General features: G+C 37.1%; 4 protein-coding genes and 2 pseudogenes across 4 annotated transcripts in view; 1 reads left to right on the top strand and 5 right to left on the bottom strand.

The window, feature by feature from the left end:
* The window catches only part of LOC103406365 (UDP-glycosyltransferase 76B1-like), a 2,009-nt gene extending 91 nt beyond the window's left edge, over positions 1-1,918 (bottom strand). Inside the window, exons 1-2 of the mRNA XM_008345357.4 lie at positions 1,281-1,918; positions 1-1,004 (exon numbers count right to left, since the gene is read on the bottom strand). The exon at positions 1-1,004 is cut by the window's left edge and continues 91 nt beyond it. Of these exons, the coding sequence (XP_008343579.2) occupies positions 115-1,004; positions 1,281-1,761 (1,371 nt within the window). The 5' untranslated portion in view covers positions 1,762-1,918 and the 3' untranslated portion in view covers positions 1-114. The remainder of the gene's footprint in view (positions 1,005-1,280) is intronic.
* A 20,221-nt stretch (positions 1,919-22,139) lies between these two features.
* LOC139189788 (uncharacterized) lies at positions 22,140-22,850 on the top strand. Its single transcript, XM_070809025.1, has 2 exons — positions 22,140-22,520; positions 22,599-22,850. The coding sequence occupies exons 1-2, from the start codon at positions 22,140-22,142 to the stop codon at positions 22,848-22,850; spliced, it is 633 nt and encodes a 210-aa protein (XP_070665126.1).
* A 14,158-nt stretch (positions 22,851-37,008) lies between these two features.
* On the bottom strand, positions 37,009-38,973 carry LOC103435654 (UDP-glycosyltransferase 76F1-like). Its single transcript, XM_029101636.2, has 2 exons — positions 38,449-38,973; positions 37,009-37,968 (listed from the first exon to the last, which is right to left on the bottom strand). The coding sequence occupies exons 1-2, from the start codon at positions 38,927-38,929 to the stop codon at positions 37,073-37,075; spliced, it is 1,377 nt and encodes a 458-aa protein (XP_028957469.1). The 5' UTR covers positions 38,930-38,973; the 3' UTR covers positions 37,009-37,072.
* Positions 38,974-41,035: 2,062 nt separating this feature from the next.
* On the bottom strand, positions 41,036-49,188 carry LOC103435671 (UDP-glycosyltransferase 76F1-like; annotated as a pseudogene).
* On the bottom strand, positions 43,880-44,707 carry LOC103435663 (glycine-rich RNA-binding protein 4, mitochondrial-like). The gene has a single exon (XM_008374064.4). The coding sequence runs from the start codon at positions 44,523-44,525 to the stop codon at positions 43,908-43,910; it is 618 nt and encodes a 205-aa protein (XP_008372286.2). The 5' UTR covers positions 44,526-44,707; the 3' UTR covers positions 43,880-43,907.
* A 20,782-nt stretch (positions 49,189-69,970) lies between the features above and the next one.
* LOC103426407 (UDP-glycosyltransferase 76B1-like) lies at positions 69,971-71,374 on the bottom strand (annotated as a pseudogene).
* Between the last annotated feature and the right edge of the window lie 715 nt (positions 71,375-72,089).

The raw sequence follows: 72,089 nt of genomic DNA, 5'->3' as shown, positions 1-72,089 counted from the left end.
TTATTTAGTCACCGACAGGGTTTAAACTCATGCCTTCATGCAAGGGCTCAACTTATTTTCACCACTGTGGTAAAGAGCTACTTGCAATACCACTTAGTTTCTTATACAAACGATTTATAACGATAAAATGTGCTTGGCCAAGCCATCCAAAGATTGGTACGAAGAGCCACCTTCTTTGAGGCAACGATTTGCCTTTTCCATCAACTTTAAGGATCTCTCTTTGATCTCTTCCCCTTCTTTCTCAACCATCAGTCTTCTAATTGTTCTTTCAACCTCACCTCTCTCAATCCCATGCTCCAATTGCAGCCCTACCTTCCAAACATCACTCACATTTCTTGCAATCAGCATTTGCTCAATGTAACCTGGTGTACAAATCATAGGGACCCCTTCACAAATGCTCTCCATTGTAGAATTCCAACCATTGTGAGTCCAAAAGGCTCCGACTGCTAGGTGGGCCAACACTTCTTTTTGTGGAGCCCATTTTACAATGTAAGCCCTCCCGTTCAATGCTTCCAAAAACCCGTTAGGTAACGCTTCAAGCCAATCAAGCCCGTTAACCAACCCGGGTCGAACAACCCACAAAAAAGGTTGATTGCTATTGGCCAGCCCCCAAGCTATCTCCAAAAATTGAGCTTCCTCTATCTGAATAATGCTCCCAAAGCTAACATAAACAACAGATTTGGGCGCTTGAGTGTTCAGCCATGAAATGCAACTCTGATCTTGTGCCAATAAACTACTTGAAGAGGATATTGTACGGCAACACTTGTGAAATGGACCTGTTGGGAAAATGGGAACATTGGGCAGGTGTTCTTGGCGGATTCTGGCCAGAGCATGTCCTTCAAGATCTTCAAATGTATTTAAGATGAGTCCATAAGAAGACTTTGGTTCATTTGACACTTGGATGGCCAGTTGATAATAATTCTCAGGATCGGAACCGGGCGCCTTTGGCAGGTCTTTAACTTTGATAGGTGATAGTTCTGTGATTACCTCTTCTAGTCGAGAATCTAATTATTGCCAATATAATAGAAAGCCAAATATAAGTTGTTCAAGTATTTGTATATTATCATCAGTTCAATCATGTTTATAACCAGTGAACTAGTAATACTATGTACCAATGGCGAGTAAAAAGACATTTTGTAATATTTGACAATTATTCTGATAAAAGCACTATCTGTGTCAAAAAAAAAAAAATTAGCAACTCTATTTTATGCAACTAATAATGGTAATGAGTTATTTTGTTGTAACCAACATAGAAAGAAAGAAGCATATATCTGATGTACCTTGTATTGGGAGGTAACCCTTTTCCTTGAGAAGCGGAAACACAGCCAAAACAGCAAAATTAGTGGCGCACGAGACATCTAACAAGATCCTCGGAAGCTTAAAACTCTCCGCAATGGGTCGAGTGAAGTGAAGAAGAGTGTCTGAGATCAAGCAAGCAACGGGGCCTTCCAACTTAACATCATCCGATAACAACCTGGCCAGGCATTCTCTGAAAGGCTCGATACATCTAACATTGAGAAGATAAAAAAAACCTTTGGGATCCCTCGAGGCGGCCTCGGTTTCGGAGAAGTCGACAGGGATTGAATGGTACGTGAAGTGTGGGTTTAGGGTAGAAGGGTTGAGGGAGTTGAAGCGTGTGTGAATAATGGTTATGGAGAAGCCTCTGGAGTGTAGAACGTTGGCCAGTTCTAGCATAGAATTTATGTGGCCTTGAAACGGCAGTGGGAAGAGGATCACTCTCCTGCCCTTGCTTTGCTCCATTTTTGAATCGAGAATGTTTCTTTTTGCTTTTTTTTTTCTTTTTGGTCAAAGAATGTTGTTTTTGCTTACCTTTGTGTGACTTGTGAGCTTATGAATTTCATGTATATATAGATTACTGGGTCAGTGGAAACTCTTGTTTTACCACAAGTTAAGCGTGTCACCTTTAGCAGAAACAAAAAAAAAGTTTCACAACTTTATGACTTTATAACAAGGAGTGCAATTTAGGTTATGTTGTCTCATTATGTCACATGTCTGATTATTTAATAATACTGATAATTACGTTAATATTTCATGGGTTCACGACTATTATTTATATCATTAATATTGTTGATATTTTGACTAACCATATGTCGGTTTATTTAAAAAAAATGATAGACATACATTAGTTTATCAAAAATATTACTACTACCACATTTTAAATATCATATTTGTATAATCCCGCTAAAACCTTCTACAACAGACCAGAAAAGTAAGTATGATACCAATAATATAGGAATTAATTTCTTACAATATGCCCAAAAATCTGAGTGCTATGAGGGTGATTCTATTTTTAAGTTCAATATATTAAACTCATGAGTGTCAAGCCTATAAAATAAATAACAAGAAAAAGAAAATAGGTAGCCAATCATAAAATAGAGAAAAACAAGAAGTGGTTGGGTCTCACGTTGTACATATAAAACCCATAAACTCACACCACTCTACAACTAATAATATGTGATAAAACTTTACAACTAATAATATGTGGTTAAATTCATGACAATACCATTAATGTGACGTGAGTGGTGAGTCATGATGGCCACGATATTTGTTCGACAACGTGAATAAATTGTCACTTACAGTTCTTGCATTCACCATTTGGTCAGTAAAACATAGCATGCAAATCATAGGGACCGGCTCATAAATGCTCTCCAATGGTCCAAAGTAGAATTTATTGATGGACGAGTATTCTGGCCAACTTATTAAGTGGACCACTTAGAGCAACTCCAACCCTATTGTTCGCTGACGTTATGCTGGTGTCAGTATGACGTTAGATAGGTCAGTTCCTACCTCAGTTTATTTTGGATCGACCTACAAACTGACTTAGACTTTGGACCGGCATATTTTTAAGAGTGGGGTGGAGTTTTTGGGTACCAGCCTATTTTGTAGGCTTTGGGCCAGCCTAAGTACTGATTTGATACTAATGTGCTTTTATAAAAAGTGGGTATAAAAAAAAAACTGAGCTTAAAAAAGTGTTTGGTAAACACTTAAAAACAACTTATTTTCACTTTGGGTGAAAAAAAAACTAAAAACGTGAAGCAGCAAAAATGATCTTATTTTCACAACATAGCATAAATAGTTTTTTTTTTTTTTTTAAGCAAAGTACTACCAAATCAGCCCTAAAAGATAGGGCTAGAGTTGCTATTAGAGAATATCACTTTGCCATGGTTGCCAGTACTCCTGTTTTTCTTTCATGCGTAACCAAACACACTCATTCTTTCTCGCGAGCAACCATAGTTCTGCGCATCCCAGATACAATTTGATGCATGATTTTTTAGAAAATGACCTTAACCTCAAAATCATTGAAACCATGTATATTGTTGCTTCTAGTTCATTAGAAATGACTGATTTAGTTTATTAGGTGATCTGATTCGGTGGATGAGTGAGGTCGACTGTGAATCAAATGGAGGAGAGGACGGATGAGGGATTGGGGATGGGCTCCACGAAGGAGGAATTGGGGATCGGTTCGACGGAAGATGGAGGTTTCAGCGGAGGAGAGGGTTCGACAGAGAAGAGAGGTTGGTAGAACTACTAGGGCTAGAATCAACGGAAAGGTTGGAGGAAGGGGTACGTTAGTGTTCGACGGAGGAGAGTGGTACCAGAGGGTGAGATTTGCCGGGGTTTTTATCATTTATAGCAAAAATTTACTCCACAAATTCTTAAATATCATTTTTTATAAAACAATTCAAATATAGTAAAAAATTCACTTAAATAGACCTAATGACCCTCAAAACTAAAACTTAATTACACCTAAAACTAAAACCTAATTAGTTCTTCAGTATCATTGCTACCATATTAGGATCCAGAAGCAGCATCATTAACTTACTTAGACTTTGAATTTGAATGGTGTAAGAAGACAATCACAATAAAATCAACTCAAAATATTCTCATCTTCCTACACACTTTTCTGGGGTGATTTGTGTAAGAAACTTAATGTGAGTTTCATCAAACATTTGACAAGTGTAACATTATAAGTTAAGTGAGTTATATATATTGAACTTAGCCTAACTAATGCACTAATGCAATATCCGGATTTAAAGTCTTGGAGGGAAACCTAATGAGATTCAAACTAATTTGGATTAGACAGTTACATTGAAGTTGTAACTAATGGTCACACATAACATAACCATTCGAACCCAACTCGGTGAAAAACCCATCCGAGTCATGATGGCCTCCAAAAAATGCCATTCCAACCGGTCGTAGGCCTTACTAACATCCAGCTTCAATGCCTTAAAACCATTCATCCTCGAGGATTTTTATGCATATAGTGAGCAACCTCCGCCGCCACCAAATAATTATCTGAAATCAACCTCCCAGGAATAAACGCACTATGAGTGAGGGAAATTATACGAGGAAGAACAGAGTTCAAACGATTTGTTAACAGCTTCGACATAATTTTATAAATTACATTGCATAAACTGATAGGTCACAACTGAGACATCTTCGTAACTTCTTTCACTTTGGGAATCAAAGTGACATGAGTGTAATTGATCTTACGTAGTATATGACCAGATAACACCATTTCACAAACTCCTCTACATACATCCAACCCTACAATTCCCCAATGCTTTTGGTAAAACCCTGGAGTCATGCCATCAGGCCTCAGAGCCTTAGTAGGGTGCATTTGAAACACAACACACTTTACTTCATCATCCGACATAGGTCTCTTGAGCTCAACGTTCATATCCTCCATTACCAAAGGCGTTATGTTACTCAAAACTTCTTCAAACATGGTAGCATCATTCGATGTAAACAAGCTGGTAAAATAGGAAAGCACGACATTCTCCCTACCCTTTTGGTCCTCATGCCACACCCCACCCTTGTCCGTAAGGCCATGCAACCAATTCCTTTTTTTTTTTTTATTAGCTTTCTGATGAAAATATTTCGTATTCTGATCCCCAAGCCTCACGCAATTTTCCTTCACTCTCTGTCGCCAGAAGAGTACCTCCTGCTCAAGTAAGAGATTCAACCGTCCTACCAGTACTTTCTTTTGTTTAATGGACTCACTTGTCAACGGCTGCCCCAGCAAACTCGTGAGTTTATCCTTAACTTCCCTAATTTCTTGCGGCCCTAACCTTATGTTACTTCGAGCCCACCTATTCAACAACATTCTTGTGGCTTTGATCTTCTCAGTCACCTGAAAAATAGTCGAGCCTTCCACACTAGTATCTCAACCTTGCCCTATCACCTCATCACATCCCTCATGCATATTCCAGGCCTTCTTATACCAGAAATGTCTCTTCCCTCGGCTAATACACCTCTCATCCCATGTGAGCAGGATTGGGACGTGGTCAAAAGATGTTTTATTTAAGTGTTACAACCTGAACCTCGGAAACAAATCAAACTAAGCTTGTGTACCCAAAGCACGATCCAGATGTACCTTGATACCACCCCCTCTGGTTGTAAACCACGTAAAGATGTTCCCAGAATAATCCAAATAGTTGAAATGACACCTCTCTACAATGTTTTGAAAGCCCTCTATTTGATTCTCACTCCGAATATTACCCCCACATGTTCGTGTACTTGCAGAATTTCGTTAAAATTGCCTATGCACAACCAAGGACTTGACTCATCGCCATAGAGTGTATCCAATAGCTGCCATGACTTATACCTATCACAAACCACCGGATAGCCATAAAACCTAGTCAGCCTCCAATATCTACGATCCCCAGGCTCCTCCACATCAAAGTCAACATGGTTATTTGAATAAGACTACAATCTCAAGTCAATCTCTTCCTTCCATAATACACATAAACCTCCCGAATTTCCATTACTAGCAATTGTAAAACTTCTATCATAATTCAACTTCATCCGTAGGCGTTCCAAGTAACGAACGTTGCTCTTCGTCTCACAAAGAAACACCACGGTGGGATCTTTATTCAAAATCAAACGTTGAAGCGCATGAACTGCACGGAGGTTCCCAAGCCCCCGGCAGTTCCAACTCATGCAACTTATTGAGACCGGCGGGTTTGACCACCGTCAACCTCTGCTGATAAAATAGAATCAACCTCATTGACCATAATCATTCTACGTTCACTAGAAGGTGCCAAAATATCATTCTCTTCACGCTCAGCACGTTTCCCTAAAGCCGGTAGCCTTGTACTTGTGGATACTTGAGCAGAAGAGGGGGTACCACGTTGAGCTGTGCCCCTCACCCTCCTAACTCGTTTTGACTTCCTCCTCCTCTTTGTCTGCAATTGTTCAACAATTGGCATAAGGTTAAATGGGTCAGACCCCATCTCAAACTTTCCAAACCCCACAACATTAGATCCCTCCTCAAACTGCCTGCTATGAGGAGGCAGCCCCTGATGAAAGGATACCTGATGCTGAACGATATTAGAACTAAACATAAGCCCACTCCCTCTCACCTCATCCTTATTGTATGCTTCATTGGGCCCATCAGTTAACATCAAGCATGTACTCCTCGAAACATGTCATTATCAACATTCGGGACATTCAAATCAAACCCAAAGAGTCTCAAACCACATGAGTCAATTGATATGTCCCCCTGATTAGTCCCCATCAACGCTAGATCAACTGGAAGTTCCTGAAAATGGACAACAGCTAGGTCATCAATGGACATCTCATCTAAGTCGACGCCCTCATTATTGATCCTATTATTCCGATCATTCCCCACTGTACTGTTTTCCAATTCATCATCCCCCTTCGCCACTAATCTAGACACAGCCGTCCTGGAGGCCGAACCATCGAAGAGTAATTAAACTCCTCCTCATTCACGTCCATCGATGCTTTCGTTGACCATCCATGTGAAGGCTCCAAGCCAAAACGAGTACCCTGTGTTCGACGGTAGTTGGCTTCAAGAACATCATTCTGGAACCATCGACCGTAAGGTTTCGTTAAATTATCTTCATTCTTCGCTGAAAACTTCTCACATCGTTCTTCCATATGACCAACAAGTCCACATAATTATCGTATGATTGGAAGCTTCTTATAGCAAAGATCAACACTCACCACGAAACCCTCAATATAAAGTAGCAAACTCATGCGAAAAGGTTTCATAACATCCAACTTCACCTGTATACGTAGCACTCGACCTTCCAATTCTCCCTTTCAGCTTTGATCCGTGAGAATATGTTTACCTGTCTGATTTCTGATAAATTACCCCATATTCTGCGTCATATACCCAAGAGGCAAACCCTTGATTTGAACCTAAAACTCCTGGGCGTAGAGTGGAATCTTATTAGGGTTAGCCAATGTATCAGCTTCTGCCAATAGCAACAAAGCCCCGTCATACAACCAAGGACTGCCTTTTACCACCATTGTTTGCTCTTGTTTATTCTCGAAGCCAAACAAGAACAAATCATCATCCAATTCTACCACCGTTACCCGAGCCTTTGGACACCAAAGATGCATCATACGTCTCCTAGACCTATCCTTCCCAACAGGCTTATGAGAAAGAACCTTTCCTACTAAGAACACTTTGGATGTTTTGAGGGATAAACCCTCATTGTCATCAACCACAACCACCATTTGCTCTTCAGTAGTAAGCACCAGCCTAGTTGCGAAATTTTCCAACATATCCTCCATACGCCTCTGCATAAACTGCACACCGCCCTTGAATAGACCCCAGCACTTTTCCCTCCCCAAATGAAGAATACGCCTCCATATCCAATTGTGAAATCGTGAACTAAAAACCCTTCGGCGCTGCCCGCCATAATTTCCTTGCCGTCGCTTTCCTAGGGAACCCTAGAGAGAAAACCTAGAAAACCCTAGAGAGCATTTTCAATATATTTTTAAAAGTCACTGATAATAAGTGTCTATTTATACTTTAAAAAAAATACATAATTGTATTGTGATACAGCAATTGTAAAATAAAATTACATATAGATTAGGGTTATTATACAAAATAGTCCTTGAGATTTGCATGATCAATAGAAATGGCCCCTGAGATTGTCCACCATCCATGATTTTGGTCATTCCGTTAAAAACTCTTTGGGCAATTTTCATAGTTTTGTAACTCAATCGTTTCTTAACCAAATTCGACCCATAATATATCAAAATGAAGATAGGAAAGTGTAGAATAAGATTATACCTATTTGGAAGCCCAATGGTTGCCGGAGATGGCCGAAAAATAGCCTGAAAGGTGATACAAGAAAACTCGCTGGAAACTGGGTAAACTTTAAACGTTCATAACTTTGTCAATACTCAATGAAATCTAGTGATTCAAAAATGAAAATCATACCTCTTGATGAGACGAAGAGAATGGTACCTTTTTCGAAGGCTAACTCGCCTTGGTTTGGTCGGACAACGGCTCGAAAATGGCTAACCATTTTTGAGTTAGCCACTTTCGAGCAGTTTTCCGGCCAAACCACGGCGAGTTAGCAGTCAAGAAAGATTTCATTCTCTTCGTCTCGTCAAGAAATATGATTTTCATTTTGAATCACTCGATTTCGTTGAGTATTGAAGAAGTTATGAACGTTTAAAGTTTACACAGTTTTCGACGAGTTTTCCAGTTTTCCCGCAGACCAGTCACCTTTTAGGCTATTTTCTGGCCATAACCAGAAATCATCGGGCAGGTCTATGCGTATTTTCTTAATTTTCAAATGTATAGGAACTAATCAAAACGGTGGCCAGCCGCCTAGCATCGCAGCACCTAGACGGGGAGTAAGCAACGTTAGACGGAAATTTTTAAAACAATGTGTTAAATTCACGACAATGCTATTAATGTAAAGTTGAGTCATGATGGGCCGCGATATTTATTCTATCGCATAAATTGTTTACGTTGTACACACATAGGAGTTAGGTGTGGAGGAGAGGATGGTGATGACAATTAAACATTACCATTAATGTGAAGTGGTGAGTCATTATGTGCCGCGATATTTGTTTGACAATGTCAATAAATTGTTTACAGGAGGCAAGCATGGAGGGCAGGAGGCCAATTATAACGGAGAGGTTTTTTAATGCAATTAGAATATAGGATAGTACATCACGTGTCATTATATAAATGGTGGATATATATGTTTAAAAATTAATAACTTAAAAAATAAAATTTCCCGCCATTTATATAAAAAAAACATAATGTATTACCCGTGTTCTGGTCACAATGAAAAATTTCTCATACAAAAGGCCTCATCGTATTGAGTCATAAATCAATTAAATTAGTGGAGTCATACAAGTTCATGTGCCATATCAACTATGGGAGTGTTCAACATAATTGTGGTTCGTTGGAGTCTTAGGATTTAGCGTGCTACTATCTCAAGGATAGGGAATATGTGGTTGTTTGGCTTGAATATGTGGTTGATCGATGGCCAAAGTTGCTTATTTATACTGGCTATTTGGGAAATGCCATGATTGGAGATTTAAATCATAATATGTACACATTTATAATTAAAGGGTTGGATCAGGGGAAAAAAGATTTTGACAAACATTTTTACACTTCTTTGTAGTATTTAAATTTTATAACACTAATGATCTTGATTAAGAGTGATTTGCAGTTTTTAAACATTAAATGACTTGGATGATGAGTGTATTATCACTAAGAAGGAAAACACAAATATCAAATAATAATAAAATTGAAAAAAATAAGAAAAACATAAAAAACAAAAACATGAAAACTCCATCTCCCTCTTTGTGGATAAGGTCTGCAACTTTCATGCCTTGGATGAAGACTCTTCTATGATTAATTGAGGAGAGGGAGAGGGAGAGGGAACACGGCAAGAGAGAGGGAGATGAAGAATAGGTTTGAGGAATTTTGTGTGTATGTTATTGCTCAAATCTAGTGTCTTTATTTATAACAATAAGCAGGAGAGAAACTTCTCTCCAGATTATACAAGGTTTAATAGGAAATATCTTCTAAATCCCGAAGAATTCCTAATTTATCTCTATTTATGATTTGTACAATCACACGTATTAGAATGTATATCACAATAAGACCGTTTTTATTGAAACTTTCTAAAAAACCTAGTTAATACATTGCTAAAATTCTATATTTATGTATACATATAATACAACCCAACAATTTTAATTTCAATTTTATTGAATAAATGATACTGAGTTTTTTAAACAAATGATTTATAACGATAAGATGTGTTTAACCAATCCTTTCAAAAATTAGTACGAAGAGCCACCTTCTTTGAGGCGACGATTTGCCTTTTGCATCAAATTTAAGGCTCTCTCTTTGATCACTTCCCCTTCTTTCTCAACCATCAGTCTTCTAATTGTTCTTTCAACCTCACCTCTCTCAATTCCATGCTCCAACTGCAGCCCCCCTTCCAAACATCACTCACATTTCTTGCATTTACCATTTGGTCAATAAACATGGTATGCAAATCATAGGTACACCCTCACAAATGCTTTCCAATGTAGAATTTGATGGATTACAGGATCAATCTCTAATGTCATTAGATTATTGATTACTATGCGGTAGAACCAAGGGAGAAATAGCACACCAAAGGGAAGAAGAGAAAATGCAATTCAAGTTGGATTGATTTGTCTGATGAATGAATCCTCCTTTAATAGACTTCATCGTACCATTTTCAGAGAGTTGTGAAGCTTTTCTAAATGATCTTATCATTTCACGATAAGACAATTCACTTATAGAAGGGTATAACCCTTATTAAGTCATACATCTTATCATACCCTTTGATTAAGTGTATGTCAATACACCATTCTTATGGTGCACCTTCATACATCAAGTACATATATAGTAAAGCTAACATCATCATGATCATATTCCAACATTTCCCACTTGATCTTGATGATGTAAGATTTCGTTGGCTACGCAGATTGGATCATTACCGAATATCAAATCCCAATTGCCCTGGGCTTTCCAACTATAGTTTACAAACATTTGTAAACTTTTGTTAGTCCGTGGTTTGACTTATACGTACTCACAATTTGACCACTTTTACTGACCACACTTTTATCAGTGACTCCATTTTACTAGCGTTCAAGTAAAATGATAGCATTACTCTTGACTAAGAAAATACCATCCGTACCAAGTATTAATGGCAAATTCAATCAAGTCCAACTTGACCTACATTGAAATTTCGACCAAATACTTTCTTCTACTAAGCCAATTCAGAGGCTTTCCTCAATACACGTTAGACAAATGGTGCCACGCCAACGATAGGAGGTAGGCAAAGGACAGGGTGGTGACTGACTGACTGACTGTGACTATTAAACATTAAACCTTTAAGAGTGAAGACAAATTGGTGCGTTGATTTTGAATTTGGCTTATGTGCTTCAATTGGGTTTTGGTGATTTCGGATCAGTAGTTGTAACTTGTGGTTGAAAAACTAGGATTTTTCTATTTGATTGTATATTCTGTTGATGATTTTTGTTTAGAGTGGTAGAGTGTAGTGCGGGTTTAGAGCTGAAAGGTTGATGGAGTTGGACCGGGTGTGGATAATGGTTATGGAGACGCCTTTATAGTGTAGAATATTGACCAGCTCTAGAACAGGGCGTAGGATTTTTAATCGTAACCGTTCAAGTAAGAGGGAAGGGAAGGGGAGAGAGAGATTAGGAGGGGATAGAATCAGAACAGGGGTTTATATCATTAATGTTATCGATATTTTGAGTAGCTACATGTCATTTTACTTAAAAACAATGATAGGAGTACATTATTTTATCAAAAATACTACATTTTTATATTATAGTATAATTCTTCTAATAGAGATGAAAATCATTTGTATTGGTGGATCCTACTTTTATTAGAAATGTAGTACAAATGTGGTATGAAAAATAGAGTAAGATTTTCTCATCTCCTTCTTCACCTTCTATTTAAACGATTATGATTAAGTCATGTCAACATATTATGTGGACTTTTTTTTTACAGAGAGAGACAAAAAGGAAAGAGAGAGGGGGGGGGGAATGAAGGGGAGGAATGTGGAAGGGAGAAAATTGTACTCCACAAAAAATATAATAAGTGTAGCATTATTCTTATTTTATTGGATCCCAAATTTAAACGTACATTATTTAGAAAAACTTGCACTAAAGAATGATAATGTGGACTGATTATTTACACGTTACACACATATACCTGGCTAGCGTTATACGAGGCCAATCCTTTTTCAAGTATTTGCGGGGACATTGAGAAATAGTCCATAAAAAGTTACTTAGCATTGATCACAGTCTAATAATATTTATTTTTATTAGTAAAAGATGTCTTAAGTTCGACTTTCATGAATAACTCAATGCCCTGACTTAAGTTCTTCCGAATACTAAATGAAAATTTTGAGTTAATGTTACTTACATAGAGAATTTGTTGGAGAATAGAGCATCACATTAAAAAAATACCAAAATAATATATAATACAGTTTAACTATAGGAGGTTGACTACTAATATTATCGTAACATTTTGTAATAAAACTTCACAACTAATAATATGTGGTTAATTGGAGATAGGATCATCGCCATATTCTCTTTGTGAGGATTTCGGAGATCTTTTAATTATGTCTATTTATCGTACATCGTGCGGTCAGTTTTTATCATGTATTATTTGTATTTAATTTTAAATAATATAATTTAAAATAATTTCGAACTATAAGATATACGATAAAAAAAAGAGTTAAAGAATCCTCGAGATCCTTCCAAAAAAATCTGATGAGGATCCCATCTCGTTAAATTGATAAGGGGCTCGGCAATGTGGGGCTCGACAAAACAGAAAGTATATTCATCATTCACGACAATACCATTAATGTGAAGTGGTGTGTCATGATCGGCCGCGATATTTGTTCAACAATGTCAATAAATTGTATACAGGGGGCAGGTGTGGAGGACAGGAGGCCAATTATACATGTATATGAAAGGTCTCAACGTATTGTGCCCTAAATCAATTAAATTGGTAGGGTCATACAAGTTCACTGTGCCATAGGAGAGTTCAACACAAATGTAGTTCGTTGAAGATTTATGACTTAATGTGCTACTGTCGTAATAATAGGGAATATGTGGTTGCTTGGCCTGAATATGCGGTTGATTGATGGCCAAAGTTGCTTATTTATACCAGCTACTCGGGATATGTCATCATTGGAGTTTTAGATCATATTATTTACACATTTATAATTAAAGGGATAAGATCAAGTTATAAATATTTTGATAAATATTTTAACACTTCTTTGTAGTCTTTAAATCTTATAACACCCAATGATCTTGATTAAGAGTGATTTGAAGATTTTTAAACATTAATTAACTTGGATGATGAGTGTATTATCACTAAAAAGGAAAATGCTAATTTAAATTTAAAAGAAATATCAAATAATAATAAAATTGAATGAAAAAAAAACATGAAAACTCAATCTCCCTCTTTGTCGATGAGGTTTGCAACATGATTAATTGAGAAGAGGGAGAGGGAACACGACAAGAGAGAAAGAGATATGGAGAATAAGCTTGAAAAATTATGTGTTATTGCTTAGACCTAGTGTCTTTATATATAATAATAAACATGAGAGAAACTTTGCTTTGCTCTTCGGGTTATACAAAGTTTAATATTAAAGATCTTCTAGCTTCCAAAGGATTCATAATTTATCTCTATTTAAGATTTGCACAACCACACGTATTAAAATGTATATCACAATAAGACCCTTTTTATTAAAACTTTCTTAAAAAACGTAGTTAGTACATTGCTAAAATTCTATATTTATGTATACACATAATTCAACCCAACAATTTTAATTTTAATTTTATTGAATAAATTACACCGAGTTTCTTAAAGAAACGATTTATAACAATAAGATGTGCTTAACCAAAATGGCAAATAGGCATATTTTAGGGGTCCAAGCTCTTCTCTCTCTGTGAAAGCACTTCTCTCCGCTTGTGAGAGTTTCTTTATTTCTCCAAACGTTGCAACCGCCGATCCTAGCTGCGGCCTGGGGTGGCAGTCCTGTATCTTCTTGTTTCCTTTTTTTTAGTTTGGTTTTTCTTGCTTTGCATCTCGGATTTCCCTTGACCTCCACTCCCTCTTGCCTTAGATTTCTTAGCCCTAATTTTGTTTCAAACTCCCTGTTTCTCCTTTCCTCCACTTCCTGCTGCCCACCCACCACCATGAATCTCATGAATCCAATCCTCACCCTTCTCCCTGCTCCTAGTCCTCCTTTGATTCAACATCAAACCATGTTTGCAATTGATCTTCTTAGGCCATCTCCAACCGATGGCTGGCCAGAGCGCTCGTTTTAGCTCTCTGGCCCTCTAAGATCCTCCAAGATATTAATATTTTAATGAACAGTACAAGACCATATTTTCCTCCATCTCCAATCGAGGGCCAGAGGGCCAGATGGCTCGTTTTAGCCCTGTCACAAAAAAGCGTCTCCAACCGAGGGTCAGAGGGCCATAAGGCCAAACATAATTTATTATTTAAAAACTACAACTTAAAATAAAATGAAACAAATTTTTTGAAATAGAAGTTATAGGAAAAAATGGAATTTAAAAAAAATATGAAACAAATTTTGTAAAATAAAAGTTATAGGAAAAAATAGAAGTTATATGAAAAAATTTGTAAATAAAAAATAATAATAAAACTGTAAAAAAATAAATAAAAAAATAAAAAAATAAAAATCAAATGCAACGGCTAGTCAGCTAGCCGTTGCATTTGAATTCTTTCTTAAGAAATCATGTCGGTTATAACCGACAGGAATACATTTATATTATTTAGTATAAATGTATTACTGTCGGTATTCCTGTCGGCTATAACCGACAGTAATAACAAAACATTAATAAAAAAAATGGCCAGCCCTCCAGCCCTTTTCGATTCCGTGGGGCCCTCCCAGATTCCAGAGCCCTCTGGCCTAGCCCTCGGTTGAAGACGGTTTTCGGGGTTATTTTCGGCCCTCTGGCCCTCTGGACCCTTTCGGTTGGAGATGGCCTTAGCGACTTGTGTTTTATTTGGAAGGTGCGTAGAGCTTCAGCTCGGGTGTTCGCACCACCTTCTTCCATGTCTTCGCCTTTATTGGCTATGTAGCTTGTCGGTAGCCTCTTCCCATTGGCTTCCTTTATGTGGATGCAATCACTGTGGTGCGATGTTCAAGTCGTGAAGGATGATGAAGCATTCATGTCCTGCACTTTTAGGGCTGTCTCTTGGTTTATTCTTTCTCAACCATCAATCTTCTAGTTGTTCTTTCAACCTCACCTATCTTAGGGCGTGGTTACATATAGGGAATGGATATGGCGGAATGGGAGTCATTCCCCATTCCTGATCATTCCTCCGTTTACTAACACTTGGGAATGAAAAAAATGTGTGGGACCCCACTTAATATAGGGAATCAGACTCCCCAAACTCCCGGAATTCAATTCTCGACATTGAGGTGGTAATTGAATTCCCCGAAATGAAGCCTATCAAGAATCCACCTTATGTACCAATATTACCCCCATAGTTTTTTTTTCTAATTTCGAAACACTCCTTGCAGTTTTACTTTCCAACTCCTCTACAAGCCCAGACCACCCACTCAATCTTTTGTCTTTCCCAAATCTACCACCATTAATGGACACAATAACAACCGTACCCACCAGGCCTATCACAACCCCTCCTAAAACCACCACAAATATAACAGCCACCATATGTAGAATTATCGCACCCATCCTTGACTTCAACAATCAAAATTTCAAATTTAGAGAAAATGAAAAGAAAAAAAAAAGAACCCATCAGCCAAACATCATACCCACTACGATCGATAGTAGGCAACCCACTCAGGAAGCATATATAAGATCTCTGAACTTCAACCCACTCACCAGCTTTCACAGATGCGTTGGATTGAACGACATTGCAAACCATGGCGGGAGTAACCGAGAAAGCGGAGAGGGAGGGCATAGAGGAGAGAGATAAAGGGTTTAAGAAATTGGGGCTAGGGGCGGTGGCTATAGGGGTAAGTGGGGTGGAGGGCATGGAAAAGCGAGGATGGGGGAAGGTTGTTGCGACTGGGAAAATAAAGCTTTCAGGATGGTTTTATGTGGTGGGGGCAAATGGAAATAACCATCTTCTAACAAAAAGAAACATCTTTAATTATTTTTTATATAGATAAATTTTGGTATATAAAATTAGTTTTCTTTTTTTTTTTTTTTGCGCAATAAATTAGTTTGATTAATTAGTATAAAAATAATTTATTTAAATAAGGGCAATTTAGTAATCAAGCTAGTTTTTAATTCCGATTCCAGTGAATTAGTAAACAACTTATATATAACCAACATCATGCCTCTCCGATTCCAGACAGTTTTAGTAAACAACTTCAACAGGAATCTGATTCTACTTCCACCTCATTCCAATTCCTCCTCAATCCAATTCCTCCTCAATTCAATTCCTCTCAATCTAACTATAGATTAGTAAACGTGCCCTTAATTCCATGCTCCGTCTGCAACCCTACATTCCAAACATCACTCACATTTCTTGCATTCACCACTTGGTCAGTAAACATGGCGTGCAAATCATAGCGACTCCCTCATAAATGCTTTTCAATATAGAATTTTATGGATTAGGATCAATCTCTAATGTCGTTAGACTATTGATTACTATGCAGTAGTGCCAAGGGAGAAATAGCACACCAAAGGGAAGAAGATAAAATGTATTTCGCTTTGGATTGATTTGTCTGAGGAATGAATCATCTTTTTATAGATTTCATCGCACCCTTTTTCAGATAGTTATGAGACATCTCTGAATAGTCTTATCCTTTCATGATAAGACACTTGGTATAATCATTATTAAGTCATACCTCTTAACATACTTTTTGGTTAAGTGTATATCAATACACCATTCTTACGATGCACCTCCATACATCAAATATATGCATAGTAAAGCCAACATCATCATGATCATATTGGGGTGTGATATCCACACACCCAATTTTATTTCTCACACACATTTTTAATTTTCGACAATCGAATCGAATGAATTAAAGAAGATCAACGGACATAAATTATCAAAATGTGTGTGAGAAGTAAAATGGGGTGTGTGGATAGCACACCCCATCATATTTTAATATCTCCCACTTGATCTTGATGATGTAAGATCTCGTTGGCTACACAAATTGGATCATAACCGAGTATCAAATCCTAATTACTCTTTACTTTCCAACTGTAGTTTACAAAAGTTTTTAAACTGTCGTTAGTCTGTGGTTCGGCTTATACGTGTTCACGCTTTGACCATTTTTACTGACCATGCTCTTATCAGCGACTGCAGTTTACTATCATCTAAGTAAAATGGTAGCATTATTCTTTACTAGGAAAATACCATAAGTACCTAGTATTAATGGCGACTTCAGCCAAGTCTCACTTGGCCTTCGTTAGAATTTTGAAAAATGATGCCAAAGGTATACCTCCTCAGACCGTGCTAAACTGCTAACCAACTCTACGACATGAACTAAAAGGTTTTCACAGTTTTCTTGACACTCCAAACATTCTAACAGTGAGATGTCATTTCGTATTTTGATCCTACTATTTATCTGTGAAAGTGATCGAGAAGTGGTTGGTTGAAGAAGTTTTGATTACCTAAATAGGTAATATGGTTAACATAACCGTGAGTTTACTGTCTTAATACAAGGTCTACTCTTAAGTTTCCACAATTTAATTTATTCGGCTCAAGTAGTCACTGTTAATCAGTCCACCAGTTGCGCCGCTAATTGACGCATATACGATATTTTGATATTGTTCGCTACCCTGAAACTGTAAATCAGCGTCCTGGCATAAGGGTATCACTCCCGGATACTAGCCTATGTCCAATATCAGAAGTTATACCAACCACCAGAATATTAGTTGACAGTTTCTGGATATTGGACAGGAAAGTCAGTTAATAGCGCCATCATAGGCTGATCACAAGCTAAAGCCCACTTAGATAATTGGTTTTGGACGATTGGTAAAGAATTGGCCCGGTGAGGTGGTTTCATTAATTCTAAAGAAAATACTTACTACTTCAGGGATTTTTACTAACTGTAGGTATAACAACTCATATATCGATGCCTATGCTTGTCGAAATGACGAGTAAGTCACCAAAAGAGAACTCGGGAACTAGTGTTAGTTGGAATGTCCTAAGGCCGAAAAAGAATTTTCTAATAATCTACTTTAGGACAGACTTAGAGGAAGTCGATCTTCCCCCTGAAGATCCAGAATAATCACTAGTGCGTTTGGAAAGATTAGTGCTACCATGGACCAAAAGTGATTGTCCCCCTGATGGTCTTACATCAAGTGCTACCCTTTTAGCACCCCACTGTCACTCAAGACAATTATGGAAATTTCGACGAAAATTAAAACTTCATAGAGATTCTAATAGGTGGTATTCTAACGGATACTGCCAAGGAATCAAAACTATTTATGATTTCCAATCTCGAAAGGTTTAGTACATATGGCTAGAGAATAGTGATGAAATTGATTGGTAAAGTCTCTGATGATACACATTTATCGATACATTAGCCCTGCTTGAAGGCCATCAACTTGCCTTAAATTTACATCTTTTCTTGGGAGGGAATTTCTTCACTTATAATTTAGAGGCATTCGCCAAAATGATTTTCTAAAAGGTCGATAAGTCGACTAAGTCACTCAAGACTTAGAAAAAGCTAATACATTTTTTTGTATTCGACGAGGTGGCAAGATTCGACATTTAGGTTCAAGAACCAAGAATGATTACATCACGCGTGTGATGAACGCAATACTGCCTAACTTATGCTCTGATACCAAACTGACATACCCCGACCCAGAATGTCCACTAAGACTTCGAATCAAGCTATGCTGGCTGACACCTAGAAGGTGATGAAGCCATAAAGTATGGTGATATGGAAAATGTGATTAAATTTAAACCTAAAAGTGCCTAAAGACAAGAGTGAGCTATAAGCGGGAATGAACCCATTTCACACACGACGTCGGAGCATAAGTAAAGTATAGTAGTGTAGGTAAGGATTATGTGCTCAGAGGTAGCCACTTATACTGAGATTCGCCAAGAACCCTCGTCGATACGAACTTTCAGCAGCTAAAACCTGGAGTCTGCAGTACAACTCCCTAGCACGAACGATTGGCGCCAGCTTGGAGTCCAAATAATGGTCGTATGTGGCCAGAAAATGGCCTGAAAGACGGCTGTCCACGGGAAAACTGGTAACTCATCGAAATTTCTGGGCAACCTTGAATGATGGCTAACTCGCCGTGGTTTGGTCGGAAAATGGTCTGGAAGGTCACGGGTTCACCAGAAACTGTTTAGAGTTCAAGATATGGCTGGAAATTATCTAAAATTGAAGGGAAACCCGCAGCTCCAAAAAGTGAGTTCTAACTTGCCTTCGGCCACAAAAATTCTCGAAACCAACTATGGATTCACAATTCCAGGGATTCTAGGGACATGATTATGATGTTTTCAGGGTCTAATTCGCTGGAAAAATGATTGGTGCTGGTTTGGTTTCCACGGGAAGAAAGGGAGCCAAGAGAGAAAGAGAATGAGAGCTATGAGAGAGAAAATAGAGTCACGGGAGAGAAAGAAGAGAAGGAGAGTTCCAGAAGATTAGGGACCAATTTGTGGGTCCCACGTGACACACTACTCTAGATACAACATGTGTTTCAAATGGCAAATTACCAAAATGCCATCGACATTTAAAAGTTCGTATAATCTTCGTTATAACTCCAAATCAAGTTTCGTTTGCGCTCATACGCTCGTGTTGACGAGTACTACCTGAATACGCCAAGAAAATGAACCTTACATGACACGACAAGGTGGTCAACATAAGTCAACGTATTTGCCTCGAAGGGCATTTTCGTAATCCCGCGTATTAAAATTATAAAAATCATAATTTTTAGGGACGGGTCATTACATTGACCCCTTCATGAAAGTTGTAAAGTTTTTCATTACGAGTATTTACATTTTTCACACTTCTACAATAATTATTATTAATTTTATTAATTTTGCACTCAAATACAAAACATTGTTGGTTTTAAAAATCTAAACAACCATGTAACCATCGTCTAAGCATTGATGATGCAATTATGAACGTTTATTATGCTTTCACATCTTTCAGACTTTATACATTAATGATTATGAATTTTGTTTATTTTGAACTCCCTTAAAAATACTATTCATGAGAGTTTGTATGGTTTTAAAAATTCAAACGATCATATACCCATCCTCAAACGTAGAGGATGCGACTACGAGCGTTTGCATATTTTTTCATATTTTTCGCACATGTAAATGAATTATTATAATTTTTTTAATGTGTTTGGTATTTTTAAATTACTTGATATTTTTATTTTTAATGTGTTTTATGATTTTTAATCTCAATATTTGCCTATAATATACCCGTTATTAACGGGTTATTATAGTGTGACCCGATAATGACTCAATTAGTTATCATATTGACCCGAAACCCATTATTTTTGTGTCATTTACGTGTCGTATTAAAGGGTCGTGTAAGAAATTGCCAGGTCTAAGTTCAGGGACATTTTCGTGGTTGTCGTCAGGGTCGGCCCCGGCCCTAACGATGATCGTCTAAGGCCTCAAAAAATCAGGGGCACAAAAAATTTATTAGGGTAGTATATCCATACATGTTTTCATAACCGTATAAATTTAAAAAATGTTTGGTTAAGTCATCAAAAAGTATATTTAGAGGCGTTGGTTTTATTGTGTACTAATAACAACGAGGTCTTGGGTTTGAGCACGCCTTTTTCTTTCCCTTTTTTTACTATTTTTTGTTTAATTGTTAAATTGTTTTTACCTTTGATTTTTTACTAATTTTTTTATTGTTAATTTCTTTTTATCTTCGATTATAATTACTAGCTCCATTGGGTTGCACATTTTTTACATTCATTCTAATTCAATTTTAACATTCAACAAATTAATGTATGTATGTATTCACAAATTTAATTTGGCTTAAAAAAATGAGACCACTTTCAATCAGCTGAAAATTTTGAAACTTTCTCTTACACCAAATCTATAAGAAATTTAGTCAGAAAATTGCATTGTCAAAGGCACTTAGACACTTTAGGCATCAAGTATTGCTCGATTGAGGTTAGGATTTATCCTGATAGATTACTCCTAAGTGATTCAGAACCTGAAATGCCACAATTAACAGAGGCAGGGGAAGAAGACGAAGATGCAATGGAAAAATAAGAAGTAGAAAAATAAGAGAACAATGCAGATGCTCGTCTATTAGATAGCTTGTTTATGTTTCGCTGTACTTCGTTTTGCCTGCTTGAGTTGCTGGTTTGCTTTTCCTTTTTGTGTGAAGGAAGAGAAAGAAAAAGTTACTCATCGATATTGCAGTCACATAAAATGATTTTTGGAAATAATTTTTGTTTACTTATTCTCTTATTCCTTATACTTTAATATTAAGGATGAAGAATGTAATTTTATTTATACCTTAATTTTAGAAGCGCATGACGATGGTATAAGAAAATTGCCACTCACACAAACTAACAGATAGACTAGTACTTTTTTACAACATGACAATCTTCTTTTCTTTATGACCAATTGACCAAGTATTATGATGTAACTTTGTTTTTGTGTATGACTACAAAGAAAAATACCTTCAAATATTTTATAATCCTTTAAATACCTAGTAGAAAAGGAGGGAAAAATCACATAAAAAACGCAAAATTTTTTTTCACAGTTGTTGTTTTGTGGGCCCCTTTTTTATTTTTGCCCAAGGCCTCCGGAATGTTTGGATAGGCCCTGGTCGTGGTCATCACCGATAAGAACACCGTCCGATCCAAAGGCTACGGCTTTTTTGGTAATCCGAAATTAATCAGGGACATGGCTTTTTGAAATTTATGAGGGACGTGGCTGTTTTGGTTTCTGGGTTGTTATTGGAACCAGTCACACTAAACCCAGCAACAGCAACCCTAGCATGTCATCTCATTTCAAGTCTACAAGTAATCATGGATACACACAAGTCAACTGCCAGTTTTCCAGCTCCTTGATTTAAGGCACGTAACTTGTTGATTACTTCTTAGTCTTGGATTTGATGTAAATCACCTTAAATTAAGGAAAAGCTTGTGTCCTAGGTATAACCGGTCTCTAGGGTTTCATGTAAAGATGGTTGCTTGTAACCATCAGTTTCTCTCGCCTATATATATACTGCATTGTGCATTCAGAATCACTCATGAAATAGAAAACACTTTGAAACCAAATTTCTACATGGTATCAGAGTAGTGTCATCCTTAACCTGTCTCTGCCCGTTTAATTTCTGCTGCTATTCTTGTGAGCTTCTGTAATGGCTGAGGAAAGCTCAATTAATATTGAGGGAGAAAGCTCGCAGGTAGCTCCTTCGAGTTTCTTAGACTCTGAAGTTAATACCAACCAGCGCCTATGCTCGGTGTTGCTGAATGAGCTCAACTACCTTCCTTGGTCTAGGGCAGTTTCACTTGCTCTAGGAGGCAGGGGAAAATTAGGGTTCATCAATGGAAGTATTGAAGCTCCAGACTCCTCTTCTCAGGCCTATGAAGCATGGCTGTGCAAGGATCAGTTTGTTATGTCCTTGTTGCTCAACACCATGGAGAAACATGTTGCTGAGATATTTAGTTATCCTGAATCTTCACAGGATTTGTGGAAATCTATGAAGGATATGTATGGAAACCAGAACAACTATGCTCAGGTATTCCAGTTGAAAATAGATATTGCTTGCCTCTAGCAAGAAAAGAAGTATTTTGTCCAACACTTTGGCAATTTGAAGACTATGTGGAATGAGCTTGATGTGTACCTCCCTCACACCACAAATCCTACTATTCTTCTTAAAAGAGCTGAGGAGGATAAGATCTACCAACTGCTCGCAAGCCTCAGCTCAGATTATGAGGATCTCAGGAGTCACATATTAATGAGTGTGGGGCTACCATCATTCAAGACTATTTGTGCCATGGTGCAACGTGAAGCAGCAAGAATAAGGGCGATGAATCTAGAGCCTAATCTCAAGCTATCTAAGGCTTGAGGGTATGTTGCAAACCACAAGAACCATGATGCCAAAATGTACAGAGGAAAGAATCCACATCTAAAGTGTAAGTATTGCAATGCTTCTGGTCACACAGAAGAGAGATGTTGAGAGCTGCACCCCGACTCAAGCCTAAATTTAAAGACAACATGATGATGGTCCCAAGATCCTCATCAGTGGCTCATCTTAAGGCTTAGCATCTGGCCAACCATGCTACCAGCTCACCCATTCATGGCTTAACAGATTTCATAACCAATCCTATTACTCTTATTAACGAGTTTGCAACTTACTTGCACACCAAGAATCATGGAGAACTGCACAAACGTCAAAGGGTGACGGGAACAAACAAACTGCACTTCTTGGACAGTTTGCAGGATTTCTTGCTGATCATGATCATGTTTCATGAGATGCAGTCCCAGGTATCTCCAAAGCATTCTCAACTGCACTACAAACTAGTTTTAATTGTGATTGTTGGATAATTGACTCGGGTGCCTCTGATCACATGACAAATAAAGCCTTAAACTTGCATGATTTTCAAGTCTTGTCAAAACTAGGGATGGGCAATGGTTATGCGGGCGGGTAACCGCGGTTATTTTACCCATAACCGTTTATGTTCATACTCGCATAACCGTTTACCCGTTGGGTAATTACATAAATGGTTATACCCATAATCATAACCGTTTATAAACGGTTATCCATACCCATAACCGTGTACCCATTTACCCATAACCATTTACCCATAACCATAACCATTTACCCGTTTACCTATTTTTTCGCCCATTTATCCTTTTTTTACCCATTTACCTTTTTTTTCACCTGTCTACATTATTTTTTTTAACAATTTGAAAATTACAAAAGAAAAATTTGTCATAATTTTTATTTTCTGACAATTAAACACCGTTATAAGTACATTTTAGCATACATTTCCCTATTTTAATCATTTAAGTCCTCATATAATTCCAATAATTGAAATAATAGTTTACGAACGATATTTTTCTGTATAGCAACCAATCAGTTTTTTTTTTATTCTGAATAGCAACCAATAAATTATGGAAGTTCAGGAACTTGAGAAAATTGAGCCTAAAGGAAGAGTAAAAGTAGAGCTTTTTTATTTCTGAATTCCCGAATGATTTTTAAAGCAACAGACCCTATAGCAACAGCTCATAAATCTGTGTTTCTGATAACAAAAAACAATCATACGAAACCAAGTGGTCCACCATAGATAAAGGATACTCATGTAAGATAATCATATAAGCTAGCTCTTTCCTAGCATTACCTTCATCAAAACTATATGCACCATGTTTAACAGACCCATCACCGGTTATAACTGGACTCTTTTTCTTTGTCCTCAATACATGACATGTTCTAACAAGTGAAAGTAAAGATGAAGTACCAACAGTGGAGCCCGATGCTAGCCTAGCTTTACAATGGTTACAGACAACCTTCACCTCCCCACAAAAACTTTTTTCCTCAAAATGCTGCCAGACAACTGAGGTTCTTTTTCTCTTCCTACCAGTGTCATCAAAGCTTGATTCACTTAGGTCCAATTCTTGATCAAGATTAATTGGTTCAATATCTTGGTTCTCGCTTTGAGTCTCCATCTTGGAACTAGTTGAATACAAGTTCAGAATATAAAAGAAAAACAGGATATCAATTGAACAAAAGAACACTATACTGTCATAATTGGGGGTTCTGGTTCTCGTTTAAAGCAAACAAAGTCATCAAAACATCGCCACAGGCCAAACAAAAATCTTCAACATTTTGGATGCCTAGAGCAAAAAATCATAACACACTCGGTCTGAACATAATAAGGACATCTCTACAACAGTACATGGTAATCTTGGCACACAAACAAAAGTGACAGCAGGCTTACTGGAATATTAAATAAAATCATAAAAGAAAACCCATGCAGAATTACAGGCTTGGAAAACATATTAGATTCTTTTTTAAGAAACTTGCTAGTAAAATTAAAATATAGTATCAAAATTCAACATGACACGTTTAGTGAAAAACTTTACGAGATCCCATCTACTGGAGGCGTTAACACAAAAACTCTGAAAAGAAATGAAATTATTCTAACAGAATGAACCGATATGTGTGTCACGATCAGTGTGTAGAGTTCAGAAAGCCCCACTTATGACTATGTAAACCGAAAGCTCACTCCAGCTAAACGTTCATTTCATACAACTCAGTCTTATGTCAATGAAATCAAGTATAAACATTATTATCCACTAATATAGGGGTACTTATAAACCCGGAAAACCCCAAATCATTGATTAGGGCATTAGCACATTGTCATTATTAGGTAGTGGGGATAGAATACAGAAATTGTATCAGAAGTTGTTAAGAAACAAAGTACTTAAGGACCTATTTCTAAATCTTATACACAAAATTGTGTTCTTAATTTCTTATATCCATCACAAATTCGAAATATTCTACCGGAAACCTTCGTTTACCACTAAAACTGTTCAACCAATTCCCTCATCTGTTTTTTTTCACTTCCAACTAAATAATTCAAGTTTTATAATAACTTACAAAATTTGAACAGAGAATCCAACAATGTCAGAACCATAACCAAAGGAGGTGCAGTTTCTTCAAATAGTACACAAACACATTAAAATTTATCAATCTCCCTTTCACTTAAATACGAAAACCCACATCAGAAATCCCGAAATTGCAAAGACCCAGATCCTAATTTCGAATTACAACTCACAAATCCACAAACCCTAAATCTCACATTACAGCAAAAAGTTCTTAGTCATTTAAATTTCACAAACCCTAAATCTCAAACCCTAAATTACTAACTAATTAATTACTTTCCGAATTCTAAGGACGGATAAACAGATTAAAATTTTCAACAAGAGTATAATTCATAGCAAAAACCGAGGAAAAGGAAAGAAGCTTACAAATCACTCTGGTGCTTGAGCTTCCAAAACACTGAATAATTCCAAGGCGAATTGCTGCAGAGGCTCTTCAGCAACTGCCTCAGAGCGAGAGCGAGGGAGAGAGAGGCGCAGAGAGAGAGCGACGGAGAGAGAGAGCGAGCGGCGGAGAGAGAGAGCGACGGAGAAAGAGAGAGTGACGAAGTCGAGAGGCGGAGAGAGAGAGAGGCGCAGAGAGAGAGCGACGGAGAGAGAGAGTTACGAAGTCGAGAGGCGGAGAGAGAGAGGGACGGAGAGAGAGAGTGATAGAGTTGTAATTTTTTATCTGAGGGTTTTTAATTTTTTTTTTAATTTTACATATATTAAATTAAATGGGTAAATGGATACCCGTTATAACCATGAATATTACCCATAACCGATGGATACCCGTTATAACCGCGGATAATACCCATAACCGGCCATTTAAATTTCATAGATAAACGGTTATACCCATAACCGTTTATTTGTCTAAACGGTTACCCATAACCATAACCGTCAACTTTAAATGGACGGGTAACCGTGGTTACCCATATCCATGGGTATTTTGCCCATCCCTAGTCAAAACCATCTCATGTGTCAGTTGCAAATGGAAAAAAATGTCTTAGTCATGGGAAAAGGAAAACTAGGTTTAGTCTCAAACACCATAGAGTCTACTGCCTTATACGTACCCTCTTTTCCATTTTAGTTGATGTCCGTAGGACAACTCACTAACACTCTAAATTGCCTAGTCATATTCTCACCCAAAAATGTAATCTTTCAGGATGCTCTCACCAAGAGAATGATTGGTGAAGGATTCTATCAAAATGGTCTCTACTATTTTTGCAAGAAGCCCATTTTGTCAAAAGGCTTTCAAGTTTAACCAAGCTCTTCCAAGGATCAACAACTTTGGCACCAAAGGCTAGCCCATCCATTCAAAGTTGTTTTGGCAAAACTATTCCCCAAGTTTTGTCACCCATTGATGAAGTGTGATACTTGTTATTTCTCAAAGTTTGCTAGGTTACCTTTTAAAACCTCAACGTCTAAGTCTAGCATACCTTTTGAACTTGTTCACACCGATGTATAGGGTCCTACTATTGAATCAATGGAAGGTTACAAATATTTTGTCATATTTGTGGATGATTGTACTCGTGTCACTTTTCTTTATCTCATGAAAGCTAAAAGTAAAGTTTCAACTATCTTTCAAGACTTTCATTCACTTGTGTCAAACCAATTCCACTCAACTATTAAAACACTAAGATCAGATAATAGCATTGAGTTTTTATCCAACACAATGATTAAATACTTGAGCTCAAAAGGAATTGTACATCAAACTAGTTGTGTGGGAACCCCACATCAAAATGGGATTGCTAAACGGAAAAACCGAAACCTACTTGAAAAAAACTCGTGCATTGATGTTACATATGAATGTTCCAAAGAAGTTTTAGTCCTATGCAGTCTTGACAGCTACATACCTCATCAACCGACTCCTAAGCCATATTCTAGGGTTTAAATCTCTTTGTGAAACTCTAGAAAAAAGGTCTATCAACCTATCTCACTTGAAAGTGTTTGGTTCCTCATGCTTTGTCCATGTGCAGCCTCAACTTCGTGACAAATTGGAGGCTAGGGCTGCAAAATGTGTGTTTGTAGGGTACTCATCTACACAAAAGGGGTACAAATGCTTCAATCCCCTCACCAACAAGTGTATTGTCTCCATATATGTCCTTTTTGATGAAGACACTCCCTTCTTCCAACCACAAAGGCATGTTCCTGGTGATGGGGAGTCTTTGCATGACTTGTTCCCGTTACCTATGTACACAGAACAAGATGAGGATGTTCCAGCAAGACATGACACTCAACTCAATGAGGAATTGCACCAAGTCACAAACCCCTTAAATCCACATGTCTTCTCACAAGAAGACGTTGAGCATGGCTCTGAAGATCAAGTTGACAATGTACAATTATCACGGCCAACTCAAGGTGCACGAAGAAATCCTGCTCAAACAAGAAAGCCTTCAGCAAGGCTGTTGGACTATGTCATTTATGCCTCAAGGTACCTTATCTATGATGTATTACATTACTCAAAGTATTCGACTTCTCACCATGCATTTCTCACTAAAGTCTCTAAGACTGCTGAACCAAGAACATTCCAAGAAGCTACTTCCTTGCCACATTGGAAACTAGTTATGGCTGAAGAGCAAAATGCTTTGGAAGAAAACAATACCTGGAGCATTGTCAAGTTGCCTCCAGGAAAGAAGGCTGTTGGAAGCAGGTGGGTTTACAAAACCAAGCTCAAGGTAGATGGTTCAATAGAAAGACATAAAGCCAGACTTGTGGCTCGTGGCTTCACTCAGACATTCGGGGTTGATTACAAGGCAACCTTTGCCCCAGTGGCAAAAATGAATACTGTTAGGATATTACTCCCGATAGTAGTTAACTGTGGGTGGTCTTTGTACCAAATGAATGTAAAAAATGCCTTTTTCCATGGAGAACTTCAAGAAGAAGTCTACATGTAACCCCTACCAGGTTATACTTAAGTGGAAAAATGAATGGTTTGTAAGCTACATAAGGCTATCTATGGACTTAAGTAATCTCCGAGAGCATGATATGCAAAGCTAAGTTCTATCTTAGAAAAGACAGGGTTCATAAGAAGCAATGCTGATTCCTCGTTATTTATTCGAAGTGGTTCAAGTGGAAAACTTGTGGTTCTCATCTATGTTGATGATCTAATCATCACCGGTGACAATGAGAGTGAAATCAAAGCCTTGAAACACTCCTTACGCCACACCTTTGCCATCAAAGATCTTGGGAGATTAAAATACTTTCTTGGCATTGAAATGGCCACGTCTCACAAGGGGTTGTTTCTCAGTCAAAGAAAGTATGTTGTTGATTTACTTACTGAGGCTAAGCTCATAGATTGCAAGCCTGCCACCACACCTGTTGACAGCAAAATGAAGATTGATTCTACTAGGGAACCTCTCCCCAACATAAGCTACTACCAAAGATTGGTTGGTAAGCTTATCTACCTCACTATCACACGTCCAGACATCACTTATGATGTTAGCTTAGTTAGTCAGTTTATGCATGCTCCCACTATGCAACATTTTCACCTTGTTAAACGTATTCTTCGTTATCTCAAAGGTTCATTGGATAGAGGCATTTTTATGTCAAACAATCAGTCCACAGAAATCAGTGCTTACACCGATGCAGACTGGGTAGATAATACAATTGACAGAAAATCTACCACTGCATATTGCACTTTTGTTGGGGCAAACCTTGTGACATGGAAGAGTAAGAAGCAAACTGTTATAGCACGATCTAGTGTTGAAGCGGAGTATCGAGCAATGGGAGCCACTGCATGCGAACTGATTTAGCTTAAAGGCTTGGTTTCAGATTTAGGGTTCTCACATCAAGCCCCCATGTCTCTCATGTGTGATAACGAAGTTGCCATGCACATTGCAACTAATCCTGTTTTCATGAAAGAACCAAGCACATTGAGGTGGACTGCCATTTCATCCGAGCTCAAGTTCAAACACAAGTTATCCAAACTCAATTCACTAGAAGCCATGATCAATTGGCTGACTTATTCACTAAGCCTTTACCCTCTTCTCAGTTACACAGACTTTTGAGCAAGCTTGGCTCGACTACACTTCATGATCCAGCTTGAGGGGAAGTGTTGGAACCAGTCACACTAAACCTTAGCAACAGCAACCCTAGCATGTCATCTCATTTCAAGTCTACAAGTAATCATGGATACACACAAGTCAACTGCCAGTTTTCCAGCTCCTTGATTTAAGGCACTTAACTTGTTGATTACTTCTTAGTCTTGGATTTGATGTAAATCACCTTAAATTAAGGAAAAGCTTGTGTCCTAGGTTTAACCGGTCTCTAGGGTTTCATGTAAAGATGGTTGCTTGTAACCATCTGTTTCTCTCTTCTAGATATATACTGCATTGTACATTCAGAATCACTCATGAAATAGAAAACACTTTGAAACCAAATTTCTACAGTTGCTAACTGGAAATCCGGGAAATTTTGAATCTGCAAGAAAGGAAAGGAGTGTAGAGGAAAGGAAAGGAAAATAGTGGAGTGCAAAGGAAAGGAACGGGAGCGACAGATGGGAGAGAGAGTCAGACAACAAAAATTGGGAGTTTTTGTAATTAAAAAAAAAATAGTCCTAGCTAGTCAGGTATTGCACCTAACATTTCACAATTCTAATACTATTTAGTTTATGCCAAGCTCCTCCAACTTAGTTCTTGAAGTTAGTCCAGTCAGATAGTCCGGTGCAACAAACGCACCCTAAAAGCTAAGGCAAATTGGTGATTTTTCTATTTGATTGTATATTCTATTGATGATTTTTGTTGGAGTGGTAGGTGAAGTGCCGGTTTAGAGCTGAAAGGTTGGAAGAGTTAGAGCAGGTGTGGATAATGGTTATGGAGAAGCCTTTGGAGTGTAGAATATTTGGCCAGCTCTAGAACAGGGGTTTATATGGCCTTGAATGGCGCGCAGTAGGAAACGTATCACTCTCATGCCTTTGCTTTGCTCCATTTGAATTTCTAAGAACGATTGTTTTGCTTAGATTGTGAGCTTATGAATTTCGTATATTTTATTACAACATTTCCTTCCTCAATGTTGGAAAATTTAATTCAAAATGAATTAAATTATTTTATGATTCATGAAAATTATATTTGTTTGGGTCAAAATTAAACACTGATCTCACTTTGTGGCCCAATAAGCTCGCTAATAAAAAAATATTTAAAAACTTTGAGTTTTAACGATAATGATAAAATAAAGGATAAAATGAATAGTATCATGATTGACTTTTTAGTGTAAAAATGTAATTTTTCGTTAAAATAAATAGTACCGGGAGCTTTTCGTTAAAGTTCCTTTAAAATTATGATTATGACGTGACAACTATGGGCAGCAAACTTATGAGAATAATCAGGTAGGTTGTTGCAAAAGGTGTTTCAGAAGGAAAAACACTTTTCAAGGGCTAATTTCAAAGAGATTAAGTGTGAACTCACCCCTGGCCGAGCTTTGTCACATCCATCCACCGCCAACTCCTTTTGTCATTACCTCTTTTATGTGGTTACTTAAATATACACAAGGAATATATTTACCAATTAGGTTTTGGGCTTTTTTTTTTATTTATTGAGCCTTTCATTTTGTATATGGGCACCCTCGTACTCCGTAGTCCAATAAGTAAAATGTTTCAACTAGCCCAAAATGTACAACCACAACCAGCACGATAATGCTCCCCGTTGATCTTCCGGCACGTGTCATATTCCACAATGGTCTCTTCTTCTCCCTGAAAATCCCCTCGTCTAACCAGAGATTTGATAAACTATAAGTCTCCAATCCATATCCTCAAAGTTGTTTGCTATGACTCCTTCACTCAAGTTACCTCTGCTGTGCTCTCTTGTATTATCTCCTATCTTTGGGATTTATAGTATTGTTATTTGTGTCAAACACTACTTGTAACTTATTGATGTAAATCATCTCTATAAATACAAACTTACTATCTCTCTCAGATTTAACTGAGTTGAGCATCAATAACTCTTTTAGCCCTTTACAATCTTATGCTTGATTATTTCTCTTTCATGGTATTTCAGAGCTAAGAAAGTATCACGACAACAAAAGCAATTTTTTTTTTTACATGGCCTCCTCAACCTCCTCCTCCTCAAACTCATCTTCTTCTACCCTACCCATTGCCGCTCTTCCTAATGTCTCCAATTTTTTGACGATCAAACTTGATCGTACAAACTATCCCCTTTGGCATGCACAAATTCTACCCCTACTTCATAGCAGGAACCTAGTTCCATTTGTTGATGGCACTAGTCAGTGTCTTTCGGCGTTTCTCAAAGATACCTCAGGTAATCTCACCAATGATGTCAACACAACCTTCGAAGTCTGGATGCAGCAGGATGCCATGGTTCTCTCATGGTCAACAGTTTCGTTCACCCCACGGTTTTGGCCTCTCTTATTGAGAAAACTAGTTCTCACTCCGCTTAGACTTCTCTTCACGAGAGTTATGCTTTGACGTCCACTGGTCGTCTTTTGCAACTCCGGAGTGACCTGATGAACACTCAACATGGTGATTCTTCCATTGCTGATTTTTTGGATCGTGTGAACTCTCTCGCTGACACCTTTTCCCTCCCGGGGTCTCCTGTTTCAGACTCGGATTTAGTGGCCATCGTTCTCAATAACGTTTGTCCTGCGTATGAAAGCACATTGTCGGCTGCTTAAGCTCGAGAAGATGCCATCTCTTATGGCGCTTTGGAAGCCTTGCTTCTCGGCGCCGAACGTCGACAAAAAATGAGTTATGTCTTCCACGACGATGCTGCTCCTATTGCCCTTGTTGCTGGACTTGGATGGTGTGGTTTTCAGGCCGACGCTGGTCATGGCCTTCAGCCTGCTGGACGTGGTTTTCAGGCTGCCGCTGGTCGTGGTGGTCGTGGCATGCTTGGCCAGCCAGGAGCTCATGCTCCTAACGATGGCTTCCTTGGTACTGCTCCTCAACAAGGGAATGCTTTTAATTCAAATGGACGTGTTCAGTGCCAAATCTGCCACAAACCTGGTCATTTTGCTATCAATTGCTACAATCGTATGAACATGGCATACGAATGACGTGTTTCCGCTCCCAAACTTCAAGCTTTTGCCGCTACTGCTCATGCATATGACCCTCCACCCATGGCTACTTCCCAGGTTCAAAATTGGCTTTTTGACTCTGGAGCTAATACCCATATTACAATTGACTTGACACAGGTAGCTAAAGCCTGAGAATACAATGGCAATAATCATGTGAATGGTGTAGTTGGAGGCACATGTTTGCTTATTTCTAAAATTGGTCACTCCAGTATTCGCACTCCCACAAAAACCTTTAATCTTTCCAATACTTTATATTGTCCCAATGCCTCAACCAATGTCATTTCTATAAATCGTTTTATCATGGACAACAACTATTCACTAACCTTATATCCCCATTCTTATCGTGTTCAAGATCTCACCACATGGAGGATCCTTTTGCAAGGCCGGAGTAAGTATGGGTTCTATCATTTTTCCAGTATTTCATCCAAATAACAACATGGCATTTTTGCATTTTTTTGGTGGTCGCGTGTTTGATACAGTGTGGCTTTCTAGACTGGGCCATCCATCTGGTTCTATTTTAAAGTTTTTAGTTGCTAAGAATAAATTGCCTATTCATGGCCCAGTGACTTCTGCTCTGTCATTCTTGTCCTCTAGGCAAAAGTCACAAACTTCCATTTTCACTTTCTAGTTCAATTTCAAAATTTCCTTTAGAATTACTTCATTCCGATATATGGACTTTCCCGTCTTACTCGATTGATGGTTATAAATATTATTTGGTTTTTATTGATGATTATTCATGTTACTCTTGGATATATCTTCTAAAACTTAAATCCGACGTGTATAATATTTTTGTTTCTTTTTAGAAACTAGTTGAAAATATGTTTAGTAGGAAAATAAAATCGTTTCAAACTGATGGAGGTGGAGAATATATGAGTCACATTTTTAAAAATTATTTAACATCTAAAGGCATACATCATCGCTTTACATGCCCTCATCACCCTGAACAAAATGAACTTGCAGAACGTAAACATCGTCATTTGGTTGAAACTGGCCTTACTCTACTTGCTCATGCATCAATCCCAATCACGTTTTGGGTAGAGGCTTTTCACACTGCCAATTATTTGATTAATCGCTTACCCATCAAAGTTTTGCACAATGAATCGTCATTTCAAAAATTATTCTCTAGTCCTCCACAATATGACTTTTTAAAGGTTTTTGGCTGTGCATGTTTTCCATATCTTCGCCCATATAATCAAAATAAACTTCAGTTTCGTCTAAAAAATGTATTTTCCTAGGATATTCTTTAAATCAGCAAGGTTATCGTTGTTTTGATCCCTCCATGGGCAAAGTTTTCATGTCTCGTCATGTTATTTTTGATGAAAAATGTTTTCCCTACAAGGATATGCTTCTTACTCCAGCTCAGACTTCCATATCCACAGACATGTTACATTTTGACACTATCGTGACACCTCCTAACTTTATCCCCTATTCTACTCCCCTGCACCATAATCTTGCCACCTATCCTATAACCCTACCCGACCTCCGACTCTACCTAGTCACCCGCAATCCTGCCACCTTATCCCATAACCCTACCCCATCTCCACCTCTACCTACTCTCCCTATCTCGATCACCAATACCCCACCTGCTCAACCTAAAGACACATCACCTCAATCCCTACCTACTCCTCCTATCCCGGCCCTCCACATACCTAATACTAGAGACTCTCATCTTCCCTATACGACCCATCCCTTTTCTTCTCCTACGACTATTGGGACCTCAACTACCTCACCTGTGATGACTATTCCTCCATCTCATCCCATGACTACATGGGCCAAATATGGCATTCGAAAATCAAATCCTCGATATGCCTTACTTGCTGACATAAATACTTTAGTTGAGCCTACAAGATTTACACAGGCTAACAAATGTCCACAGTGGCGTCGGGCAATGGCTGAGGAGTTCACGGCATTACAACGAACTGGTACCTGGACACTTGTGCCATTTCAACCACATCTCAATGTTCTTCCAAATAAATGGGTCTACAAGATCAAATGCAACTCCGATGGGTCCATCGAACGGTTCAAAACCCGTCTTGTTGCTAACAGCTTCCACCAACAGGAAGGCATCGACTATGCAGAAACGTTTAGTCCCGTGGTTACGCACGTCACCATCAGATTAATTCTCTCTGTTGCTATTCACTATAATTGGTCCATTCGCCAGTTGGACGTACATAATGCGTTCTTACATGGTTCCCTCTTTGAAGATGTTTATATGTGCCAACCCCAGGGCTTTGTTGATCCGCAATTTCCCACTCATGTTTGCAAGCTACAACGTTCTCTTTATGGTCTCAAACAAGCTCCACGAGCATGGTTTCAGTGTTTTTCCAATTATCTCGAGGAACTCGGGTTTGTTGCCTCTTAAGCTGACTCTTCTTTATTCACCTACTTTGATAACACCACAATTATATATTTGTTGATTTGTGTTGATGACATTTTGGTTATTGGCAATAGCAATTCATAGATTACAAAACTCATTGCTCAGCTTAGTTTAATGTTTTCCATGAAAAATCTTGGGCCCCTCCATTATTTTCTGGGTATGGAGGTCACTCGAACAGCTTCTGGTTTTCATTTAGCTCAGGCTAAATACATTAAGGACCTTCTCACACGCATAAACATGGCAGATTGTAAACCCATTTACACGCCATCTTCATCTGGCCGTCGCCTTTTTTTGCACGACGGGGAACCAGTCTCTGATGCCACGGAGTTTCGCAGTGTTGTAGGTGCTCTTCAATATTTACTCTTCACCTATCCTGACATTGCCTTCTCCGTCAACCAGGTCTGCCAGTTTATGCACTCTCCCACAACAGTACACTCGGCTACTGTTAAATGCATTTTGCGTTATCTTAAGGGCACTCATGATCATGGCATGCTCTATCGTCCGAGTTCTCTCTCTATCACTGCTTATGCCGACGCCGATTATGCCGGTGATCCTAATGATCGTCGGTCCATAAAAGGTTACTGTATTTTTCTCTGTTCTAATTTGATTTCCTGGTGCTCGAAGAAGCAACGTGGTGTTTCTTGCTCAAGCACTGAAGCCGAGTATAATCAACTAGCATATACTGCCGTTACTTTGTCCTGGTTTCGAAACTTATTTCATGATCTTCATCTTTATCTTACACCACCTCAATTATGGTGTGATAATATAAGTGCTCCTGCTGTGGCTTCCAATTCTGTTTTTCAAGCACGAATGCGACATGTAGAAGTTGATTATCATTATGTTTGTGAAAAGGTTACTCGAAAGGAAATTGTTGTGGGCTATGTTGCTTCTCAAGATCAGGTGGCTGACTTTCTCACAAAGGGTTTGTCTTCCAATCGGTTTTGGTTCTTCTTTCCAAGCTTCCCGTTCTTGGTCGTCCAATCAGCTTGCGGGGGCGTGATAAACTATAAGTCTCCAATCCATATGACTCCTTCACTCAAGTTACCTCTGCTGAGAGTTATCTGATATGCTCTCTTGTATTATCTCCTATCTTTGGGATTTATAGTATTGTTATTTGTGTCAAACACTACTTGTAACTTATTGATGTAAATCATCTCTATAAATACAAACTTACTATCTCTCTCAGATTTAACTGAGTTAAGCATCAATAACTCTTTTAGCCCTTTACAATCTTATGCTTGATTATTTCTCTTTCAAGATTAACATGTCAAATAAATACTGGCTTCAGCCATTCACGATGATGAAACTCTTGTTCCCCTCAGGGCGTTTCCCTAAAAGATTAAGACACAAATCATCTATGGATGGTTAGCCAACCACTGACAACCCAATTATTCTAACAACATCTTCTAACTACAAATGTCTTTTTGTTTATGTCATATCTTTCTACAAGGCAACCTATCAAGATGTATGGACATAGACACGAGGATACCACATGACACGACACATAAATACCACACAATACGATACGAGGATACGAGGGGATACCACCATGTTCATGCATCATAGGGCATCAGAAACAGAGGAGTATCTGCTGATAGAGAGCTGGGGTAAAGCTATTGGAAAAGCATTTGATAGCAAGTAGAAGCATCCAAAGGAACAATATGCCAGTATTTTGGATCAGTTAAAAGTAGACAATGTAAATACGATGACTCTTATGTATGTATATTGATTGAATGCATTCGTTGTGACGAAGGACCCCTAATTTTTTTGGCTGTTATGTAGATTGATTGGATGCGGTATATGAGGCTCCAAGACAACTTGCTCCCATCTTATTAACCCATTATTGTTTTGTTTTGTTGGTTTTCTGAGGTATATCAAATGGTTGAATGGATTGAAGATTAAGTTGAAATGTGCGAATCGGGTAGCAGGAACAAAGCTTTGCAAATCGGGTAGCAGAATCATTATTACCCCCAACGTTAGGATACAAAGAAAATATATCAGTTTTTGTTTAAGAAGGAAAACTGATATTAGGACATGGTGTGCTGCACATGATCAAATGGCTAACTAATAATATTAGACTTAGTATAAAACCAACGTTATAATGCATCAGTTTTGATTTCCAACAAAAACTGAAATTAGGAATTATATTAAAGTAACCAATAAAGAGTGTTTTAGTTAAGATTTTATTCTATAAGACCCTTGTCATTAAAACTCTCTAAAATATGTAGTTAATATATTACTTAAAGCCCTTATTTTTTATTTTATTGAATAGCTAATACTGACTCTCTTAAACAAACGATTTATAACGATAAAATGTGCTTAACCAAGCCATCCAAAGATAGGTACGAAGAGCCACCTTCTTTCAGGCAATGATTTGCCTTTTCCATCAAATTTAAGGCTCTCTCTTTGATCTCTACCCCTTCTTTCTCAACCATTAGTCTTCTAATTGTTCTTTCAACCTCACCTCTCTCAATCCCATGCTCCAATTGCAGCCCTACCTTCCAAACATCAGTCACAAATCTTGCATTCACCATTTGATCACTGAAACATGGCGTGCAAATCATAGGGACCCCTTCACAAATGCTCTCCAATGTAGAATTCCAACCACAGTGAGTCCAAAAGACTCCAACTGAAGGGTGGGCCAACACTTCTTTTTGCGGAGCCCATTTCACGACATGGGCTCTTTCATACAACGCTTCTAGAAATCCGTTAGGCAACGCTTCATGCCAGTCCAACTCTTGAACTAATCCAGGTCGAACCACCCACAAAAAGGGTTGGCCACTATTGGCCAACCCCCAAGCAATCTCCAAAAATTGAGCGTGATCTATCTTGGCAATGCTCCCAAAGCTAACATAAGCAACAGATTTTTGCGCTTGAGTGTTTAGCCATGAAATGCAACTTTGGTCAGGTGATAGTAAGCTAGTTGAAGAAGAAGAGGTTGTTGGGCCGCACTTGTGAAATGGACCTAGTGAGAAAATTGGAATATTGGGGTAATATTCTTGGCGAATTGTGGCAAGTGCTTGTCCTTCAAGATCATCAAAAGTATTGAAGATGAGTCCATGAGAAGCCTTGGGTTCATTTGCCATGTTGGTTATCACTTGATAGAAATCTTCAGGGTCGCAATTGGGCATCGCTGCAGGTAGGTCTTTAACTTTGATAGGTGAAAGCTCCGTCACCAGCTCTTCTAGTCGAGAATCTAATTATTGTCAAAATGGAAAACCAAATTTAAGGTTCCTCATAAGTATTTATATTTTTCCTTTTAATTAATGCATATTATAAAATGCTAATTTATGAGGAGGCAGAGCAAGGAATAAAAATGCTAACCTAACTCAAATCCGCACAAATTGTCAAAATGCTAATTTGGGATTGCTACTAGAAGTGCTAAAGTGTTTTTTGTAACCAAAAACATTTTTGGATCAATGAAGTGATTTCAGAAGAAGAAGAAGAATCACTCTGAAGCTTTTTTCCATGTGCTCGAGTTTTTAATAAGAAAGTTTACATGTTTATAATAAAAGCACATATTGCATAATCTCTTACGAACAAAGAACAAAAGTGCTACATATAAAAAGAATTCCAAAAGAGTCATTAGTCTTGGTGTGGTGTTTTCAGTCTACGTGGGTCAATGATGAGATGAAAAGACATTTGATAATAGGGTTTTGTTGGCTTGAGATTGTACCTGGTATTGGTAGGTAACCTTTTTCCTTGAGAAGTGGAAATGCAGCATAAACAGCGAAGGAAGCGGCACCCCCTGTTCTTAACACGATCCTCGGCAGCTTAAAGCTCTCCGCAACCGATCGAGTGAAGTCGAAGAGAGGATCCGAGATCAAGCATGCAACGGGGTCCTCCGAATTAACGTCGTCGGATAACAACCCGGACAAGCATTCTCTGAAAGGCTCAACACATTTAGCATTTAGAATAGAAAGACGAAGGGTGGGATCCTTGATGGAGGCCTCGTTTTCTGTCAAGTCAACAGGGATTGAATGGTAGGTGAAGTTTGGGTTTAGGGTTGAAGGATTGAGGGAGTTGAAGTTGGTGTAGATGATGGCTATGGAGAAGCCTTTGGAATGCAGAATGTTGGCTAGTTCCAGCATAGGGTTTATGTGCCCTTGGAAGGGCATCGGGAAGAGGATCACTCTCCTGCCTTTGCTTTGCTCCATTTTTAATCGACAATGTTTACGTTTGCTTAGCTTTATGTGACTTGTGAACTTATTGGTGAATACTGAGGCAGCTGAGCTTGGAAAATTCGCTCACGCATGACGCAACCCTGGAATCTTATCTTATTGATGGCTGTTTTTTTTTTTTTTTAGTCAATATTGCTGGCTCAGAGCCAGTGGCTCTGTCGAATTTGGTTTTTTTCCACCACCAGCTCCTTTTGTCGTGACTTCTTTTATGTGGTTGCTTACAGAGATACACCAGGAATATCACTGTCAATATTTACAAATTGGGTTTTAGGCTTATTTTTTAAGAAAAACTAATGAAAAGGGTTTGAAAACTTTGAGTTTTAATGATAAGGACAAAATAAAGGGTAAAATGAATAGTAACAGGATTGACTTTTTAGTGTAAAAATATGTTTTTCATTAAAGTGAACAGTACCGGGTGTTTTTCATTAAAGTTCCCTATTTTCTATAGAGCCTTTCACTTTGTCTATGGGCATGTCCTCCTCGTATTCCTTCGCAGTCCAATAACTAAAATGATTCAACTACCCCAAACGTACAACCACAACGAGCATGGTCTCTACTCTTCTTCCGCCACGTGTCAGATTCCACAATGGTCTCTACTCTTCTTCTCTTTGAAAATCTTCTCATCGAACTAAGATTATCAAGATTACTAAGTGTTATAATATAATTAGTTGAACACTTCTTTCTCCTCCGTCCTCCTCCTATAACATCCGGAACCACAAAACACCACCACAATTACAGAACTGCCACCTTATTCTCAATATACCCACCGCACCAAAATCAGAATCAATTAGCAGTCATGGCAAGCAATTACCAAGGATTTGAACACTCACAAAATCCGAATTTAGTTAAGAGATAATAAGATTAATCCAAGGTGTTTTTCTTATCGGTTATTAGGATTATCCAAGGTATTTTTCTTATCAGTTTAGGTCTATTGATCATATTTCCAGCTCAGCTTATTTCCATTTCTAGTTGATGAGTCAACCTATTTTTGTATGAATGTTTGTCATTTTCAATTACCAATTATGCCTGTAACGAAATATTTTGCTCAAAGCCCTTAAGTACTGATGATATTCATCACCTTATTTATCACTTTTAGAAGAATTCAAAATTTTGATTTTTGTATTATAAATACACACAAATCTTAAAATTTAAACTCATTTAATGAAAATAAATGAAACAATGAGTATTACCCGCACTTGATAATGGTGGGCAGATATACACCTAATGGCAAGCTGAAAATGGATGACGAAAGTGGAGAATTTTTTTTTTGTGACCGGAACACGAGGGTACACCACATGTTTTTATATAAGTAGTGGGAAATTTTATTTTTTAAGTTATTAACTTTTTAACACACATATCTCACCATTTGTATAGTGACATGTGATATACCATCCCGTGTACCGGTCACACTGAAAAATCTCTCACGAAAGTGGCCGAACTTCTGAGAACATTTAATTGCAAAAGTACAACTCAGCAACTTATATGATAAACACTCCTCTAGAAATATGAGGAATGCTTGGCTCTTTCAAGGTTGAGGAGGAACTCGTCCTCAAATTCACTTAATAGCCGATTTATAAAATTTATGTTTATAGTCAAAATTGTTATACTATAAATCTCTCTATAAATGCTATTTGTAAAAAAGTCAATTAAAATTAAAAAAAATTAGTCAATTAATTGTATTAAATAGATAGATAGTTCTTAATATTTCAACCGAATTCGTCCATTTATTTTCACACAGTTCGATGACTTAACAAACTCATATTTTGATGAATTGCAGAGATAGTTTTACAAAGTGCATTATAATATGAATCATTTTAATTATAAGCATGAATTTCCGTAAACCAGTCCCGTAACGAATTGAAGAGATACTCCTCCTCATTCATTAATGAGCCAAATTAATTCCAGGGAACATAGAGGATATAGAAGCCAATTATTCATATATGTCCTACATCACAGATGATGGACCACCACTTTCTTTAAATACAATGAGACAGATGCATCATGACAGTTCATGATATAATACATGATCCATGAAAGGAGTTTAAAAACAACATATGGGTTTTAGTTTATAAAACAAACGATTTATAATGATAAAATGTGATTAACCAAGCCAGCCAAAGATTGGCACGAAGAGCCACCTTCTTTGAGGCAAAGATTTGCCTTTTCCATTAACTTTAAGGCTCTCTCTTTGATCTCTTCCCCTTCTTTCTCAACCATCAGTATTCTAATTGTTCTTTCAACCTCACCTCTCTCAATCCCATGCTCCAACTGCAGCCCTACCTTCCAAACATCCCTCACATTTCTTGCATTCACCATTTGTTCACTAAAAAATGGCGTGCAAATCATAGGGATCCCCTCACTAATGCTCTCCAATGTAGAATTCCAACCACTGTGAGTCCAAAAGGCTCCGACTGACGGGTGAGCCAGCACTTCTTTTTGTGGGGCCCATTTCACAATGTAAGCTCTCTCGTTGAATTCTTCTAAAAACTTGTTAGGCAACACTTTAAGCCAATCCGACTCTTGAATTAATCCGGGTCGAACCACCAACAAAAAGGGTTAGCCACTGTTGGCCAACCCCCAAGCAATCTCCAAAAATTGAACTTGATCTATCTGGGCAACACTCCCAAAGCTAACATAAGCAACACATTTTGGCGCTTGAGTGTTCAGCCATGAAATGCAACTTTAGTCTTGTGTCAATAAACTACTTGAAGAGGATACTGTACGGCAACACTTGTGAAATGGACCTATTGGGAAAATGGGAACATTGGGCAGGTGTTCTTGGCGGATCGTGGCTAGAGCATGTCCTTCAAGATCTTCAAATGTATTTAAGATGAGTCCATAAGAAGACTTTGGTTCATTTGCCACGTCGACGACTAGTTGATAAAGTTTCTCAGGCCATCTCCAACCGAGGGATGGCCAGATGACTCATTTTAGCCCTCTGGCCCTCCAAGATATTAATATTTTAATGAACAGTACAATGTCATATTTGCCTCTATCTCCAACCGAAGGTCAAAGGGCCATAGGGCTCATTTTAGCCCTATCACAAAAAACCATCTCCAACCGAGGGCCAAACATAATTTATTATTTAAATTTAAAAACTACAACAACTTAAATTTAAATAGGGTGAAAATTATGTTAGAAATAGTGTAGGAATTACTTAGGTATGTATAGGAAAAAAAGGGGAATTTTTTAAATTCATTAAAAAAAAAATTTGGCCCAAAAAAACAAAAAAAAAAATTGAATTCAATGGTAACTAGTTGTTGGATTCAAAATTTTCCATTCTATTTGTGTCGGTTATAACCGGCACTATTTCTTTTATTCTTGTCGGTTAAATCCGACAGAAATAACAAAAATCTTGGCCAGCCCCGGGCTGGCTGCATGTGGCCAGCCCTTTGGCCCTTTAAGATTATGTGGGGCCCACGAGCCCTCTAGCCCTCTGGGACCCTTCAGTTGGAGATCGCCACAGGATCGCAATTGGGACTCGTTGGCAGGTCTTTTAACTTTGATAGGTGACAATTATGTCACTAGCTCTTCTAGTCGAGAATCCAATAATTGCCAAGATAATAGAAAATGTAAGTTGTTCAAGTATTTGTACATTCGCTTATGCTTATAACATGTGAATAAGTAACATTATGAAACAATGATGAGTAAAAAGGCACTTTGTAATATTAGGCTTTGTCGGATTAATTATTCCGGTAAAACTAAAAGCACTATCTGTGTGGAATAATCAGTAGGAACAAGTATCAATGCCTTAAACTTCTACCAACCTTATCATGTGCCACTGATAACAGTGTAGAGCTATTTTCCTGTAACCAACATAGAAAGAAATAAGCATATATCTGATGTACCTTGTATTGGAAAGTATCCTTTTTCTTTGAGAATAGGAAACGCAGCTTAAACAACCAAGGTAGTGAAACATACGGTCTCTAACATGATCCTTGGAAGCTTAAAGCTTTCCGCAAGGGATCGAGTGAAGTGAAAGTAAGTGTCGGAGATCAAGCAAGCAACCGGGTGCTCTGAATTACAGTCATCTGACAACAATCTGGCCAGACATTCTTTGAAAGGCTCGACACATCTAGCATTGAGACAAGAAAGAATAACGTTGGCATCCTTCATGGTCACCTCGGTTTCGGATAAGTCAACAGGGATTGAATGGTGTGTAAAGTTTGGGTTTAGGGTTGAGGGTTGAGGGAGTTGAAGCGGGAATGTTCGTGTCTGCTTAGTTTTTTTTTTTTTTTTTTTTTTTGGAAAAGTCTGCTTAGTTTTGTATGACTTGTCAGCTAATGAAATTCCTATTATTATTTTACACCAGGCCACATGTTTCACGAAAAGTAAGAAAAAGAAAAAAAGACTCGTGTTGTTGACTTTGTAACAAGGACTGCAATTTAATTTAGGCATTTTAGCTAAAGTAGTTTTGAGATTTACATATCTTTTTTACTTTGTTCTTTGAAATTTAAAATTGATAGAACATGTTCTTGGCTTTGTCCACCGTCCATCATTCTGATCATTTTGGAAGAAAAATTTGTTAAATAAAGATGAAAATGACAAAATTACTCTCAATTTAATAAACAATGGACCAAAGTGATTTGACAAAATTTGAGGATACTTTTGTTATTTTATCTTATTTAACGGAGATTTGTCACAGAATGACCAAAATGATTGACGGTAGACAAACTCAGGAATCAGTTTTATAGATTTTAAATCTGAGAGGAGATGCCAATATCTAGTACCACTTTGATTAAAAAACCTTTTTTTTTTTTTTTTTTTTTAACAAAGCGCACACAAAAAGTGCATGAAGATTGTGACAGGCAAATACGACATAAAATGAAATAAAATAGTTCAGAGAGAGGAGGAAGGGAAGATTAGATGGCTGTAACATAAGCAGAAAACAATCTACTTGTAGCACTGCCGGAGAAGCAAACTAAGTTTGGCCCCTGAAATCTAATAATTATAATCAGGCCCTCTTGGCGAAGTCACCCGCGTCATCATCGTCCTTATCGTTTGCTTCCAATGAATCATCCAGGCCAAAGCCAGGTTTGTTCTCTCCAAATGGAGCATCAGGAGTGCCAAAGCTGTTGTCACCACCAACACCGAAGTTATCACCACTACCAACACCAAAATTGTTGCTACTTCCACTGGGAGCATCGTAAGTGTTTGCACTTGGATAATTGCTAGGACTGTTGTAGCTTCCTGGACCATATCCAGTGTTTCCTCTTCCATAGCTGTCACCTCCACCGGGTCCATAGTTACTAAATCCACCACCAGGTGCATAACTATTTTGACCATCACCGTAATTATTATAGCTGGGGCGAGGCCTTTCGGTAGCATAATTCACCCTTACTCGTCGGCCATGAAGCTCCTGCCCATCCAAGGCCTCGAGAGCACTAGCTGCCTCCTCATTAGAAGTGAAAGTAACGAATCCAAATCCTCTTGATCTACCACTTTCACGGTCCATGATGATTCTTGCGTCTACAACTTCACCGTATTTTTGAAAAGCCTCCCTCAGACTCTGGTCATCTGTCTGGTACGAAACACCTCCGATGAAGAGCTTTGAGCTTCCCATGGATGACATGCATCTTATAGCTTGATGGATGGACAGTTTGAAAGGAGATACTTCAGACCTGATCTGCTTGTTTGCAGTCTAAGTATGCTCCCAATTTTACTTAAGAAAGCCATCGTAATCACCTTGTCCGATTCTCACTCCGTCACTCTGCTCTCAGGGGACCGACTAAAACCCTATGGTTTTTTATTTCGAATAGGAATGTTTGATTATCCAATATTAATACTGACAACTACGTCTCAAGATTATGATTTATATTGCTATATGTCAGCTTACTTAAAAATCATAGACATTCATTATTTTATGACATAATTGGAGATTTAGATCATAGATTTAAACATTTATATAATTAAAAATAATAAGAGATCGAGATCTAAATCGAACTATGAAAGATATTGCCAGAATGTGATTCATGCATGCATAGCTCATATTCATTCATTGACGACGTATAAATACATTGGATTACAAAGTATTTCCATCTATATCTCAAATACAAGATGACATATGTCAATATGATTTGGATTGTTTACAAAGGAGGCGGATTGGATTGCTAAGCCCAGTGGTTTACTGTTTATTAGTATGTACATTACTCTTGAGCATGTTTATTAGTAAGGAAAACTAATGAAAAGTCCTCTGTACTATTTAGTTTTAATGAAAAATGACAAATAAATATGTAAGTGAATAGTAACAGGAAAGGTAAAATGTCTTTTTTTGTTAAAAGTGAACAGTACCGGGAGTGTTTCGTTAAAACTCTCTTATTAATTAGTGTAGATAAATCTTTTAATCAATGGTACTTTGTATAAAGAAAAAGATAATGAACCATTGTAAGCGGGCAAGAGAAAAAAATGGAAGAATTCGAAGGATATGATAAAGATGATGAATTACCATTTTCAAAAACAAACGATTTATAAGGATAAAATATAATTAACCAAGCCATCTAATGATTGGTACGAAGAGCCATCTTCTTTGAGGGAAAGATTTGCCTTTTCCATCAACTTCAAGGCTCTCTCTTTGATCTCTTGCCCTTCTTCTTTCTCAACCATCAGTCTTCTAATTGTTCTTTCAACCTCACCTCTCTCAATCCCATGCTCCAACTGCAACCCTACCTTCCAAACATCATTCACAAATCTTGCATCCACCATTTAATCACGGAAGCATGGCGTACAAGCACACCATCACAAATGCTCTCCAACGTAGAATTCCAACCACAGTGAGTCCAAAAGGCTCCGATTGCTGGATGGGCCAACACTTCTTTTTGTGGAGCCCATTTCACGACATGGGCCCTCTCGTTCAACGCTTCTAGGAACTCATTAGGCAATGCTTCAAACCAATCCAACTCTTGAACTAATCCAAGTCGAACCACCCACAAAAAAGGTTGGCCACTGTTGGCCAACCCCCAAGCAACCTCCAAAAATTGAACTTGATCTATCTTGGCAATGCTCCCAAAGCTAACACAAGCAACAGATTTTGGCGCTTGAGTGTTTAGCCATGAAATGCAACTTTGATTTTGTGCTAACAAACTAGTTGAAGAAGAAGAGGTTGTATGGCCACACTTGTGAAATGGACCTAGTGAGAAAATTGGAATATTGGGGTAATATTCTTGGAGAAGTGTGGCAAGTGCTTGTCCTTCAAGATCTTCAAAAGTATTGAAGATAAGTCCATGAGAAGCCTTGGGTTCATTTGCCATGTTGGTTATCAGTTGATAGAAATCTTCAGGGTCGCAATTGGGCATCACTGGTAGATCTTTAACTTTGATACGTGAAAGTTCTGTTACCGGCTCTTCTAATCGAGAATCTAATTGTCAAAATAAAAAGCCAAATATAAGGTTCCTAGTAAGTATATATATTTTGCCTTTTAATGCATGTCCTCAAATGCTAATTTATGAGGAGGTAGAGCAAGGAATAAAAATGCTAACCGGGATAACTAGCCTAACTCAAATCTGAGTTGTCTAAGTGCCAATCTAGTATCGCTTCTAGAAGTGCTAAAAGTGATTTCTAGTAACAGAAAACATTTTTGGATTTATACAGTAATTTATGAAGAAGAAGAAGAATCACTTTGAAGTTTTTTTTCCTAAGAAGCACCTGAGTTTTTAATAATGACATGTTTATAATAAACGCACATATTGCACAATCTCTTATGAACAAAGAACAAAAGTGCTACGTATAAAAAGAATTTGAAACGCGTTATTAGTCTCGGTGTGAGTTTTCAATCTACTTATATTGCATTTATTAGTAACAACGATGAGATAAAAAGACATTTGATAATAGGGTTTTGTTGGCTTGAGATTGTACCTGGTATTGGTAGGTAATGAAAAACTTTGTATTCGAAACTGTTTTATTATTTCACTGCACTAACTACAATGGACAGCAGAGTTTATATTTATATACACTGTTACAGACACGCATGCAATAAACAAATGCAATGCAAGTGATGTCCTTGCTGCCCACGATGCAGCAATCAGAACACAAGTGCAGAACCCATGTGGTAGACAAGCTGTAAAGGAATGTTGTGTCCTTGTGCACCATTCCTTTTGTCCAGGGTGTACAGCTAGTGGTTTAACAGTTATGATCCTTTCAGTTGCAGATTGCAGCGGGAAGGTTTGGTGGTGCTGACGTGGACCGGTTGTTCATTAGGGTTTCCGAACTAGGTTTATCAGGTAACCCTTTTCCTTGAGAAGTGGAAATGCAGCATAAACAGTGAAGGAAGCGGCACCCCCGGTCCTTAACACGATCCTCAGCAGCTTAAAGCTCTCTGCAACCGATCGAGTGAAGTCGAAGATAGGATCCAAGATCAAGCATGCAATGGGGTCCTCCGAATTAACATCGTCGGATAACAACCCGGCCAAGCATTCTCTGAAAGGCTCAACACATTTAGCATTTAGAATAGAAAGACGAAGGGTGGGATCCTTGATGGAGGCTTCGTTTTCTGTCAAGCCAACAGGGATTGAATGGTAGGTGAAGTGTGGGTTTAGGGTTGAAGGATTGAGGGAGTTGAAGTTGGTGTGGAGGATGGCTATGGAGAAGCCTTCGGAATGCAGAATGCTGGTCAGTTCTAGCTGTTGGAGCATTATTAGAAAATAAGAAAATAACACAAGAATTCCAATGATAATAATCATAAAGAAAATCACAACATCAATAGTATACAAGATTAATATAAACAACTAGAGATAAAATCAGAAAAATTGACAAACTTGGAGATTGAAGCTTGCATAAATGCAATGTCCTAAAGACAGAATTTCGTCACTACTCTTATGTCTTATGCTTGTAGTTCGGTAGGGGTCAATCTCCCATGATTCAACAATTTATAATCTGAAGTCAAAGCACTTCAATCTTCAGACTCAGGCGAATTTTATATATTCTATACTGTCAAGACACGACTCGGAATTTGACATATGAAGCATAAGAGAAACAAAGTGGGGAAACCCTATTTCTCAATAGTAAAAATTAACTCTAATTTTCTATATTAATGATGATGGTTTCATGAGTTTATATAGCACCCCAAGTACTTACTTGTTAAAGAGATGTAACTTTTCATCTATAAGTATACATCTTTTGACAAGGGAATGCACCTAAACAACATAACCTTTCTAAGAAATATGGTTAACACTATTTTTCATTCAATTATTAAAATTATATATTACAATATTTTATATTATAATATATAATTTCCAACAATCCCCTACATGAATGAAAAATCAGGAAGAATTTGAGAGTACAGGCGAACAAGAGATGCATCGGAAGATGTGTTTTTTGGACTTGAACCTACCCTAGTGAATACTTATCAGGTTTACTTGGTGACGCATTGGATGTGGAAGATCTTGAACTGTTCACCGCAGTAGTGAACTGAGACAATAAGCAACACACATCCCTATTCCTAATATATTACGGTTCATACGGTTGTGTTCATTTTGGTCATGAACAAGCTTTAGAGAATTTAGCCATCTTATTCTCATAGAAGCGACCCACTTCTACTCTCACATAGGTGACTACTGATTAAGAATAGTCTGCTCTATTCTTCTTATTTATAAGATATCACTGTCATTAAATATACACCCTAAAACTTCTACAGACAACACACTTCTTCCATCATAAGAATAAGGTATATAGTGTGTTCACTTCTTTGAATCAAGCCCAACCAGTTTGCCTATTGGACTTAGACCATGGGATCTCCAATCAACTAAGTTAGGTTTCCGCCCGACAGATTCATTAGTTATGTTGGGTTTAGCCTCATTCCCCTCGATGATCAACTTACTCTCTAGTCTAACATTTAATAATTGGATCCACTACTATAGGTTGACTATTTTAAATGGTGTGCACAATCCATATGATGAAATAATATTTCATATGAGAGTAGTTGTTTCTCAATTTCAAGTCCTCAAAAGTATATATATGTTGGGACTTTTGTAAGTAATTTGCTAACACTAGGAAGTAGACTTCCCCCACATTTAAGGTATTTAAAGAAAGATCTCTAAAGCTTTCTATACCTTAAAATTGTATATTATCACGTTCTGCAAGCCAGCTTTTGCTAGGCTTGCTTTCCCACGCAAAACCACAGGCCATCACTGTGCTAGGCTTTGACCTGTGCCCCCCCTTTTGGCCCAAACCTGAAACCCAGATGCGCTAGGGTTTCTCCCACTCCCATAAGCCTCTGGGCCTGCCCCTGTCACTGGACCCATGCCCTTTGCTTACGGCACCCAAGCCCAATGTTATTGGGCTATGGCTTTTTGAATCCAATGCTAATTTTTGGCATTTTAAATAATTTTTAACCCGAATGTTGTAATTATTTTTGCTTCTACGATCGACCCCGAATGGTCATGATCTATTGAATTAATTAAAAGCGACCAGCAGTCCATTAATCTGATAATGAATCCAAAATTATTAACCTGAAGATCACTTTTGGACATTAATGATTCAATAATTTATTTTTATACTTTGAACCGTTGACATACTTTCGTAGTAACGAAGCTCTCACACTTGAGTTCCCGAAAAACCTCAAATCCACTACACTTAAATCAGCATATTGCATTCTGTGTTCTTGCAAAAACCTCTCTTTTATGAACTAAACATTCATAAACTAAATTGAACCTGTAGTTTCAAATTTAGTGTCTTTGAAACCCAAAGATTTCATAAAACAATACACCCATGAAAACCCAACGTTTTTCATGAAAACCATGTCTTAGAACTCAAATGTTCTAACTTTGATGCTCATGGATGATTCATTCCCATAGCACTAATCACGATCTTGTTCCATCCAATTCAGTGGATTGTCAAACTGTCACAAGTTTGATTTTCTTGATTTGGATGTTTCTATTAGAAACCACTTTATGTGGGGTAAAAGACGTGAATCTCCACTTGACTATCAAGAAGCTGAGATACCATTAACGCCAACAATGACATGGAAGAGCTGAAAAAGCCTCCGCCATGATCTTCATTCAAAGACTTATGCCCGAAGCATTATAAACGGAAGTACCTCCTGAACGAGGATTCCATGGCTCTTTGGCTCGCTCCTACATACCGTTTAATCATGAAAGACATTGTCTGAAGCACACCATGATTACGTCCATGAATTAGTACAATTCTGAAGTTTATATCTAATAGAATTTTGACTGGAGAATACTTTTCTCATCCTTCCATGTTTCTAACTCGCCCCTGAAACAGCAGTGTAGAAAGCAGAAGTTTACCAAATTCTCGGATCTAATAGCTGCCACAAACATATGGTAGAATCAGGGTCTGCCAAGGTGTGGCATCATGCTCGAAGCGTGCTCCTTGGCACCTAAGACCTAAAACTTCAAAAATAAGGGATAATATTCTTGAACTTTAACCATGCAACATCTACTTCCGTATAGACGTAATAGATCATTGGTTATGCACCTATTTGTACCTCTACCAATGTTGTTGAGGAGTATCATTCTAGTAGTCAATATGTGAGACTAACTTTGCTCCACCAAACACCGTTGGAAGAGCAGAATTTTGACATGAATGGCCTTGTTGGCCGAATCCACCCTAGTAACTTTGGTTTACTTTGTGAACATTTTGCCATGTTCTTGGATTCAAGTTTGGTGTATGTTTTACTTATGGATAATCTTATTGATATTGTCCTCGACTATGAATTAATTGAATCATGTTTCTTAATACATGTGACTGATTCAATTAAACACATGATTAGGTAGGAATGTGGGGAAGTTAGTTGTCTTGATGAATGTGATACTACGCACACTAACTTTACACCTAAATCACATCTCCAACAACGACTTCAGGTCTATCCAACCTGATTAAGAGCATTTGGCACGCTCCTCGTTGTAAGAATGGTACTGAATTATCATTTAAGGGACCTTAAATTCTCCCTATCGTTGAGTTTTTAAGGATATTCGAGAGAACAATGATCATAAATGAAACCACTAAAGAAAATAGAGTGAAATATCCTTGCATCACCTCCAAGAATGAGCCTGAAACCAATTGTCTCCCAACTAGGAATACACCACATATGGCCGGTATAGAACCTGGTGATTGAGTAGTTTACTTGCTTTGGCAAAACCATTTAGGACACTTAGGTCGAACAATGATGCTACAACGCATCTCCTTACTCGAAGTAAGGATTTTGTGCCTACAACACACTTTGCCAAGCCTACTCATTAGGGAAATTGATTTTTTATATCATCCTTTGCAAAGATACAAAACGACTCTCTTTTCACAATGGATTCAAGGGAATATATGTGGACTAATCCAACCAAAATGTGAACCATATAAATACTTATGGTTTTGGTTGATCAAAAAACTGGTCACATGTTTGTCCACACACATTGCTGCTAAACCTTCTGGCCGATTAAGGGCTCACCACCCTACTTATCCCTTAAGGTCCAGGAGACTAGATAATGCTGAAGTGTTTATATCAACAGTTTTCGATAAAGTATTGCATGTATTTTGGGTTTATAATTGAATATCGAATTCCCATGTTTACCCCAAATAGCCTTGCCTAGCGATCATAAATAGCAATTTAAATGATTGCCCGAATTTTGGTAAACGTACCAAGTTTTCGGTTTCTGCTTAGGGCTATGCAATCTTGTACGCAGTTATGTTGGTCCGCCTTGAGGCCCATTGCCACCCAACCTATATGATGTTACAGTTGGTTACTGGGTACGAACCTGACGATTTTCTTATTTATGCATTTGGGTGCTCATTCTATGTGCCCAGTTGCACCGCCGCAACATACCAACATAGGTCCTCAAAGAATGATGTGTATCTTTTGTCAATCATGATTCTCCTTCACACTAGCTCTCTTCAAGCCCTTGCACGCAATCTCTTTACCGCTCATTTGTAGGTTGTCATTTTAATGAGATAGTCTTCCCACCGTTAAGGGGAGATAAGAACATCAACGGTCCTATAGAACGACGTGAATTTGCGTGTACGTTGCCCACTATGTCTCATCTCGATCCCCATACCGCACAAGTGTGATAAGCAAGTGCGATGAATTCTAGCTTTTAGAATGTTGCTCCAGACGCATTCCTCTAATCTAGCTAAAGTGATGAGATTAGATACCAGCTGCAAACATGCCTGCAAGGATAGACGTACTTAACGGACATCGAGTCAACATTCTTAGAGGGTGTGCCACCACTATTGGAAGGTTAAACGCCCCTATTGGACGTCTGGTACACCGGCGGATAGCCAATCAATCTGTCTTGGCCTAGAGCACAACAAATCATTCGGTTCGTAAGATTCACTTCCCTAGAAGAGGAAGACACGGCACAACAATGAATCCATACTCGATCGCTTTCTCAAATCATTTCCATCTCATGAGATTAATCCGGATTACTCCCAAGACTTGAAATTCTTGGTCCAGTATACTAGTTTAGATGAGCTAAATAGAATTGAAATGAGATTACCATCGATGATGTTTTCACTTATATGGTAGCTACCGACATAAATGAAAAGCGATGATATCGAACCGTGTTCCGTTGATTAAGTGACAACGTAGAACTGATTGGACAACCGAAATTACAATCCAGGTTAAATTCCTTACCAAAGTGTGTTTGGACCTGTCGTTCCTACACTATACCTAAGGTAACCCTCTTATGTTACAAATGGGAAAGGAAGCGTTATGAGATGAATGAAATAGTGGGATATGATGCATACCTTACGACGTAAGGTTTCTTTCAAATGTCCTATGATTGATAGCAGCATTAAAATGTGGTTAGTGTTTCTCCATGAGGATATAGATACAGAGATTGTCATGTAAGTTCCCGAAGAATTACATGGACTAGTTCAAATAGTTCCAAAACCACGGAACACCCTCTTAATTTGTTTGAGGCATTCGCTACAATCCAACGGATGGTATACTCGTCTAAGTGATTATTTGATCAGTCAGGGATCAATTATGCCCTTACGTGTTAAAACTATAAAGTCTTATTCCGAATTGCTAGAGTTACTATTTATATAGTTAACACAAATCTCACTAAGACTCCGGAAGAGCTTGAGAAAACTACCTCGTACCTGAAGATGGAATTTGAGATGAATGATCTTAAGAAAACTCGTTTATACTTTGACCTGAAGTTCAAGCATTGTTCTAACGGTATTTTGGTCTACCAGTTGAACTACACCCCGAAGGTGCTACTTTTGAGTATACCTTTGATTGTCCATACGTTATATGCAAATGGGAACCTTGAAGAGGTTATGGAATCCGAAATTCCATATCTAAAGTTCAACTTTACGCTTCGTTGTATTGAGCTCATTGTATTTAGACAAGACATTTCCTTCACTGTTAATCTATTGGTAAAGATGCAGCACCGTGCCTACACGCAACCACTGAATTGGTATTAAAGACTTACCCTGAAGGTATTACATGGGCAAATCCCAATGCATCTCGAGCAGATCTAACCCCCCTGATCCTTGAAATGATGCTTGCCTTGTTTGTTATGCTGATGCAGGTTACTTATCAAACCCGCACAAGGCAAAATCCCCAAATAGTTATGTCTTTACCATTAAGGGATATTGCAATATCTTGGAGGTCCACAATATGACCTTAGTTGCGAAAGCTTCGAACCATTCCAAGATTCACCTTACTTCACTACACCATAAGTGAGACATGGTTAGCCGTTCTTGTTGAGCATATTCGAAATACTTGCTGTGTTTTCATCGATCGTTGAGTCCCAACAACAATCCATGAAGATTATGCTACATGTATCCACCCGACCAAGACATGTGCATCAACAAAGTCAACGCCAAGACATATTACGTCTACATCAGCAAAGCATCAAGAGATTGAAGTTATGCAAGCCGATCCCAGACAACCTTGCTGACCTCTACACAACGTCACTACCGAAGTCAACCTTCCAGAAGCTTGTTCAAGGAATTGGTATGCCGAACTATCATATGCAGTGCTTGTAGTTCTCATTTGGAAGTTATGTCAAACTCAGGGGGAGTATCCAAAAGTATACTCACTTGATCTTAATGTACTCTTTTTCCCTACGATTAGGAGCATTTTTCCCACTAACTTTTTGCTACCTAACTAGGTTTTAACGAGGCACCCATCATGGGCTGATCATACCATTGTGAGCTCTTCTACTTGCGTCTAAAAGATGTATAGTTTTGACTTAATGCAACTTCTCACTTTTCTCCTTAGTCTATGGGTTTTTCTCCCACCTTGGGTTTTACCATAGCGAGGTTTTGTGAGTTTTACTTTTTATGCATTCTTCAATTGATTTGAGACTCGCATTTGCTCATTGTGCCGAATACTTCATCAACTGTACTTCATCACTGAAGACCTGATGCGCCATTTACTTGAGTATTTACACACTCAAAGGGGAGTGTTGCAGTCCTATTAGATTAGGAATGTGAATGTGTGAATCCTAGTAGATATGGGAATGTATCTTATATTCCTATTAGGAGTAGATTGCCTATTAAATGTTGTAATCCTAAAGGGTAATGAATTAACATTCCCTACTACTATTAATAAAGGCACAATAAGCTGGAATAACACACCTCACAATTACACATCTCTCTATTCTCTCTATTATTGCCACACCTTTCTCTCTATCTATATGGCCTCCATAATTGTTCAGTAAACTATGCCTACAACATAATACTTATTTTATGATAATTTAAATCCATCCAGGCTCCTTCCTAGGTCTCACCTAGGCACCTAGCTGATAGGTCCTAGTCCATTGTTTGACTAGATCCTAACATTTTTTAGGATCTAATCCTAGTCAATTTAAGTTTCTTACATTGGCTTGGAAATTATTGCTTACAACTGATTTGGTAGAGAGACTATTTTTTGCTATGAATATTGACTCAAACCTTTGTACTCTCCAATGTGAAAGCAACTGCTTCGATTGAACCTTGCACTCTTTTGAATTTCTCCCCTCCCCTCGGCAAATCCTGGCTTCGCCACTGGCGGGTGTGAATAATGAATAATAGTTATGGAGAAGCTTTTGGAGTGTAGAAAGTTGGCCAGTTCTAGCATAGAAGTGATGTGGCCTTGAAACGGCAGTGGGAAGAGGATCACTCTCCTGCCTTTGCTTTGCTCCATTATTGAATCGAGAATGTTAGCGTTTGCTTAGCTCTGTGTGACTTGTGAGCTTTATGATTTCATATATGTAAAGATATTATTGGGTAAGAGGAAATTGAATTTTTCTCCATGTTTCACGTTTAGAAAAAAAAAAAACCCAAAAATGGACACAGGTTTCACAACTGTATGACTTTATAACAAGATTATTGGGTAAGAGGAAATTAATTTTTTCTCCATGTTTCACGTTTAGCCAAAAAAAAAACCCAAAAATGGACACATGTTTCACAATTGTATGACTTTATAACAAGATTCTAAAAAGCGTTTGGCGCTATTAAGACGACAGGCAAAGGTCTAATGCCTAGAGGCCTAAGTGGGTGTCTAGATGGATCTTCCTAGCTAGGTTGGAGATCTACATCAGCAATTTTTTGGGGCTTGGAGATCCGCCGTGAAGTTTACAACATGAAGTCTTTTCTCTCTAATTTTGTATTCATCAATTCTCTCCCTTCACTAACCCTAACCACACATCTCTCTCTCTCTCTCTCTCTCTCTCTCTCTCTCCCTCCCTCCCTCCCTCCCTCCCTCGTCCTTTTTCTCTAATCCCTCCCTCGTCTTTTTTCTCTAATTTTGTAATCATCAATTCTCTCCTTCACTAACCCTAACCACACATCTCTCTCTCTCTCTCTCCTTCCCTCCCTCCTAGTGTTTAAGATTTTTTTAACCAATTTTCAAGTTTTATTAAAAGACCGAACAAAACTGAAATTTCGGTTTGGTTTCGATTTTGAAAAAAACCAAACCAAATGAAATTGAACTCACCCCTATGTGAAATGACTAGAGACGACGCTTGATGGTACGGATTGATGGACCTTGGTTGACTCATCTTAAATATGCGACGTCTTAATGATGAGCGCATTGTTTTATGTGTGCCTCAGTTTCCATGATGCTTCTATTGTGGTTATTTTAAAAATGTGTAGGACTCTCTAGTGAGTGAAATTAACTAATATTATGTGCTAACAATTTTGCAATTTTTTGTTACCTAGTCATCATGGAGTGAAGGCGATAAAGCCTGAGTTTATACTTTGTGGATATAGCATGAATTTATAAATGTGTTTGTTATCTAATAATCATATTCTTTTATGAAATGACATCGAGTCTGCACCTATAACAATATGGTATATGATGGTCGTGCTTTGTTAATCTGTATTGTCGACCATTACTATTTAGTGATTGTGCTTGGTAAAATCGGCATTGGGCATTCATTACTTTTTAGCACGACTGTGGTGCTGGATGGACATACCAGTTCTAAGGGATGATTGTGCTTGGTTAAGCCGATATATGTGCGATTATTGCCTCATCAGTAAGCTCTAAGGATTTGTGCTTGGTTAAGCCGCTGCTCTAAGGGTTTGTGCCTGGTTAAGCCGTTATGGGCGACTACTACCTATTTGGTTGCTTGAGTGGGTTCAGGACTTTCGGGCCTCGTACAAACTGTGTCACTCTAGATCCATTCTTTTGTGTGGGTCGACCATGAAAAGTCAGTTGAATGCTAGTGTGGATTCATTTAAGATTTCGAGGGAGATTTTTGTATAATATACAAATAATTTATGAAATGATGTTTTTAAACTGGGATTGTTTGACTTTTAATCATATATTTTTACTTATACGAACTTATTGTGAATGCTGACCGATGAGGTGGCAAAGCTTGAGAAAATGAGATTTTTCAGTGTGTTTGAAAACATGGTTACTAAGACTTTAAGAACTCAGGTTTTTCACATTGATTGCATACCCATTCAACTATGGGATGCATGTATTTATAATTGCTTCACAATTACATCAGAGGGTTTGAAAACCCTATTTACAAGGAGATTTGAAATTCAAACAATACAAATCAGAAAACAACAGTTTACAAATATTTGAAAAATATATCCTATAAACAAGGAACCCTAATCAGATAACAGTTTCAAACTGAACTGAACTGAACTCTCAAAGCGCGCTGGACTCCTTAACTCACGGTGGATGGAAGTTCATGTTGACTTCGTCTAACAGCCCCCTACAAGATAACAGGTGCTGGAACAACTGGAAGCTTGGAAACAAGTAACTTGAATCTGGACGAAGACAATCCTTTAGTAAAAATATCAGCAAGCTGGTCCTGGGAACACATATAATTTACCAACAGCTGACCACGAACAACCTTCTCACGAACATAATGATAGTCGACCTCTAGATGCTTGGTTCTCGAATGAAAAATTGGGTTGGACGCAAGGGCAATAGAGGAAATATTGTCACACCAAATAATTGGTTGAACCAGATGCAGATGAAGATCCTTATAAAGATACCGTAACCATGACAACTCAGTGACAGTATAAGCTAATTGCCTATACTCCGCGTCTGCACTCAATTTGGATACCATCTTCTGCTTCTTCGAACTCCAGGATACAAGGTTTGAACCCAAATAAACACATAAGCCACCTGTGGAATGACAAGTGTCCGGGTTGCCAACATAATCTGCATCAGAGTAGGCTGTCAACTTGGCATTTCCTGGTTTGTATAGTAACCCATGATTATATGTAGCCTTCAAGTAACGAATGATTCTTTTGACTGTCATCCAGTGCGTTGTCTTTGGAGAATGCATATAACTGGCACACCTGATTCACAGTGTATGATAAATCAGGCCGAGTGATGGTGAGGTACTGTAGGGCACCAACAACACTACAATACATTCTGGATTGGTATAAAGATCACCAACATAAGCACTCAACTTCTGACCTGACGAAACCGGAGTGGAAATGGGCTTCGCTTCTATGAATTTAGTTTAAGAAAGTAAGTCTAAGGCATATTTCGACTAACTGAGATGCATGGAATGACCATTATACTTGACTTCAATTCCCAGAAAATAATTCAGGGGCCCTAAATCCTTCATTGAAAACAAACTGCCAAGTTTCTTAATCAAATGAGCCATTTGACGAGGACTGTTCCCTATGATTAAAATGTCATCTACATAGATTAACAAAATGAGATATACACCTTGTTTATTAAACACAAACAAACTGTAATTACATGTAGACTCTTCGAATCCCAGTTGAAGCAAGAAGTCTGAAAAATGTTGGAACCAAACTCTAGGTGCCTGTTTTAAACCGTATATGGAACGTTGCAACTTACAGACTTGATTTGGAAACTGTTTATCAATGAACTCTGATGGTTGACGCATGAAGACATGTTCATTCAAGTAGCCATGGAGGAACGTATTCTGAATGTCGAGTTGGCGTACATGCCACTTCTTCGACACAACAAGACTTAAGTCTAATGGTGCTATGCTTAACCACAGGACTGAAAGTCTCGGTGTAATCCACGCCAGCCTTCTGGTGAAATCCATTAGCCACTAGTCGAGCTTTATGATGCTCAATAGTGTCATCTGCTCGGCGTTTAATTTTGAACACCCATTTATTGGGCATCACGTTCATGTCAGGACAATATGGAACTAAACTCCAGGTTCCACACATTTATAGTGCATTAAACTCTTGCACCATAGCTTCCCTCCACTCCTGATGCTTGACTGCTTGACTGCTTGACTAAAACAAGTAGGTTCAACAAGAAATTTATCAATTACAACATGCATAGCATACTTTGGATTCGGTTTAAGGACCCTGGACTTGGAGCGTGCAGTCATAGAGTGCCCAGTATCACTAGGCACATTGGCTGGTAGATATTGTGAATTGTCTAACACTTGCTCATTTGATTGTAGTGAGGGTCCTAAGGGATGGTTAGGTGCTAAAGGTATGATGGATGGACATATTATATCAAGAGAGGGAGTTATATGTGGTGAGGTGGTGGCATCATGATAGGTCTCTGCGAGATTGGCAAGATTACAGTCAGACGAGATTTGTGGGGGTAAATGTGTAGTGGTTGCAATAGAACTCACGGGAGCAGTTGTTGTTAATGGAAATGTAAATAATAATTGGGGTAAAAAATTGTTACCTTGTGATTCAAGGCTTTCAGAAGAAGATGTGAGTCCCTTAAAATGGAGGAAATCCTTAACGAATAGGACATGGCGAGACAAGTAAACTCGTCTTGTGGACAGATCCAAGCATTTGTATCCTTGATGATTCAGTGAATACCCAAGAAAAACACATGACTTTGATTTTTGTTGCAATTTGTTTTGATTGTATGGTATTAACCATGGAAAACAATGATATAACTAAAAACTTTTAACATGTCATAATTCGGTTTCCTTTGAAACAATTTCTCAAAAGGTGATATGTTTGATAATACAGTAGTTGGTAACCTATTGATTAAGTACGTAGCAATTGAGTATGCATCAAACCAAAATTTATTTGGCATGGACAACTGAGAAAGCATAACAATTGCAGTTTCAACAATGTGTCGATGTTTTCGTTCGGCCAAACCATTTTGTTCAGGGTGTCTAGGGCACAAAAAGCATTGTAAAATACCATGAACAGAAAGAAAATGTTGGAAAACATGTTGGAAACCTATGGGCAGATATGATATTTGTGGATGCAGAAGGACAATGAAGTATATCACGTAAAGCAAAGGAGCAAGTATTAGTTTTAAGTTGATTCGAGCCATAATGTGCGATAGAGATACCGAAATTATTACCTACACCTCCCACACCATCATTACTAGTGTACTTTTTAGGATTGGTCAAATTCTGAATTTCTAGAGTGATGTGTGTGTTGGCACCTGTGTCCAACAGCCAAAATCCATTTTACTGCTTGTTTAGGGTGATGGGAGAGGAAATCATTGCCGAAAGGCGTTTGGCCGGAATTCTTCCTTTAAATGCAGTGTTCATACGCTGTTAGCAGTCAAGGGCAGGATGACCTAGTTTGCCACAAATTTGACAAACAATTCTATCACCACAAGAAACCAACCTTTCTCCATTACTTGGGTTATTCTGATGATTGTTGTTATTGTGAGGGTTGTAGCCTCTTTGAGCCACGCCACGCTGTGAAGAGTTGCCTCGCCCACCACCACGAAAACGACCACCACCACGGCCTCTGGAAGCCACAAACGCATTGACAGTAGTTCCTTCCACCATAGGAACATTTTGTTCAGCCATCCTTCTTTCTGTAGGCAGCAGCAGTGATTCAAGGGTTGGATATATGATAGGAGTATCATGAGCTTATGCAGCACTCACACTCATCTCAAACTCTGGTCCTTGATTGTTCAACACAATTTGAACAAGTTCCTCATCACTCACAGGAACAAAATTCGATTTTGAGAGGTAGATGCATACATTTGCTCAAGAGCTTCCCAAGTAGCTCGAGCAAATCATTTGCTTGCCACGACAGACAAGACAGACACAGTCAGAGATCCATTAATCCAGCTGAGGATCACTTGATCCTGTTGAACCCAGGTTGAGTACGCAGGATTCACAGTGGTGGAGCCAGAAACATGCTTTGGGGGACACAACAGCGTGCCATCGACATACCCCATTAGGTCCTTACTTTTCAGAATAGGAAGCATTTGAGCCAACCACAATGGGTAGTTGGTTCTATCGAGTTTGATGTTCACGACAGTGGAGAAGGGTTGGAAGGTGTTGTTTTGAGGGTTGGGGTTAATAGTGGGGACATTATTTTCAGCCATGGAAGCGATGATGGGAAGGATGACAGAGGAGAATCTTTGTTGTTAGACAAAAAAAGCTCTAGAAAACCATATAAGACTTTAAGAACTCAGTTTTTTCACATTGATTGCATACCCATTCAACTGTGGGATGCATGTATTTATAATTGCTTCACGATTACATCAGAGGGTTTGAAAACCCTATTTACAAGGAGATTTGAAATTCAAACAATACAAATCAGAAAACAACAGTTTACAAATATTTGAAAAATATATCCTATAAACAAGGAATCCTAATCAGATAACAGTTTCAAATTGAACTGAACTCTCAAAGCACGCTGGACTCCTTAACTCACGGTGGATGGAAGTTCACGTTGACTTCGTCTAACAGGTTACATACACATAGTGTTATACAAGTGAAAGGACAAATGAAAAAAAAAAACTCCTCTCACAAATAACATATAACGTACCATAGGAAAATATTATATAATATGGGAAATTTGCTCACGCAAGACGCAACCCTGGAATCTTATCTTATTGATGGCTCTGAAGTTGAATTTTTTCTCACCCCACATGTCCACCACAGCTCGCTTTGTCGTCCCTTTTTTCTGTGGTTGCTAACAAAGATACACAAGGAAAATTAGGGGTGGTTCGGTATGGGATACCATACCAAAACTAGTATCCCGAATTTCAAACTGAAATTTTTTGGGACGGGAATTTTAAGACCAATCCCGAACCAAATTTTCGGGAATCCCAAATTTCGGAAATCCCGAAATATTTTTGGGATTTCGGGACAAATCGGGAATCCCAAATTTAAATATGAAATTTTGAATTGTTGTTCAAATATATAATGCAAGAACACATTCATGAACTAGGAATGTCATTTCATTCATACTACCATTTAATCTAAAACTAGCATGCCTGCTCTTTTTATCATAGTCAAAATTCAAATTAATTAAACCCTTTTTGCAATCTGTTGAGAGACAAAAGAATCAAGTCTTCTGAAATCAGCAGCCATGGCAGCAGCATATAATAAAATCCAAATGAATATCAAACAGAACATGAAAAATATGCAAGGTGTAGGGCATTCCAGGTTGCGGAGCATGAATTAGAAACTACTAGCATCAATTATAAAAGAATAATGTATATAATATATATGTATAAATATATATATATATATATATAATAATTAATATTATATATTTTCGGTTCGGTATGGGATTCCCGACATAATAATCCCGTACAGAAATTTAGGGATCGGTTCGGGATAGCATCCCTAAAATTTCGGGAATTTTGGTTTGGGAAATTTTTGGTTTGGGATCGGGATTTTTTCGGTTCGGTTCGGGATTTTTTTCCACCCCTAAGGAAAATCATTGTCTATATTTACCAATTGGGTTTTGCGCTTATTTTTCTATAGGGCCTTTCATTTTGTCTGTGGGCAGTAGACCTGGCAGTTTCTGACATGATACGAAAACGACAAGTTTCAGATTAACACTATAATTAATCGGGTTATTAATGGGTTCTTAACGGGTATACACGGGGGTAACACGTGGGTAACCCGTTTCGATCCGTTAAGAAAAAAAATATTTTGATAATTTTAAAGTTTAATTACTAAAAGATGTATTATAAAATACAATAGCCATATTAATATATACAATATATTCTATATTAAATATATAGTTTTGTATTATTATTCTATATCATTTAAAAAAAAAAGTTTTAGTCATTATTTATTTTTATTATGAGAGTTCCTTATTATCATTACTAGGATAAATTTTACTTAACATGTTGTTGTCCAAAATTAAAATAAACTAGTATAGTATTTGTATAGACAAGAACTAAGAAGACATACATACAAGTATGAAAAATGTGAAAGAATATATAAACACTCGTGATTCATCATTATTCCTCTACGAGTAGATAATAGTTACACTTACATTATCATTTAGATTTTTAAAATCCTCCAAACCCTCATGAATAATATTTTTTATTTGAGGGAAAATTAATAAAATTAATAATAATTATTGTAGAAGTGTAAAAAATGTAAGAAAAAATTAAACAATCACTCATAGTGACAAGCTTTACAACTTTTATGAAGGGATCAACTTCGAAATCCAACACTATAATCCATAAACCTTACAGTTATATTTAACTGTTGATTGTCATTTACGCTTTATTCTTCTTATTGAATTTCATTTTTAAAATTTTCTTTTTTGAAAACATGATCATCTGGCGGATGTAAGAAGATGAACGGTTTAGATCTTTGATATCATGTTTTGATATTTACAGTTAACTGAAATATAAGTCGATGTCATATAATTTGTAGAAACTTTATAAACATCAAGCAATATTTTCACTAACCGTGAAACTCTGAATATAATATCAACGATCCAAACCGTTCATCTTCCTGCATCCTCTAATAGATCATGTTTTCAAAAAAGAAAATCTGAAAAAAAAAAAAAAACCAAATTTGATGAGAACAATGAAGCGTAAATGTAAACAACAATCAACGGTTAAATTTTGATCTATGATATTAATGATTATAGTGGCGAATTTTGAAGTTAAGTTTTTCATGAAAGTTGTAAAACTTGTCATTACGAGTGTTTATAGATTTTTTTTCTATATTTTTTACACTTCTACATTAATTAAAAACTATTAAAGACTTTACTTAATTAAGTAAGCTATTAATTAATTTATACCCATTTTGTTTCAGAAGCAATGGATGATAGAGATTCAGATTCAGTAAACCTTAGTGATGAGGAGTCTGTGGAGATTATAATGGGAACTGAACAAGATCTTGGAAGCGAAAGTATAGACAATACAAATACGAGTCTTGCAAAGAAAAAGGCTAGAGCAATCAATTTAGGTAAGCGAAAATATACTTAAAAGAAAATTGCGTTTTTATGTTTTGGATATGACAATATGGTATGTATATATTTATTTAGTATTATGTTTTTCATTTGATTATTTATTGGTTTAAAATATATTTTCCTTAACGGGTAACGGATCGGGGTCATATTACCTGTTACTATTATCGAGTTGATTTCGGGTCTGGTCATTTACCCGTTTATTTTTACGGGTGTTACACGAAACGACCCGTTAAGATATCAGGTATGACACAAAAATGACACGAACACGGAAAACACGACTCAAATGTCAGGTCTAGTGGGCAGTACCCTCGTATTCCTTCATAGTCCCATCAGTTATATATGCGCCCATTGATCTTCCGCCACGTGCCATATTCCACGATGGTCTCTTCTCTTCTTCTCTCTAGAAATCCCCTCGTCAAACCAGAGACTACCGAACACTTCCCTCCTCCTCCGTCCTCCTCTTGAAACAACTGGAACCATAAAACACCGCCACACAATTACGAAAATGCCCCGTATTCTCACTATATATACCCCTCTCCCCCACCACACCAAAACCAGAATCAATCCAATGTGTTTTTCTTATCAGTTTAGGTCTATTGACCATATTTCTACAAATGACCATTTTGTTATTATTGTAAATGGAAAAACTCTAATTACTAAGTTATGGATCTTTGCATTGGAACACTTGAAAACCCTTCGCAATTTACTTCTCGAACAAGGCATCAGAAAATATTCAGAGGAGTTTCTGCTGATGGAGAGTTGGGGTAAAGCTATTGGAAAGCATTTGCTTGCAAGTACAAGCAACCGAATGAACAGTATGCCAATAATTTTTTTGATAAATCCTTTCCGCAGAAAGAAAAACATTTTTATTCCATTATGTAATTTACAAATCAGAGGCCCACATACAAATGTATAAAAAGCAAAGTTAGACCCTCCCAAGCTAACCAAACCGAGCCCAACCAGGAGCCCAAAACAAGAGAGAAAACAAAAGAAGGTTCAAGATTGCTGCTACCACCTCTGCAATAGTAATTGACGACCAACCATATTCGACTCCCCCAACAAAGGCCCATAATCCAACCAAGCAGCACTAGGTAAACCCATCATTCAACCACGAACGTCGATCCGATCTCAGATAGAGATTAAAAGAAATCTGTGGGATTACCATGAACAACACTGCCAACAAAGGCAAATAGAAGAAAGTGGTGGTGTTGTAAACACTCGGGCTGGTGTGAATATCGGACGGAAAATTTTATTTGAACCCATAAAATCTCTTTCTACACCCAACTTAAACTTTGAATGTGAATTGTCCTTTTAACCCTATTGCATAATTACCACTAACTACAAGATGAAATTAACAATAAACTAAAATTTATCAATAAACCCACATCTAATAATCAAACCCTACCATCATGGAATCTTTATCCTATGTTCATTCAGTCTAAAACTTAAGATGCTTACATAGAGAAAAACAAGCTCATTTTGAACGATGGATAGTGATTTAGAAGTTTTGAATCCTCCAACTAAAGTATGAATTGATTTTTGCAATTTTTTTTTTCGTTTGATTTCAATTTTTATTAGGATTTAGGAACAAGATCAACACATTTTCTAAAGCATAATGACTAGCAGAAACATATATATGGGATTTAAAATTTTAAAGTGTAGCAACTTGTGTGAATGTCACGCTTTCTTCTCATTTCATTCATGAAGGGTGGAGGCTATACTTTGCTTGTAATTTTGATGGCAGTGCATAGCAGCACTATAGCTACTGTTCTTGAATTTAAAGGTGTTGAGATCCTTCTATCCGGTGAAACAAATGTATGTAATCTCCAAAAGCTTCCCCTTCTTTCTCTTGTTCCAATCAATATTGTTTTTCATAATTTAATGCAGTTGTTTGGATGTCGAAAATAATATAGGAACGTGAGGTTCAAGTAGGTTCATAGCATGAAAAAATATGCCTTCAATTATAGAGTTGAATTTTTTTATCTTGATTATCATAATTAAAACATAATCTTGTTTTGATTACGAGATTATTAGGTACCCTTATCGTCATTTAATGGGAGAAAATTGTGCCTCTACTTCTCTACAAATTAGAGTGGAAGGCAAAGAGTCTAAGATAATCTTTGTCTCTTTCAGTTGAGGTGAGTTAAAAATGAACACTTCAAGTGCATGTCATGGCTGGCATTGAATGGATGCTATTTATCATAAAAGATTGAGTGACATCTACCGCATAGAATGAGTTGTAGAATGCTGATTTTGGGTCTTTATTTTTTAAATGGGTATAAAGATCAATTTTAATATTGAATTTGGTTCGTGAGGGTAGTTTAGTTAGTAAGTTGGGTTTAAAGAGATATTGAGAATTTAATTAAAAGTAATATGGGTGAAGAGAGTAAGTTAGGTCACTAGAAGAAAAAAGCTCGTCTATCACGGTGAATGCTCGTGATAAATTGTAATCCACCACGGGCATTGTGCCCATTAGTAATCTGGATGTGATAAAAAATCTTAGTTTCTACCACAGGCTATGCCCGTTGTCAAACATAATGTAACTACGGATTGTGCCCGTGATAGATTGGAATTTAACATCACGTGTTACGACCGTTGTGAATTATTTATTGACCACGGTTAATGCCCGTTATAAAAAAATTTCCACAAATAAAAAAAAATATATTTTTTTTTGCAATTTTTGGCGTATTCGATCTCGAATTATATACAAACATGTTTGACGGTTCGATCGTTGAAATTAGTTTCGTAGAATTCGTATTCCATCAAAACGATACATTCACTAACACTTAAAAGAGTTTATTCATACTTTCATTAAGTATAACACAAGATTTTGTGATATCCACTAGTGTAAATATTTCAAATTGAAGATCGCATTCATTCACCGTATTCATATAGGGTGAAGAAGTGTACATATAAAAAATCATCAAAATCGGAGTTAAAATAACCGTTAAATCGTGATTTTTCGTTAATAACTGTCGAATACGTTTTTCCCGTTACTTTGTCTCAGAATGTTTTTTTTTTGCAATTTTTGGCGTATGCGATCTCGAATTATATACAAACATGTTTGACGGTTCGATCATTGAAATTAGTTTCGTAGAATTCGTATTCCATTAAAACGATACATTCACTAACACTTAAAGAGTTTATTCATACTTTCATTAAGTATAACACAAGATTTTGTGATATCCACTAGTGCAAATATTTCAAATTGAAGATCGCATTCATTCACCGTATTCATATAGGGTGAAGGAGTGTACATATAAAAAATCATCAAAATCGGAGTTAAAATAACCGTTAAATCATGATTTTTCGTTAATAACCGTCGAATACGTTTTTCCCGTTACTTTGTCTCAGAATGTTTTTTTTTTCAATTTTTGGCGTATGCGATCTCGAATTACATACAAACATGTTTGACGGTTCGATCGTTGAAATTTGTTTCGTAGAATTCGTATTCCATCAAAACGAAACATTCACTAACACTTAAAGAGTTTATTCATACTTTCATTAAGTATAACACAAGATTTTGTGATATCCACCAGTGTAAATATTTCAAATTGAAGATCACATTCATTCACCGTATTCATATAGGGTGAAGGAGTGTACATATAAAAAATCATTAAAATCGGAGTTAAAATAACCGTTAAATCGTGATTTTTCGTTAATAACCGTCGAATAAGTTTTTCCCATTACTTTGTCTCAGAAAGTTTTTTTTTGCAATTTTTGGCGTATGCGATCTCGAATTATATACAAACATGTTTGACGGTTCGATCGTTGAAATTAGTTTCGTAGAATTCGTATTCCATCAAAACGATACATTCATTTACACTTAAAGAGTTTATTCATACTTTCATTAAGTATAACACAAGTTTTTGTGATATCCACTAGTGTAAATATTTCAAATTGAAGATCGCATTCATTCACCGTATTCATATAGGGTGAAGGAGTGTACATATAAAAAATCATTAAAATCGGAGTTAAAATAACCGTTAAATCGTGATTTTTCGTTAATAACTGTCGAATAAGTTTTTCACGTTACTTTGTCTCAGAAAGTTTTTTTTTTGCAATTTTTGGCGTATGCGATCTCGAATTATATACAAACATGTTTGACGGTTCGATCGTTGAAATTAGTTTCGTAGAATTCGTATTCCATCAAAACGATACATGCACTAACACTGAAAGAGTTTATTCATACTTTCATTAAGTATAACACAAGATTTTTTGATATCCACTAGTGTAAATATTTCAAATTGAAGATCGCATTCATTCACCGTATTCATATAGGGTGAAGGAGTGTACATATAAAAAATCATCCAAATCGGAGTTAAAATAACCGTTAAATCGTGATTTTTCGTTAATAACCGTCGAATAAGTTTTTCCCGTTACTTTGTCTCAGAAAGTTTTTTTTTTTCAATTTTTGGCGTATGCGATCTCGAATTATATACAAACATGTTTGACGGTTCGATTGTTGAAATTAGTTTCGTAGAATTCGTATTCCATCAAAACGATACATTCACTAACACTTAAAGAGTTTATTCATACTTTCATTAAGTATAACACAAGATTTTTTGATATCCACTAGTGTAAATATTTCAAATTGAAGATCGCATTTATTCACCGTATTCATATAGGGTGAAGGAGTGTACATATAAAAAATCATCCAAATCGGAGTTAAAATAACCGTTAAATCGTGATTTTTCGTTAATAACCGTCGAATTGTAAAAAGTTATATTTAATATTGTTAATTTAACATAAATGCTTAATTAAATTATTCATTCCATTTTCTCATAACAATTCAAATTGTAAAAAAAATTAATTTAACATAATATATTCTTATATTACTAAAAATGATAAGTTTATGTTATATTAATATTGTTAATTTAACATAAATGCTTATAAATATTATTCATTTCATTTTCTCATAACCATTCAAATTGCAAAAAAAAATTAATTTAACATAATATATTTTTATATTACTAAATATTATAAGTTTATGTTATATTTAATATTGTTAATTTAACATAAATACTTATAAATATTATTCATTCCATTTTCTCATAAATATTTAAATTGCAAAAAAAAATTCTTTAACATAATATATTCTTATATTACTAAATATTATAAGTTTATGTTATATTTAATATTTTTAATTTAACATAAATGCTTATAAATATTATTCATTCCATTTTCTCATAACAATTCAAATTGCAAAAAATAATTAATTTAATATAATATATTCTTACATAACTAAATATTATAATTTTATGTTATATTTAAGATTGTTAATTTAACATAAATGCTTAGAATTATTATTCATTCCATTTTCTCATAACAATTCAAATTATTCTCATCTAATCCATTCTAGTAAATAACAACAAAAAATTATCAAAATAACAACAAATTAAAATAACAATTAGAGTGCAAACAAAATTAATTTAACATAATATATTCTTACATTACTCAATATTATAAGTTTATGTTATATTTAATATTGTTAATTTAACATAAATGCTTATAAATAATATTCATTCCATTTTCTCATAACAATTCAAATTATTCTCATCAAATCCATTCTAGTAAATAACAACAAAAAATTATCAAAATAACAACAAATTAAAATAACAATTTGAGTGCAAAAAAAATTAATTTAACATAATATATTCTTAAATTACTCAATATTATAAGTTTATGTTATATTTAATGTTGTTAATTTAAAATAAATGCTTATAAATAATATTCATTCCATTTTCTCATAACAATTCAAGTGACAAAATTAATTAATTCACCTAAATATGAATTAATTTAACAAAAATAATAGAAATTTATCTAACTACTTAAATTACAATTTTTAAATAAATAAACTTGTGTATTATACAATTTAAAAATTAAAGAATTTAGTGATAGAAACCTGAATTATAGAAGAATTCCGTCGTCGATCAATTTTTTATATACTCAACCAGCTCAAATAAATTCCCTACAACAATAAATTGTATCAAAACATTAAACATAAGAGGAGAAAATAAAAATACTACAAGCAAGAAAAACTTACCTTTGTGAAGAATGAACTTGGAAGAACTCGGAAGGTGAGAGAGAGAACAACAGAAGGTTTGTAAACCGTGAGAATGAGATAAATGCAAGAGAAAAAGAAGAAAACACGGGGGAGGGTATATAAAGACCATCAATCTGTCGCTTACAACCGACACTGGGTTTCAAAATATTTTAAAAAATAAAATATATGTCGCTCAGAACCGAAGTAGGATTTAAAATATATAAAAAAATCAATTAGTGTCGCTTCTATATGCGACACCCATACTTTATGTCGCTTAAAAGCAACATTGTTTTATTTAAAGTGACGCCAGTATTTAAAATTATTAAAATGTGTGTCGGTTATAAGCGACATTAAATGTTTACGTCGGTTTAAAAGCGACGCAGACTTTCTAAATTCGACGTCATATTCAGTGGGTGTCGCAACTCTCTTGTGCGCCACTATATTATATTAAACCGACGCAACAACTGACACTATAGGGCCCTTTTGTAGTAGTGATTTAAGAGCCCTATCTTCCAAACATCCCTCACATTTCTTGCATTCACCATTTGTTCACCAAAAAATGGCGTGCAAATCATAGGGATCCCCTCACTAATGCTTTCCAATGTAGAATTCCAACCATTGTGAGTCGAAAAGGCTCCGACTGCCAGGTGGGCCAGCACTTCTTTTTGTGGAGTCCATTTCACAATGTAAGCTCTCCCGTTCAACACTTATAAAAACTCGTTAGGCAACACTTTAAGCCAATCCGACTCTTGAATTAATCTGGGTCGAACCACCAACAAAAAGGATTGGCCACTGTTGGCGCTTGAGTGTTCAGCCATGAAATGCAACTCTGGTCTTGTGTCAATAAACTACTTGAAGAGGATACTGTAAGGCAACACTTGTGAAACGGACCTACTGGGAAAATGGGAACATTGGGCAGGTGTTCTTGGCGGATCGTGGCTAGAGCATGTCCTTCAAGATCTTCAAATGTATTTAAGATGAGTCCATAAGAAGACTTCAGTTCATTTGCCACGTCGACGACCAGTTGATAAAGTTTCTCAGGATCGCAATTGGGATTCGTTGGCAGGTCTTTAACTTTGGTAGGTGACAATTCTGTCACTAGCTCTTTTAGTCGAGAATCTAATCATTGCCAAGATAATACGAGCCAAACGTAAGCTGTTCAAGTATTTGTACATTCACTCATGTTTATAACACGTAAATAAGTAACACTAATATTAGGTTTTGTCGGATTAATTATTCTGTAAAACTAAAAGTAGTATCTGTGTGGAATAATCAGTAGGAACAAGTCTGAATGCCTTAAACTTTTAGCAACCTTATTATGTGCCACTGATATCAGTGTAGAGCTATTTTCTTGTAACCAACGTAGAAAGAAAGAAGCACATATCTCATGTACCTTGTATTGGAAAGTATCCTTTTTCTTTGAGAAGAGGAAAAGCAGCATAAACAACCAAGGTAGTGGCGCACACGGTCTCTAACATGATCCTCGGAAGCTTAAAGCTTTCCGCAAGGGATCGAGTGAAGTGAAAGTAAGTGTCGGAGATCAAGCAAGCAACTGGGTCATCTGAATTAACGTCATCCGATAACAATCCGGCCAGTCATTCTTTGAAAGGCTCGACACATTTAGCACTGAGACAAGAAAGAATAACGTTGACATCCTTCGTGGTCACCTCGGTTTCGGATAAGTCAATAGGGATTGAATGGTGAGTAAAGTTTGGGTTTAGGGTTGAAGGGTTGAGGGAGTTGAAGCGGGTGTAAATAATGGTTATTGAGAAGCCTTTGGGGTGTAGAACGTCGGCCAATTCTAGCATAGAATTTGTGGGGCTTTGAAACGGCAGCGGGAAGAGGATCACTCTCCTGCCTTTGCTTTGTTCCATTTTTGATCGAGAATGTTTGTGTTTGCTTAGTTTTTTATGACTTGTCAGCTTATGAATTTCATATATGCATTATTATTATAGGGCAGTGGAAACTCTGTTTTTTACGCTCAGGACACATGTTTCACGAAAGTAAGAAAAAGAAAAAAAGACTCCCGTTCCACGACTGTTGACTTTGTAATAAGGAGTGCAATTTAATTAAGTTAGGCATTTTAGCTAAAGTAGTTTTGAGATTGACATAACTTTTTATTTTATTTCTTAAAATTTAAAATCGATAAGTTTTTGAGTTTGTTCACTGTCAATCATTCTGATCATTTTATAAAAAATCTCGGTTAAATAAAGATTTAAATGACAAAAATACCCTTAATTTAATAAATAATTGACCAAAGTGATTTGACAAAATTTGAGGACACTTTTGCCATTTTACCTTATTGAAAAGAGATTTTTCACGGAATGACCAAAATGATTGACGATAAACAAACTTAAGAACCAATTCTATTGATTTTAAATCTCACAGACCAAAATGAGAAGTTATATCAATATCTGGTACCACATTGATTAATAGACTTTATTTAGTTAAACTCAGTGATGAGGTTTTAAAATAGACTTTATTTCTATAAAGCAACCTAATCAACTATTATTTGCAGCCCTCCTCTCTGTACTTTTTCTGTCAAACGATTCTTTTTATTCTCTTTATTAAACTTAATGGATCTTTCAG

The sequence above is a fragment of the Malus domestica genome, chromosome 01, assembly GCF_042453785.1.
Source record: "Malus domestica chromosome 01, GDT2T_hap1".
NCBI lineage: Eukaryota > Viridiplantae > Streptophyta > Magnoliopsida > Rosales > Rosaceae > Malus > Malus domestica.
Note: the sequence above shows the minus strand (reverse complement) of the source record. Positions and strands in the feature narration are given on the sequence as shown.

Bases quoted from the DNA above. Each gene is read 5' to 3' on its own strand.
- LOC103435654 (XM_029101636.2), bottom strand. From the start codon at position 38,929: ATGGAGCAAAGCAAAGGCAGGAGAGTGATCCTCTTCCCGATGCCCTTC. The intron at 37,969-38,448 runs GTACAATCTCAA...GACAATAATTAG, and splicing joins AGGTTACCTACCAATACCAG to ATTCTCGACTAGAAGAGCTG.
- LOC103435663 (XM_008374064.4), bottom strand. From the start codon at position 44,525: ATGTCATCCATGGGAAGCTCAAAGCTCTTCATCGGAGGTGTTTCGTAC.
- LOC139189788 (XM_070809025.1), top strand. From the start codon at position 22,140: ATGGCTGAGGAAAGCTCAATTAATATTGAGGGAGAAAGCTCGCAGGTA. The intron at 22,521-22,598 runs GTATTCCAGTTG...GGCAATTTGAAG, and splicing joins ACCAGAACAACTATGCTCAG to ACTATGTGGAATGAGCTTGA.